The sequence below is a fragment of the Gossypium hirsutum genome, chromosome A13, assembly GCF_007990345.1.
Source record: "Gossypium hirsutum isolate 1008001.06 chromosome A13, Gossypium_hirsutum_v2.1, whole genome shotgun sequence".
Classification (NCBI taxonomy): Eukaryota; Viridiplantae; Streptophyta; class Magnoliopsida; order Malvales; family Malvaceae; genus Gossypium; species Gossypium hirsutum.
This window is the reverse complement of record NC_053436.1, coordinates 98,350,569-98,422,657: the sequence shown is the minus strand read 5'-3', so window position 1 is coordinate 98,422,657 and position 72,089 is coordinate 98,350,569. Positions and strand designations below refer to the sequence as shown.

General features: G+C 33.0%; 2 protein-coding genes, 1 long non-coding RNA gene and 1 pseudogene across 5 annotated transcripts; all 4 read right to left on the bottom strand.

Annotated features, from left to right (window-relative positions):
* Nucleotides 1-15,900: 15,900 nt before the first annotated feature.
* LOC107894761 (uncharacterized) lies at nt 15,901-16,818 on the bottom strand. Its single transcript, XR_001683252.2, has 3 exons — nt 16,665-16,818; nt 16,449-16,567; nt 15,901-16,175 (listed from the first exon to the last, which is right to left on the bottom strand). It is a non-coding gene; the product is annotated as an uncharacterized lncRNA (long non-coding RNA).
* A 21,240-nt stretch (nt 16,819-38,058) lies between these two features.
* LOC107895306 (mitochondrial inner membrane protease subunit 1) lies at nt 38,059-41,558 on the bottom strand. 3 transcript variants are annotated; one of them, XM_016820618.2, is made up of 5 exons: nt 41,251-41,550; nt 40,936-41,160; nt 40,144-40,254; nt 39,229-39,282; nt 38,059-38,647 (listed from the first exon to the last, which is right to left on the bottom strand). In XM_016820618.2, exons 1-4 carry the CDS (start codon nt 41,359-41,361, stop codon nt 39,247-39,249), a joined length of 483 nt encoding a protein of 160 aa, XP_016676107.1. In that variant the 5' UTR covers nt 41,362-41,550; the 3' UTR covers nt 38,059-38,647; nt 39,229-39,246. The 3 variants fall into 3 exon arrangements, with proteins under 3 accessions (XP_016676107.1, XP_016676106.1, XP_016676105.1); XM_016820617.2 differs by lacking the exon at nt 38,059-38,647 and adding an exon at nt 38,970-38,996; XM_016820616.2 differs by lacking the exon at nt 38,059-38,647 and having other exon boundaries at nt 38,970-39,282; nt 41,251-41,558.
* A 55-nt stretch (nt 41,559-41,613) lies between these two features.
* Nucleotides 41,614-45,272, bottom strand: LOC107895305 (solanesyl diphosphate synthase 1, chloroplastic). The gene is made up of 6 exons (XM_016820615.2): nt 44,600-45,272; nt 44,103-44,227; nt 43,650-43,777; nt 43,458-43,561; nt 42,574-42,701; nt 41,614-42,411 (listed from the first exon to the last, which is right to left on the bottom strand). The coding sequence occupies exons 1-6, from the start codon at nt 44,820-44,822 to the stop codon at nt 41,863-41,865; spliced, it is 1,257 nt and encodes a 418-aa protein (XP_016676104.1). The 5' UTR covers nt 44,823-45,272; the 3' UTR covers nt 41,614-41,862.
* Nucleotides 45,273-70,020: 24,748 nt separating this feature from the next.
* LOC107895307 (mechanosensitive ion channel protein 6-like) overlaps nt 70,021-72,089 on the bottom strand; it is a 5,479-nt pseudogene continuing 3,410 nt past the window's right edge.

Here is a 72,089-nt window from a genome sequence, read left to right as displayed (position 1 = left end):
CTGCTTGAGTTCTCTTCTCTCAGCTAGGGTTTCCATAAAAAAAATTGGGAAATATAATGAAAAATATGATATTTTCATTATTTAATTACTTATCATCTTTTATTATTTTTACTTTCCAATTTAGTCCTATTCTTTAATTAATTTTTCATGGATGAATCATCACACTTATCTACTAACTCCTCTTAATGGTATATTTGTCATATAAGGACCTCCAATTTTGAATTCCATAGCTATTTAATCCCTTTAGCTATTAGAATTCAACTTTTTCATTTTATGCAAGTTGGTCCTTTTCTCAATAAATCATGTAATTGGTGAAATTTTCTTAACGAAATTTTTATACGATATTCCTATCATATAGTAAACCATAAAATAATATTAAAATAAAATTTCTTTCAGGCTCAAATTTGTAGTCTCAAAACCACTGTTCTGACTGAACTGAAAACAAGCTGTTATAATGCCCCTAAACGTGTTTCTTTGATTGGTGTAGAATTTGGGCAAGGTCTGGTCCTACGGTAATTTTTTGTCTGCCTCGTTAGGGATATTGTGATACCTATGCTCTGGTATTGTGATATCCTCTTCAGTCTTGACTTGGGAGATCCCTTGGGAGTTGGATATCACAGTACTCATGCTCGGATATCGCGATATCACTGTGAAGAGCCTCAATCATCTTCAATTAAGCATTGTTCAGGGTATCATGACTTTCATGCTTCGATGTTGCAATACCCTTCTCCTACGAGATGTTTTTGCTTACGTTCGGGCCTCTGATGATTCCCTACAACACTCAACCACCATTAGCTCCTTGATGGTACATTTTTCCATTTTAGGCATCAAAAGCAATTGAAAACACATTTATTCACTTATTAACACACAAGAAAAAAAAAGTAGAAACATAACAAAAACACGTAAATTGTTCAAAAATAAGCTCTTTAAATGTAATGGGAGCCTAATTTGACATATCAAATTACAACAGATCAATTGCATCGGCTTATGTAACGAGGCACAGTTAGGGTGTATGTGCTAGAGTTTAATAAACTCATACTCCATATTTCTGATTTAAGCGAGAATGAGGTGTTTTTTCTCTTTCATGAATGGGTTGAAGCCATGGGCGAAGCAAGAGTTGCAATGTCAAGGACTCCAAGAACTTAAAAAAGCCATGATAGTTGTGGAGTCCTTAATTGAACTTGTTTTAAGGAAAGACAAGTTTGAGTCTTCCAAGCCCAATAGGAAGGGCAATGGTAGGGAAGATGGATATGACGAGTATGGTAATGATGGCAATGGTAATCCACAAATTGGTGTAACACCCTCTACTTGACTCAAATCACTGAGTCCGAATATTGGATGTTACAACATACAAATACTTAGCATAATTTTTAAACAATCTGAGTGTAATCCTTTTTCAACATACTTAATATTATTTTAATAAAGGTTTTCTGAAGAAAAGAAATATAAAAAAAATAAAATAAATATATCAAACTCTTAAAAAAATACAAGACATTACAACACAAAAGTTTGTTAAAGACAAACTTTTCAAGGCGTGTTATATTATATGCCCAACTCCTAAGATGTCATATGTATGCATAATAACCTAGCTCATCGTTTCCCTCATGCATCCCTGGCTTGGTCTCTCCTAGCGTACTAATTCTCACAGCAGGAACACTTTGTAAGTTCACTCAAACTTAGTTAGTTTTAATACAGAATACCTTGAACCCTTTTTAGTTGAACTCATCTTAAAAATTTCAAACTATATCTTTGTCTTTGGTAGATCCTTCATAGTAGCAGATATATACTTATACGCTAATATCCATACTTAACGTATCAATTTTTACTTCACTCTTTGGCTAACTCCAGATCTTACCAGATGATACATACCTTATTCTGTCTTAGGATAAAAAAAAGTATCTCTAAGAAAAATATCTGTAGAAGGCCTACCATTGACGAAATCCCCTTTAAATAGATATAGCATACTTTTTCCCAAGATGGGTACTTACAAACACTTCTCTTGGCGAATAGAAAAACTAACGTATCTCTGAAGTTGAATTCCATACTGATCTTAATTTTTGAGGATTCTCATACTAATCCTGGTAGTTATCAGATCACCAATCAGATCATATCTTGAATCAATCCCAAATCATAACTTATATTGGTAATGAAACTTTCCAAATCATCTAGAAAAATCCCAAATGACTATGTTACATAACATGAGAACGCCAAACTTAGCAAATGGCTTAGGTTTTAGATGGCCTCTGAACGAGACATCAAAACCATTTAGATATGGCAGATACAAGATAACTTAGATTTCATTCTTACATAGCGTAGGCAAACTCAATCCAATGCACACTTAGACTTTTCATAATTATGAATACACCAATTTTCGGTACTAACGAATTACTATGGTGGATACATCCTTCAGATAATACTGCTAGAGGCTCGTCCATAAGTTTAATTAGATCATATTCAAATTCCTGATCACAACACTGAAGCATCCTACTAGACTTTGCCACTAGGGCGTTACAAAATACGTAACATAAACATCAAAAAATAAGCTACATATGCTTCATCGAATATGCTATAAAGGCCTTACAGAACATGCTACTAAGGCGTTACAAAGAATTAAGTGTTTACTATCCCATCAAACTTCATTAAAAGGTGGCATGGGTTTTCTCCCATATGGTCTTATACTTAACTTCATGTCATAATTTTCCAGTCTAGTCCATATTTTACTCGAGGCATCACCATGAATATTCTTATTATCACATTATTTCATTGGTTTTAGCCACATGGAATTACACATCCTCATGTCGTGATCAGTCAATCCAGTCTTCACCTCACTAAAGGCACCACCATGATTGTTTCTGTTGCTATATAGTGTCATGAGTCTCTAGCATATAGACTTACACATATCTTCATATTCTGATCTGCTAGCCTCGTTAGCAATAAAACTACCCTATAAAAGTTGTCACAAAGAGATGTTTTACTCAGAAATTACTTACCCGGATTTGTTCACATACCTAACTAATCCTTACTTTCTCATATCAGATTTCACGTGTTTACTTACCATTTAACTTCTTATTCAAACAATACCTCACACATATCATCCTTACACATGCATAATCTTTACAATACTTCACATTCACACTTACCAGTTACCCAAGATGTTATCATCATATATATCTCTATTTGAATAGTTCACATGTAGAAGCCAGGATAAAGACTCACCTCATACTCACCTATATTGTAGCTTAAAGTTCCAAATTTGAACACCCTTCTCGAACCACCAATAGCAACTAGCTAAAGAACATGAAACCATCATTAAAACCCATTTCAGACAAAATTACTAACATCTCAAATACAGATGACCCCCACGCAAGGTCTCTTATTCATAATTCACTCTTTCAAAAACTTAACATGTAGATCTATCAAACTTACTAGTAGGTGGAACATCCATTGATTAACTCAAAAACCTTAGTTTCTAGCTTAATAAAGAAGATAGTACATTTAAGTTTAAGAAAAAGAACCAGAGAGTAATATTGAAGGAAGAAAAACCATCTAGACAAACCCTTCTCACCATATATATACCAGTTCCCCTTAGTGGAACTTGACAAGTGTCCATTGTATCCAGAATTTGTCCTAATAAATTGCCTACAAAATATGGGAGAAATATAAATGATAATCTTGTACAAATCCTATTCGACTAGTGAATTTTAGTTGGCTCTTAACCAGATTATGTTACAAAACCTAATTAGCATAGTGCTCAGGCAAACTACGCGTATTTGGCGATAATTTTCACTAGGCTTACTTATTCGCTTATCATATTCTTTTCTTAAATAATAGAATAACCTAATATAAAACCTTTAATCACTTCTACAACAGATACTTTACGCCAAACTCTAATCCACCAGAAGTGTAACCCATTAAACCTGGCCTAAACGTTATGGCCGAATCTTGAAGATTACATTTTCCATATTGATGGCACAAAAAAAATCATTTAGCTATTTTCTCTTAAAAATCGTCATTGCTTAAACCATCTTTGTTGAGAAAACTGAATTTTGTTTGAAATTGTTTATCTTTAGAAAACTCAAGTTTTGATATTTTTCCTTCAGAAAGTGTCATACTTCAATTAAAACATTGCAATGGATAATTCACTTATCATATTCTTTTCTTAAATAATAGAATAACCTAATATAAAACCTTTAATCACGTCTACAACAAATACTTTATGCCAAACTTTAATCCGCCAGAAGTGTAACCCATTAAACCTGGCCTAAACGTTATGGCCGAATCTCGAAGATCACATTTTCCATATTGATGGCGCAAAAAAAATCATTTAGCTATTTTCTCTTAAAAATCGTCATTGCTTAAACCATCTTTGTTGAGAAAACCGAATTTTGTTTGAAATTGTTTATCTTTAGAAAACTCAAGTTTTGATATTTTTTCTTCAGAAAGTGTCATACTTCAATTAAAACATTGCAATGGATAATTTTCATATCTAAAACTTGTTTGTCATTTTCAAAATGTAGATTTAATGTATATATCATAAAATATCAATTTTGTAAGTAGATAGTGTTGAGTTTCGAAAACAAAGTATTGAATTTTGAAAACACCCCTGCTGGGCCTTATTTGACCGTAGTTATGAAAAATCCATCATAAATTATCAATTTCACAATCTTTTAAATGATAATTTTAAAACCTAAATCATGCAAAAAAATCCAAAATCAAAATAATACAAAATCCAAAAGAAAATCCTAAGCAAAACTCCAAAGTAATAAAAACACATCCCCAAAATATTAAGTACAACAATAATATATTTTTCTAAAAATGGATGAGAGCTCCTCCGTAAGCTGAGCTCATCCTAACCTCGATTATTATCTGAAAAGTTAAAATTAAGAAGGGGTGAGCTTTAAAAGCCCAATGCGAGATCAACACAAATATAATCACATACATATTAACATATCAATCTCATCATATCAATCATCATAATAATCACAAGTTCTAATACTAATAATTATGCATGAACATGTCGATGCATACTTTAAAAATGATGCACATTTTATAAAATTTCCTACTCATCTCTGCTATACATCGACAAGAGTTTCGTAGAACTTATTCATCCAATATCACACCAATATTTGTAGACTAGCCACCAGATAGTGCAGCTGTGCTGCCAAAATCAGAATTGTGTGGTCGAACCACCAGATATTGCAGGTTTACTTCCAGATACAGAATAATGTGGACATGCCATCAGAAAATGTAGATTTACTACCAGATACTTCCTCCATACATTTTTTCCACCCCATGCATGTGATATGACATATAGATAAGATTTTTCAGTAGCATGCTTTACATGCGAATCATATTATCAGAATATGGCATGCTTAACATGTGAATCAGATCCTATATATTTTCATAATGGCATGCTTATCATGCAAATTAGAATTTCAGAATAGGGCATGCTCAACATGCGAATCCATAGATCAGAATGATAACACATAACATTTTTCACAAATATTAGAATATCGATAATCATATTATATTAGCATAAATCACATGATATGAGAAATGGAAATAACATATTAACACATATTACAAAATCACTCAATAAACAAATCAACACCACAGATCTTGTAGTTTCGGGATTAACTTACTTAGCATCATCATTTATCGGTTTTTACCGATCTCTATAAATACGTTCGCATTCACACATACTAATATTTCAAGAATTATATAACCAAAAATATCACATTTAAAATATCATTATTATTTATTATTTAATCTATATTATTAATTATTATCAAGAATGAGTCCCCACACCTTAAACCATAGATCTGATCACCGTAATCATATTAGAGGATATTTCACTTGGATCTAAGTCGATAGATGAATCCTTAAATCGAGACTTAGATTAGTTGTCTTAGTTATCAAACTAAGGATCTCTTTAATCAACGTCTTTTGGTCCTTCAAGTTGATATGAAATCACATTAATTATTATGTTAAACCAATAATAAAATAACTTGATGATATTATCACCTTATACCATTCAGCCAAATCATGGTATTTCTAAAATAAAGGGTTTTATGAATCAAACAACCTTACTGACACTTGAATTAATACGAGTTAATACGAGATGATCGAACAATAGAGTTTGGAATAAGATCGATGTTTGAGTGATCGACGACAACTGTGGTTCGACGGCGACGGCGATGGCTCGGCGGTGGTCCAGCTATGGGGAGCGGCGGTTCGACAGTGGTGAGAAAATATTAAAAGGATGAGGTTTTGGTCACTATAATTAGAAGAAAGGATAAATCATAAAAAAAAAGAGAAAATAGGTGGAGGAGGAAGAAACACGCGGTGGTTCGCAGTGGCACACGGTGATAGAAGGGAGGAGGAGTGAAAAGGGGTGGCGTATACGGTGGTTAGGAGGTCTTTGATGGTGGTGGAAGGCTCAATTGTGGTGGTTAGAGAACAAAAGTTAAAAAAAGGTGGTGGTGGTGGTGGTTCTATGTTGATTTGAGAGAAAAAGAAGAAAAAAAAATGGAGATCAAGGTGCAAATAAGGGACCTCTATGATAGTTAAGAAGCTTCTTACCACTAAGCTACAACACTTTCTTATTTTTAAACTTATGCAAATAAAAAAAATATGAGATGAAATTTGTTAAGGGTTTGAAACAAATTTGTGCAAAATAGAAATTAACGAGAGCAAAAGGATTCAAATTCAGATCATAAAGGATAGCTCCACCACTACTTAATCACTATAATTGATATTTATTTATTAACAAATGAGCAAAAGATTATCTAAATAAAAATTTAGTTGTGACCACTCTCAATTCATTAACCTAATTTTTACTACCCCAATTTTTGAGGTGTGATAAGAAAACTATTAATTGGTAGACTACATTACACCAAACAAATAACTTCACATCTACACGCCTTCTAATCAGATCCGCCAAATTTGAGGTGTGACAAATGAGAAGTAGAGAACCAATAGCAACTCGAAGGAGAAAGAGAATGAGATAAAATGCTTCATTTATGACGATCCACATATGGTGAGGAACTATCCGAAGAGATCCGTGCTTTCTGCTATCAAAGAGGATGATGAGCTGGAAGAAGAGGCCATGAGTCTTGGTTTGGCCGTGAGGGTTTTTGAAGCTAATAGGGCTAAAGAGAGTGAGAATAAGCCAGTGAAGTGATTCTTATGTTGTGAGGTGCATAGGATGTAAGACTGTCCAATGCAATCTAAGATATTCGTGATTAATAAATAGAAGAAAGCAGAGCCTAAGGAGGAAAGGATATGTAAGCTTGGAACAATGGTACTCAATTTTGCTAAAGCGGAGAGGAAGCACAAGCAGAAAATGTTGATATTTGTGGACATTAACATCGCAGGCCGAAGAAGGAGTGTTTTGTTTAGACAAGGGCATCAAACTTATCCATATTAGAAAAAACAAGAGGTAAATTTAGTCTCCAAGTTAGCAAATTGTCCAAGACAATCAAGATGTTAAATTCCAAAGAGGTCCCAATTTTGGGAATAGCATAAGGAGTTGAGCTGCAAATCAACAAGTGGAAGGGTAAAGAAGATTTCAAGGTAATTCATCTAAATGATTACAGTTTCATGCTTGGCTTGAACTTCCTTAAACTAATGCATGTTGTCTTGGTTCCTTTTGCCGATTACATTTATATCTTAGATAATCAACAACAATGTTGTATTATGCCAGTAAATTGAAACATAAGGGTTGAGACCAATGTGTTGTCGACAATCTAGCTAGTTGAGGATGTTTCGTATGGGAGGGACATTGACTATGTAGATCGGAATGTTAAGGAAGCCCATTTGGAAATGCTTGTTGGGCCAAAAACTGATATGAAGCCTGTTGAGTCATCCACGAGACTACCACCTATGAGAGAGGTGGGTTGTGCATCAGACTTTGGAGGTAAATTGGTGATACAAACTGGGTAGTTGAGACGAATAAATGCTACAAGAAAGGTATGTATCAAACACTTTGATATTGTTTTTCATTCTGACTTGTTGGCTTTGCAAAAATATAAGGGACCTTTCAAAGTTCTGAAGCAGGTAAGCTGAAGGGCTTACAAACCAGAGTCAGCAAGAATACTCAAGGTTAACCCGATGTTCAATGTGGGTATCTCGAAGCTTGTTAGTTTAGATCAAGAGGATCCCGATAGAGGTAAGTCAGAAAGGGGTGAGTAAGAGACGAGCTCTTGCGAATGAGATGTACCAAAGATGAGCGAAACGGTTCGAGTTAGGTGAAGATAGAAGTTGAGGCAAATCTTCTGAGGGGCGAGATTACCTAATAGTGAAACTAGTTGGTAAAGGACCAAGGCATCAAGAAAGTTCGAAGGTGAGTAAAACTAGTGTTAGTATAAGGACGCAATGAGGGCGCTACAAGAATTGGTAGGGGAGAATGTCACAAGCCACTATTCAAAGCTCGTGACCAAAGTACAAAGCACATCCCATAGAGGTCTACATATTAAATGGCCTTATTTGACCTACTTGAATTGGCCCAATTCGAAGAACAAGTGACAGTGTCCATCTACTTGAAACCTTTGTGACCCAGTGAAACACTTATTGTAAATAGGGAAAATAATTTTAGAAGATTTGATTTTATAATCTTGGGGATTATGTAAATCCCTTAATTGTAGATACTTTTCAATCTCGTCCATCGATGTAACTCAATCTATAGTGTCCATTTTGGGGGAGCTCAACTATAATTAGAGGGTCTCCCCCTCATTTGTAATAATCCATTGTATTCTATTCTTTGAGTTAAAGGAGATATTGAGAGCATTTACTCAAACACCTTGTGTGCATTATTTTTTTGTGGTTTTTCTACTCTTTCGAGTTTCTTTTGTCTTTGAGAATGCTTTCGTTATATTGTGCCTTAGCGGAATTCTGCGAAAATCATCACTTTACGAGAGTTAGGCTGACTTAGGCACATTTGAAGTGAAAGAATCGCCTAAGGACGTAGGAATTGGGAAACGAAAGTTTTAGCCCTGTGACACAATGCTATACATGAAATTTGAATTTGTGTAATTTTATACATGAAATTTTGTTTGAATTTAATTTTTACAAACCACAAGTAACATAATCGATGTAGCAATATTTTACGTTTATATATTACATATACAAATAATTATATTAGTCTAATATGCAAATAAATATATATTTATTTCTTTAAATGTGTACAATTGAATCAAAATTAAATTTTAATATATACATTTGAATTACAGCTAATATTCCATATGTATAATTATACCAAATCAAAATTCATTATCAATGTATTACTAAAATATTTTATTAAGCAAACCTATGAACAGTTTTCTTTTTCTTCCCGTATAAAAATTGCTAAGCAAACCTATGAACATTTTTCTTTTTCTTCCCGTGTAAAAATTGCACCTTAAAGAAAGCAAGCAGGAAAGAAAAATACATTTCCTTAGGTGTAATGTATGAGACCGGTCAATGAGCATTCAAAACCAGATGCTTTCTCTTCCCTCGACGCGTTTTTCTTGCATTCATTATAAATGACGACAGATACCTTTCCTTATCCAACTTTTTCATCACCAAATTTTCAACTATTTCTTCTTCTCTATGTATTTTATTAATTTTCTATCCTAACCGATTTTTTTCCAAAGAAATCAAAGAGTGATTTTCTTTTTTCTTTTTTTAAAATGACTTCCAGATTGGCTAATGAAGTGATTGATGATCCTGGCCCTGATTTGATCAGCAAGCTTCCTGACTCACTCTTGAGAGAGATTACATCACATTTACCAGTGGATGATGTTGTAAGAACAAGCATTTTATCAAGGTGGTGGAGCGATTTATGGAGGTACATTCCTTGTCTCGATTTTGATCCCAAAAGAATGATGAAACCAAGCAAACAACTGCTTTATCAACAACAACTCATCTCTCAGCGACTTGGAATCGATACCTCGGATGCTGATTTGAAGAAGGAGATTTTCCATGCTGTTTTGATGATTGACAAGGTACTGTCTTCTCACAAAAGTTACTTGGTTGGCTGCAAAATCGTTCATTTCCCTGATAGCTGCAGATATGGTAAGCTTCAGAGATGGATTGAGCATCTTATATCACAGAAAAAGGTTCAAGAACTGTCTTTCACTTGTGAAGATTCCCTTGATCCCCATCAAAATCTTTTGGGAAGATCTAATGATTTGAAAATGATGAGTTTACCGTCTGGGATTTTGTTGGAGTTTGAGTGTACTTTAATCGGGTAAAGTAAGAATTTCAAACAGAGCACCGGCAGCAACGTATTATACCCGGATAAAATATGAAGGAAAAATGCTTAGAGTTCAAGCTTTTAGCTACTGTAAAGAATGAAGAACAGAACTTAGAAGTTTTTAGAAGGCAAAGAAAGATGGAGCATATGGAAGAAAATCTGATGATTTCATTCACTTGAAACATTGGCTTAAAGCCATTACATATACCAATCATTTGGCTGGTCAAAATATTAACAAATCCTTTACCTAAACACTACCTAACTCTACTAATTACATAGGGACTAGGTGATTTTGCTTGCAGACATAAACAAAGCTGGTGATCAGCTCTATCACCATCAAATTACATCAAACATAAACTAAACTTAGTTCAAAATGAACTAGATTACAAAAGCATAGTTAAACGGTAACAAAATGTAACTGAGACGGAAAAGAAGCATCAACCCCTTCAGTTGCATGTATTTTACCCGGGTAACTTAAGTGCATTAATTTTCACGTGCTTGAATCTGCATGGGCTGCATGGGAACTAACTTCAACACTCCTCCTTAGTTTCCATGCTTGTAACACCTAGCTGCTTTCTCAGTTTTATAAACCTTGACACACCAAGGGCCTTTGTGAAGATATCAGCAACTTGTTCCTCTAAATTGCAATGAATAAGCTCCACCTCTCGAGCTTGTTCCATCTCCCTTATCACATGTAACTTGATGCTGAAGTGTTTCGTTCTGCCATGGAAGACAGGATTCTTTGCAATTGCAACAGCAGACTTGTTGTCACAAAAGATCTCTGTTGCTTCCTTTTGATGTAGGTTAAGATCAGCTAGAATTTTTCTCAGCCATATGGCTTGATTTACAGCATTTGCAGCTGCAACATATTCAGCTTCTGCTGTTGATTGAGCCACAATCGATTGTTGTTGGGTTTTTGAGCACTTATCAGCTTCAGCTTCTTCAAAACTGCATGGCTCCACTATGGCAACTTGTGCTCTTTCATAAATTTCAGCCAAAGGTCTAGTGCCTCTGACTGGCATGTCATCAATGTCCATTTCAGGACTAATTTGATTAGGTTCAGCATGATCAACCATCAGCTCTTCAGAAACAGCCTCTGGCTCATTCTTTTCCCAATTCCAACATCCTTTTTCATCGAAGATCACATCTCTGCTTACATGAATTTTGTTTGTTAAAGGGTCCAAAATCCTGTAGCCCTTCTTAACCATACTATACCCTGCTAAAATACCAGGAATAGCTCTTTTGGACAACTTATCCCTCTTTACAGCTGGTATTTGGCTGTAACATAGGCAACCAAAGACTTTCATATGAGCCAATGATGGCTTGAACCCGAACCAGGCTTCAAAAGGTGTCTTGTGAGCAAGTGCTTTGGTTGGAAGCCTGTTTTGTAAGTAGACTGCAGTGTTAACTGCTTCAGCCCACAAATATTTTGGCAATTTCTTCTCAAAAAAGAGACATCTAGCCATATCCGATAGGCTTCTATTTTTTCTTTCACTGACCCCATTCTGTTGAGGTGTATAAACATTTGTTAGCTGGTGTTTGATGCCAGCATCATTGCAGAGAGATTGGAACTGAGCTGAAGTGTATTCAGTTCCATTATCTGACCAAATGGTCTTTATCTTGCAGCCTGTTTCTGTTTCCACTGCAGCTTTGAACTTTATAAACACTTGAGCAACTTCAGACTTATGCTTCAAAAAATAAACCCAGTAGTATCTGGTATAGTCATCAATAAAGAGAATAAAGTACCTGTTACCACTTAGTGATTCTGTCCTCATGGGGCCACAAACATCACTGTGCACCAGTTCCAACTTGCTTGAAGCTCTCCAGGTTGTGTTTGTAGGAAATGGAAGCCTGGCTTACTTTCCCATCTGACAGACTTTACAAACATCTTCACTCTGAACTGTCTTGGTGAATTTTTCAACCATTTCCTTACTGACCATTCGAGCCATAGACTTGAAGTTGGCATGACCAAGTCTTTGATGCCAAAGCTTGGTATCTTCTGTTGAAGCAACATGGGCTGAGTGTGAGTCACCTGACCAGTTGACTTCAAAGCAATTTTTACTCATGGTGACTGTCATGAAGCTTGATCCATTTGGATCAGTGATTTTGCACTTTTGGCCTTTGAACACAACTGAGTACCCTTTCTCTAGCAGTTGAGAGATACTAAGAAGATTCCTGTCAATCTCAGGTACCAACAGGACATTTTTGATGATTTTCTCACCTGTGGTTGTGTGAATAACCACATCTCCCTTTCCTTCTGCCTTGATAAAGTGGCCATTGCCGACTTTAACTTTTGTTTTGTAGCTTCTGTCTAATGACTTGAAAATAGCTGCATCTGGTGACATATGATTGGTGTAGCCACTGTCAAGGAGCCAACCATTTGAGACTTTCTTCTGAGCAGCTGAGCAGGAGACTGCAAAGACCTGCTCTTCATTGTCACTACCATCTTCAGTTATCTGAGCTTCAGCCTTGTGTTGTTGGTTTTGGCCAGGTCTGCCTTTTTCTTTGCAGACCTTTTCAACATGGCCTTTCTTTTTGCAGTGTTGACACACAGCATCTGGTCTGAACCAGCATCTGGCCTCTGGATGACCAAGTTTTTTACAAAATCTGCAGAGTCGATCTCCTCCTCTTGCAGCATCAGGCTTAGGCCTGTTTTTCAAGTTCTTTTTGCCTTTATAGGCTGAGGTGCTCGAGGCTGCTTTAGCCTTAGCTCGGAAAGCACCCTCTTGGTGCTCCTCCATTCTACTGGCTCTCCTTTGTTCCTGAGCATAGAGGGCATTAATGAGCTCAGTTAGGGAGATTGTTGCCAGGTCTCTCGAATCCTCCAAGGATGAGATCTTTGCCTCATATCTTTCAGGCAATGTTGAGAGCACCTTCTCCACAATTCTTGCCTCATTGAACTGTTCTCCTAGCAATCTTATACTGTTGACCACAGCCATTATCCTGTCTGAGTACTGCTTCACTGTCTCTTCTTCCTTCATTTTGAGATTTTCAAAGTCTCTTCTCAAGTTTAGTAACTGCTGCTGCCTAGTTCTTTCAGTGCCTTGGAACTCCTCCTTGACTTTGTCCCAGGCCTGCTTGGGAGTCTCACAAGCCATGATTCTAGTGAAGATAACATCAGAAACACAGTTCTGAATGCATGACATGGCCTTGTGCCTTTTGGTCCTCTCATCTGCATGTTGTCTGATTTGAGCCACTGTTGGGTTGGCTCTGAGTGGAGCTGGCTCAGCATCTGTGTTGACAACTTCCCACAGATCGAAGGCCTGCAGGTAAGTCCTCATCTTAACCTGCCATATGTGGAACCCTTCACCATTAAAGACTGGTGGTGCAACAGGAGAAAAGCCTAATGAAGCCATTTAATTTTCAACAACAGGTCCTTTAAGATGAAAGCTCTTGATACCAATTGTTGGAGTTTGAGTGTACTTTAACCGGGTAAAGTAAGAATTTCAAACAGAGCACCGGCAGCAACGTATTATACTCGGATAAAATATGAAGGAAAAATGCTTGGAGTTCAAGCTTTTAGCTACTGTCAAGAATGAAGAACAGAACTTAGAAGTTTTTAGAAGGCAAAGAAAGATGGAGCATATGGAAGAAAATCTGATAATTTCATTCACTTGAAACATTGGCTTAAAGCCATTACATATACCAGTCATTTGGCTGGTCAAAAGATTAACAAATCCTTTACCTAAACACTACCTAACTCCACTAATTACATAGGGACTAGGTGATTTTGCTTGCAAACATAAACAAAGCTGGTGATCAGCTCTATCACCATCAAATTACATCAAACATAAACTAAACTTAGTTCAAAATGAACTAGATTACAAAAGCATAGTTAAACGGTAACAAAATGTAACTGAGACGGAAAAGAAGCATCAACCCCTTCAGTTGCATGTATTTTACCCGGGAAACTTAAGTGCATTAATTTTCACGTGCTTGAATCTGCATGGGCTGCATGGGAACTAACTTCAACAGATTTTCTCTTGTGCTTCTTTCCATGTGCTTGAGTTGTGTCATTACAAGCTTGAAACTGATGTCCCTTTTCACCATTGCCATAACCTGAAAACCATGAAACTCAAATGGCTGTACCTTTCAACCCAAACCCTTGATGGAATCATTTTCAGTTGTGTCTTTTTGGAGCATTTCAGCCTTCGTTTCAGCAGCGGGTTCGACCGGGTTCAGCTTGTTAGTGACAAGGTCAAAGCCGTGGAGCTGCAGTCTTTAAGGGTGAAAGAGATTCACTTATCAACCAAATCCCTTGAGGTTTTGGTGCTGGATACTATAAAATGTCGAGCCAAAAATTTTCTTATCAATGCCTCAAAGCTCAGAGTGTTTCGTGCATACCGCAATCCCATACTTGAGAATCCAGACAAATTGCTCAGATATAAAGACGATATGGCTTTGAAAGTCGCAGAAATTCTAGAACACTGCAGTGGTCTATTGGTAACAATTTTCATCTCTCTGTGTATGTGTATGTAAATGATTGGATCATATGATAAACTGTTTGGTTGTGTTCAGAGACCTGAAAATGATGAAGGTGATGACTATGCAATGGACAACTCAAGTTTGTTCAATCAGTACTTATGGAAGCTATTACTTGATTTGGACTTGAACAATATAAGGGAAGTTTTGATACTTTCTTTCATTTTACGAGTATGCACTAATCTAAAGCATCTTGAAATCAATATACAGGTAAGTGAATGTATGTATATATGTTTATATACATGCCATTGCCAAAGCACTACAACAGTGAATAATTTTTTATCCTTCATTTGTCTGTATTTTTTCTAGTGATCATATGAAATTTGCAACTATATATACTATGATTGGATGCGAATATTTCATGAAATACTGTGATAATTCAAATGTTAAATGTCATTGATTTTTGAATAAAAAATAACAGAATTTAGTGTTTCATAAAATGTTCATGATTTTTTTTAAAAAAAATTGTTGTTTTATGTCCAAATATCAATAAAATTCAAGAAATTGAAATATTATTGTTTTCTTAATAATATCTGTGACATTTTTAACAACAATTATGTAGCTGCATCATATATATATATATATATATATATAAAGTTTGGACAGTATCTAGAATAAAATTAAACTATATAAAGGTTGCATACATTAGCAATGACTATATCTCATCCATTGTTGTTAAAGATAATACCATTTTTTAACTTTTTTCCGCATCAAATAAGTGTAGGATACAACTCTAGATCAAAGCTTATGCAAATCCAGTGGAATATTGCACTCCAAATCAGAAGAAAATGCCACTCGGATTTGCTCATTGCCGTATCCGGAATCGATGCTGTGGGATAAAAGGGAGCTTTGCGACTGTATCACGCGCACCCTAACCGAAGTAACGATAAAGGGATTCAAAGGGAAGGAGAGAGAGATGGAATTTGTTAGGCATCTCATAACAAAGGCTACTGTGATGGAGAGAATCAACATATGGTGCAGTAATAGGTGTTCAAGACAAGGAGCTGAGGCAGCCTACGGGTTATTGTCATTGCCAAGGTCATCCATTCATGTTTCAATTGTTCTAAAGCCAGGTTTGGCTATGGGCAATGCAAGTTTTCGGACATGGCTCCTAACCCTCAACTAGTTTCATGTTTTTCGTTCTTATTAGGATCTGCTAAGTGTGCTGTTAGACCTTAAGAGCATGTTTGAAATATATATATTGAAGAGCCCAATTTTGGCTCGGGCCCAAACTAACAAAAACCAAAAGCACAACATAAATAAAAATTCCAAGTTTTTAACAACCCATTAAACCCAAAATTTTACAAATTGACCCAAAACTAGAACAAGCCCAAAATGGCCCAAAGCTTAACATTTTCAGCAAAAGAAAAAGGGTCAGAAACCCTAGCAGCTATGCGCCGCTGCCCATGTGCGCCGTGCCAGCATGCCCACACGCCACCGCCTGGCACACCTCTGACACCTGCAAATAGCAAGAAAAGATAGACAACAGAAAGCAAAAATATTGTATTTGCTATTTTCTTTTTCGGTTATAAAAGAAAATATGAGCATAATGTAAAGGGGGGATTTTGAATAAAAAAATATTGTATTTTCACACGCACATCAGAAATCAAAAGCAAAAAAAAGGTTGATTTTAATTTCTTGTGCTCCCTTTGTTCATTTTTCATTTTTTTTTATTTTATTTTTTATTTTTTTATAAATCTATTTCAAACAAAAAGGGAGAAGAAGAACTTACCCGGAACCTTGTGGCCGTGTCATCGGGGGTCCCCTCCGTCATTGGATCCGAACCCAAAATGGGGTTGATGCCCTTTGCTTTCTTGCTTTCTCGTTTGATAGAACTCTCCCTCTTATGTTCTAAAGCAAAATGGGATTTCAAGTTGTTTTCATCTAGTTTTTTTTCTTTTTATTGGTGTATGAAAATAAAGAAAGAAAAGAAAGGGAGCTCACTTACCAGGCCTTCATAGTAATGATCTCATGCCATTTCTTTTTTTTTTCCCCACACCATCGGCTACCAAATATGGTGGTGGTCCGGCGTCATGTTTGGGTGAAAACCTAGCAGAGAGGAGCTTTGGGGTTTTGTTTAGAAAAGGGATTTGTAAGCTTAAAAAAATATAAAGGTTTCAATCAAAAATTAAAAGGCACCATTAAAAAAAAGGGGGGGGGATCTGCGAGTGGCCTGATCCACAGGCTAAATCCACGCATTCTCAATTTAAGTGGGTAATTTCGTGGCTAGTCCCTTCCATTTGTGCTGTCTTTTAATTAAACCCTATTCTGTTTCTTTCGTTTTTACCCTAAAATTTGTGCGTCATCTCAATTCGGTCCGCGCTAGAGTACTGCGTTTTGGTATTTGGGATAATTTCGTTTTTAATCCCCATTGGTTGGTGCGCATCGTATTTTGGTCCTCAGTATTGTTTTAATCATTTTATTTGTTTGTAAATCGTTCCTGCGATTTTATTTTTATTTCAGTGGAGTATTTTTTTATTTTTTATTTTTTATTTTTTATTTTTTCCTTTCTCTTGTAATTCTTTTATTTTTTAAAAAAATTTATTTATTATTCATCTTTATCTTAAGATTATTTTACTGATTTTGCATTGTTCTATTTTGTCATTTTATACTTTTGTTTATATAAATATATATATATTAAAAAGAGATTGTTTTATTTTATAATTTGTCCATTTTAAAATTCTCTTCTATATGATTCTATGTTTTAAAGATTAATATGATATTTATTTTCATACATTGATATTTATATATATATACATAATTTAATTGAATTACTTATTTAAATTCCCTTGCAAACATGTTTATATTTTTCCCTTTAAATCTATTTATGTATACCATTTGTTTCCTAATTTTAAATTATACTTTGTTTATTTCAAACACTTGCCTATATTATTATTATTTTTTGTATAATGTTTATATTAAGTTTTATGCTTTACGTATCTTATTAACTGTTGGTAAATAAATATTGTTTCAAATTATTTTGTATAATCATTGATTTTATATTATATAGTATGTCATTCGTATATTCTTTTGTATATTCTTATATGGTTGCATTTATATAATTCATTTATGTTACAACTTGCTAATATGTGCATTATTCGTTTTAAAATTTTATATGGGTACACATTATTATTTTTATGTGCATAATTTATATTATATATATATATATTTTTTAAATCTCGGTTTTAAATTGTTTTGCATAGCACTAACTTTAAATTTCCTCTTATAATACTTATTTTGAAGTTCATTTATATGTTAAACTTTATATTTTATGTATTATTTATTTTACGATCTATTGTAAATTTTTGCATGTATTATCTGTTTATATATATATATAATTTAATTACTATTAAATTGTTCGTTTTACATTGTAGATTTCAAGTTTATTTGTTTTAACATTGCTTATTACCTTTTAAAAGTTTTTCTTAAAATAGATTTTTATTTAATCATTATTTAGAAACGTTAAATAGTGTATGTGGTAAGATTATTATCATTGGGCGTGTTTTGATTTTCATGTTTGTATTTCTCAATAATTTGTATAATATGTTATTCATGTATATTTTCCATATTTGTTACTTTGTTTTGCATCTCCATGTATTGTATTATGATTGAGATTGCCAACCTATTTGCCTGAAATTATTCATTTCATTTTCTTTGCTTCAAACGAATTGAATAAATACATTTCAAGTCTGTTTTCATAATCGCTCTTTTTTTTTAAAAAACGCAGAGCGAGGTAATATTTCGTGTTTGGTAATTCGAGAAATCGTGCCCTAACGTGTTGGGTTTCGATTTTTTGTTTGACCAAATAACTAAATATTCTCTCGAGATTTCGTCCATGTTTTCTTAAATTAAACATAAGGCAATATTTCGAATTTAGGAAATTCAAGAAAATCATACCCTAACTTATTGGGTTTCGATTTTTCTTGTTTAACCTAAATAACCAAATATCCTTTTAAAATTTAAATGCATGAGTTTTGAAAACCAAAAGACAAGCTTATTCTCGAGGTTTTAAAATGTTGTGTCCTAACGTACTGGATGTGGCATTTTATTACTTTGGGACAAGAAGGTCTTTAACATCCGTTTTGATTTACGCAAGTAAATTCTTCGTAAAAATCAAAATGAGAGGATCGTATTTTTTAATTCTTTTCGAGTTTTTAAAATTTCGACATTAAGACATTAATTAATCAATTAGGTACTAATTTTGGGCATTACGAGGGTGCTAATCCTTCCTCGTGCATAACCGACTCCCGAACCTGTTTTCTCAAATTTCGTAGACCAAAATCGTTGTTTTAGTAAATCGAAATATTTTATTAAAATAACCAAATTTCTAGGTGATTCGATCACACCTAAAAAAATTGGTGGCGACTCCCATGTTCGTTTTCATTTCAAAATATAAAGTCAACCCATTTTTTTCAAAAAATGGTTTCGACATATATATATGTTTTATTTCATCAAATATGTTGCTTCTAGAGAAGATTAAAAGTGACTTCAATTTTTCTTTTAGGTATTTTTATGTACTTTTTAAATGTTGAGGTTAGTAATTGTCCTTCTTAACAATGTTGTCTTAAGGGTTTAAACTTGTGTTTCCTTTTGAGAATGTAATGTGCTTTACTATATAGTCAACTTGTAATAGCCCGATTTTAGGCCTAGTCGAAACAGTGGTTTCGGAACCACTAACCCGAGGCTGGAGAAATTATTTTTAATATTATTTTATGTGTTGTAGCATGATTATATGAGTGCATGAAAATTTTGGTGAAATAATTTTAGCGATTGCATGCTTAATTGCGAAAAAGGACTAAATCGCATAAAATGTGAAAGTTTTGTTCTACTAGCTAAAGGTGTCAAATAGTTATGGAACATTAAATTAGAAATCTTTATTGAGTAAATAGACCACAAATTTGTTAATGGCTGAACATAGAGACAAATAAATTGTAGAGTATCAAAGTTAGGTGAATTTTGGTGACTAAATTGACTAGATTTATAATATAATAAAAAGAAAAAGATATCACCTTTCATCTTCCTCCTCTCCACTGAAAATGTCAGAAAAAATAAGGGTTTTGGAGCTTCAAAATTTCAGACACTCTTTACCCTTACAAGTAAGTGATTTTGATGGTCTTTCTTAATAATTTTTATGTTTTTGGAACCCTTGTAGCTTAATCTAGCTAATGAGGGAACTATTTTGCAAAATGGTTGAAAGTATAGGGTTTTTCCATGAGAGTGTTCATGTTTTTTTCTGAATTTTCATGGAAGAAAATGAATCATGGTTGTTAAATAAACAACTTTTGTGAAAGGGGTTTTCATGAAAACACCTAAGAGGACCATTTTGTAAAGTTTATAAAATAGGTTGCAAATGTGTGAAATAATTGAAATTGTGAGATGCTATAGGCTTAAAGTAGTTTCAGCTAGGTTTGGCTAATGTGGAAATTTGATGAAAATCATTTTACGAGCCTAAGGGCAAAATCGTATTTTTTTTAAAAGTCTAAAGGCAAAACGATCATTTTTTCAAAATATGAATTATGAAATGCATTGATTAATATGATGATTAAATTAGTGAAATTTTATCATTTTAGATCAAGAAATACAAAATCCGAACCTAGACTGGGGGAAGGTCAAGCTAGTAAACTAAATCCAACTAGTCATCCACTTTTTGTATACCGAGCTAAGTTATACGTAAGTAAGACAACTTTATCGTTATCATGTGTTGAATGGTTAATTTTGCGTAATATGGTTGAAAATGCTTATAAATAATGCATGATGAAATTTAATATAGAAAAGCCCCGATTGAACCTAGGAATAGATTGGATATCCATGCCATGACATTTGGGTGATATGTGTCCTGGTGTAAGACCATGTCTGGGACATGGCATCGCCACGATATAAAAGCCAGTATAAGACCATGTTTGGAACATGGCATCGACAATGTTATGAGAGCCAGTGTAAGACCATGTCCGGGACATGGCATCGGCGCTGTTAGGTGTGCTAGTGTAAGACCATGTCTGGGACATGACAATGGCCACATTATGAGAGCCAATGTAAAACTATGTCTGGGACATGGCATCAGCATTGAAATGAGAGCTAGTGTAAGATCATGTCTGGGACATGGCATCAGCCTCGACATGTGAGCCAATGTAAGACCATGTCTGGAACATGGCATCGGTAATTTACCCTCTTGTGTACAGCTTGTCGGATATCGTTTAGTATTTCAAATGGTTTCACAGGTTATTCTAAAGCTTATGATAGAGATATGGAATGAAATAATCATGTTGTAAGTGGTACAGGTTCTTATTCGAAACTCATGATATATGAGTCTAGTTATGTTGACTTATACTTCTGATATATAAGTATGTAGTGATATCTACCTTTGTTCACTCAAGAATGTTGTGTTGATTTATAATATGCTATGTGTTTAATAATGCATGGCTAATGTTGTTACTTATTTACACGCAACTTACTAAGTGTTATGCTTACTCCCTCTCTTTTCCATTTTCGTGTAGTTCCGCCAAGTTAGCACCGGGAATCAAGGGACATTGAAGGCATCGATCACACTATCACTTGAAGCTTTTGGTATAGCTAGTTTAAATGTTTTAAGTGTGGCATGTATAAGGACTTGATCTTTTTTTAGTGTCATGTTAATTTAGCCACAAGTGTTGGCTCATATGGATGTGATACTCATTTTGTATAGGCCATTAATGTTGGCTAATATAGATTATTATTAAATGCATTTGATGGAATTTCTAATGGTTGTGGTTGTCTTGGTTATGTGTGTTTATGCTTGATTTGCCTATGTTTGATGTTGTGTAGGTTAGTGCAAGTAAGGGTGGCAAAAAGGCTTGGTAGATAGCCTTGTTTTGTCCACACAAGCGTGTGTCTAGACTGTGTGTGACACACGGCTTTCCCCATAGGCGTGTAGTAAGGCCGTGTGTCCCCTACACCTAAAGTTGGCAAAACAGAATGCCCAGTAGCAACCACACGAGCAGAGACACTGTCGTGTGTCTCAACCGTGTGGAGGACGTGACCTAGTACACTGGCGTGTACCATGGCCGTGTGCTCTTAAAGGGTTGCTGACGTCAAAAATAGAATGTCAAGGTTTTCGTACACGGGTTGAGACATGGGCGTGTCATGGCCGTGTGGGGGACATGGGTCATGGACACGGGTGCGTGCCAAGCCATATGAATACCCCTGTAGGTTCGAATCAAGAAATAAATTCGCATGGGCTAGGGACACGGGCATGTACCAATATGTTCAGGCCGTGTGAGCCACACAGGCCTTTAACATGGCCATGTTAAGTAAACACAAGGGCGTGTCGCCTTTCCACACGGGCGTGTGCCCTTGTTTGCTTGAAAATTTACAATGTTTTTTAATGTGTTTAGTTTATTCTCGAACCATTTCTAAAGCATATTTTGGGCCTCATAGGTCTATAATAGGGTCGTTAAGGGGAAGTTTGAAAGTTTTAAAATCGAGGGAAATTTTATGACCCGAAAATGTTTGTATGTATGAGTTCAAGTCCAGTAACACCTCATATCTGTTTCGGCGTCAAACTCGGGTAAGGAGTGTTACACAACTCTTTTTATATCAATCACCCTCTATTTGTAACAGCCTAATTTTGGGCCTAGTCAGAATAATGGTTTTGGAACCACTATTTTGGGCTCGGATAAGTTATTTTTAATGTTATTTTATGTGTTATAGCATGATTATATAGGTGCATAAAAAAATGGTGAATTAATTTTAACGTTTGTGAACTTAATTACGAAAAAGGACTAAATTGCATAAAGGGAAAAAGCTATGTTTTACTATCAAATGTGTTAAATAGCTAGAGAACCATAATTGGAGGTTTTTAAAGTTCAAATAGACCCTTAAATATAGGTTGGCCGGCCATAGAGACAAAGATAAGACAATTTTCAAAGTTAGGTGGAATTTGGTGGCTTATTTGACTAAAAAGAAAATAAAATAAAGAGGGAATGATATCATCTTGTTCTCATTCCTTTCTCCACCAAAAATACCAGCAAAGAGGGGCTTTTTGAAGCTTTAAAATTTCAGCTAGGTTATCCTCTTGCAAGAAAGTGATTTTGATGACTTTTCTTGATGATTTTTACATTTTTGGGACCCTTAAAGCTTAATCTAGCTAATGGAAGGACTATTTTGTGAAATGGTTGATAGTCTAAGGATTTTCCATGAAAGGATTTATGTTTTTTGCTGAATTTTTATGGAAGAAAATGAGTCTTGGTTGTGTAATAAACAACTTTTGTGAAAGGATTTTCATGGAAAACACCTAAAATGGCCATTTTGTAAAAGTTATAAAAGTAGGTTGTAATTGTGTGAAATAGTGGAAATTTAGGGTTGTCATAAGAGTAATAATTAGTCGGTTAAGCTTGGCTAATAAGGAAATTCGATAAAAATCAATTTCCGGGCCTAAGGGTAAAATGGCCATGTAGTAATTGCACGTTGTAAACACAACGTGATAATGATTGAACATGAGTGCTTGATGGATAAGTTGGTAACCATAGTATAATGATAAAAGTGGTCATCAAAATGACAAGTCTTATTAATGTGAAATAAGGAATCTAGACTTGGTATTGCATGAGTAGATGCATTACTTGTAAGAAGACATGTTAATGTTAAGGATATGTCTATATAAAAGTGTTTAATCACTAAAATGATGCCATGATTTGCGACTTTGTTGTGCATAAGGTTGTAAGAGATTATGGGTAACATGAAGGCTTGGAAAATAGCCTAAGAGTTGGCCATATGGGCTGAGACACGACCTTGCGTCTCAACCATGTGAGGGATACGGCCTGGAGACATGGGCGTGTGGCCCGGCCATGTGGTTCGATGTGCATGCTGACGTCATAAACAAAGAGTTACACGGCCTGAGGACACGGGCGTGTCCTTATGTCCACACGGGCATGTGACCCTGTTTCATGGGAAAATTTTCTAAGTTTTCCTCAAACTTCTCAAAGTTCTCGGTTTAGTCCCAAATCAATTTCGATGAATGTTTTGGGCTTCGTAGACCCAAATAAGGAACGACATGCATATGTTTGAAAGGTTTTGAATTAAAAGAGATTTTATGGCCTGATTTTTGCATGGATGTGTATGTTCAACTCCGGTAATGCCTCGTTCCTTGTTCCGGCTTCGGACATGGGTAAGCGGTGTTACACTATTAGAGGTGGCATACAGGCAAGCTTGGATCTAGCTTTCTTCAAATTCGAATTTTCTCAGATTTGAATTAGCTCGAGTTCAAATTTTCCTAGGTTAGGATTTTTTCGAGCTTAGGTTTTTCAGGACTTGAATTTTTTCGGGCTTGGGCATTTTCGAATTCAAATTTTTTTAGATTCAAGTTCGAATAGAGGCGAGTGGGCTCTGATAAATTCAAATAATTTTGAAATTTTAAAGTTATAAATATTTTAATTTTGAATGTAATAATTTATTTTATTTTTATACCATGACAACGCAATTCAGATTTACATTATAAAAAAATAAATTATATATAATTAATAAAAAATTTTATATAAAATAATTAAATTACTAATTGCATCTAATTTTTATCATTAATATGATATGCATATGAATTGACGAAAATATGTTTTCTTGTTTATTATTATATTATATTGACAATTGAATAATTATATTTCTTACTAAATTTATAAATCTAATACTCATATTCTAAAATACTTAATTTAAAACTTAGATATATTATACTAAGCTTAAACTCAAATAATATACCTATTATTACCTAAAGTCAAAATAAATTAATTATAACCTAAACTCATGTTAAAAAAAGAATTAAAATTTTAATAATATTTTATGTCTTACTAGTTATAGGGATGTGTTGTAATATACTAAATTACACATAACAATTGACACTATATTTTTTATTATAATCTATAGCATAATAAAAGTTAAATAAATAAATAAATATATATGTATTGATAGTTTTAGTAATAGTTATATACTATAGGAGGTTCCATTTACTCCTGTGTAAATCTAAAATAGTTTTGCACCATTTCATATATGTTTGTACGATTAATATTTTAACGATCTAACCGTCACATTTTATATTCCATTTATATAGATCATGCATGTCAAATTTGATATAAATTAAAATTTTCTATTTATTTGTTTTAGGTAAAAAGAATTCAACCTTTCAATCAATATTAATATATATAGAGAGAGAGAGAAAAAAAATTTTAATTAATATGATAGAGATATCAGATCGGTTCGAAAATTTACATGCATAAGAAGAAAAATATATCAATAAATTCAAAAGTTGGATTGTTAAAATATTAATAGTACAAATAGATATGAAATGGTGTAAAACTACTTTAGTGCTTACTAAACCTAGTGCTTACTCTCTTTATTTTCTTTTTTTATAGTTTTTATCAAGCCACTCAGGGATCGAAGGAAACGTCGGAGACCTGATCACACTATCGAAGAAATCACATTGGTATAGTTAGACGTTTCGTTTTGTGTATGGCATGTATAGGAACTTGGTTTCTTTTGATATGATATGATCAATGAATGATGTGTAAATACTTACTAGTGATTATCTAATAGAGTGGCTGATGATATACATGTTTAATAGTATGTATGATTAAGTAGTAACTATCACATGAAAACTAAGAAAAATGTGAAAGTAACTTAAAAACAAATTCAAGTATTAAAAATAACGGGATTTTGAAAAATCACAAGAAATTGTAGAAACATGGGTTGATGGTGAATAATATATGAAATTAAAACTCGTTGTGTCTATTTTCATATGGAATAAGCAAAACAGGTAAAGTTTTTGTATTTTATAGGGTATCTGAGTTTTGGTGAAAAAGGGCTAGAACAATTTCTGGATCCCCTGTTCCAAATTTAGAAATTCACCATAAATTTTAAAAAAAATAATTAGGTGGTGTAATTTATATGGTTAGAATCCTTATTGAATCTAGTTTTAATAGAAACAAACGGTATAGTCATATGATTTTTTTACAGAGAGAAAAGTGGTTCATAGTAAGTAGAGGCCAGTGCAGTCGAATTCTGAAACAGGGGTAACTTTAACTAATAAACTGTACTAATTGGCTAAGTCAAAAATTCTAGAAAAAAATTAGTAGATAGATATATGAGTATAGTTTCAGGAAAAATTTACGGATCTTAATTTCGAGTTTTGAAACTCGAGAAATGAATTTTTTTAAGCAACCATGACGCAGAAAAATAGTTTATTCCGAAAATTAAAATAAGTGGTTTAGAGTTGTTTAAAAGGTAAGATAAGTTTAGTAACACCTCAAGCTTGACTCCGGTGACGGTTTCGGGCGTGGGGGTGTTACACATGTTCTTAGTATGTAAATTAGTGATAATTAAGTCACACTTTGAACAAATTTGTCAAGTAGCATATTTCAATTAATACAAAGTTGTATAAAGAAATCGTTTTACACAAGTAAATTGAAAATAAATTAAGAGTATATAAATTTCCAAGAAATAAATACATGTTCCAAAGGAAATAATTTTTGAGCAAGTATGGTCAGATATGTCATTCCACTCCACATACCTCATTCCTAATCAACAGTGTCAGATTTTGTTTTTGGAGGTTTTAGCTCAACAAGCTCACCAAATACTACAATTAGAGGGTTTAACTATTCAATCCTCTATTTATATCCAAATCAACTAAAAAGACCTAAAACTCTGTTTACCAAACACCCTCACAGCTTCCTAGAGTTTGCAAATATCTATTAAATTCTCTTAAAATATTTGCAAATTATTTTAAACAACTGAAATATTTGCAATTAATTCATGACTTAACAACCACATGCAATCATTTTCCATTGATTTTTTTTGATGAATTATAATAACTGGGCAAAGCCCAAATAACAAATGCAATTAGTACAATTCAAATTCAAGTCACACCTAAGACGGTGAACACCCTTAACCATTAGGTCATCACATAGAGTTCTATTTGAAATTTATTTAAACATATTATTTAATTTAATATGTGTTAGTTTTTAAACAAATGTTACAATTTTATGTAAATGCTTTAAAGATATAGTTTTATATATTTTAATAGATGCTTACAATTGATTCGTGGATTGCAAGGGTATGCAAACTAATATATATATATTCTTTGGTCTAAAATTATAACCGAAATTGCGAACCAATTTGCTTAAATTGGCTCAATTTGATAAGTTAAGTCAAATTTAATCGCTAACTATAATAGATGATGTACTATTACATATCATAATAATATAGTATATGGAGAGGGATTCAATAAACTTTCTTTACTTCTCATTTTCTACCTTCTGCTTTACTCACTTACTTTCTTTCTTACCTGACCTTTCACTATTCATAAATATAATCTACCTTCCCTTTTGCTGATAATTCACTGTAATTTAACGTGTACAATGACCCGTTGAACCACTCGGAATACTAAGGATACTAGGGTCGTTCCTGTCTATCAATATCCTGCCAATGCCATGTCTTCGACATGGACTTACATGAATTATTCCTGTCTCCAATGCCATATATATATCTAACATGGGCTTACATGGCTCATTCCTGTCTCCAAAGCCATATATCTAATATGGACTTACATGGCTCATTTCTGTCCTATCCTATCCTGTCAACCCCAATATCCTAACATTCCTAAGGTTCAAACGGGGCTTCCTAATGCTTTTTCTCTGTCACTTCGCCTTTAATTCGACTTTAAATATTCTCAAAAAAATAAGTATATAAATGCTGGAAATTGACAATAATAATGTAAAATAAAAGAATATTGCATTTATTTACTGTAAACTTACCTCGATACAAAATGTGACTAAACTTTACAATTTAGTCCTTTACTTTTTCTTTTCCCCGATCTACTCCCGAATTTCGCTCTTCTTGATCTATAATAGCAAATTTAACTTATTTAATATTCACATTTATCAAAACAGTCCTTGACCCAAACTTTGGCAAAATTATATTTTTGCCCCTAAACTTTCACATATTTACATTTTTGCTCCAAGGCTCTTAATTTAAACTTCATCCTATTTTCTTATGTTTTATGACATGCTGATCATTTTTCCCTTCTATGACAACATCAAATTCACACTCTAACATGTACTTATGACTATTAGGTATTTTTACCGGTTAAGCCCTTTTACTCGTTTTCACTTAAAATCGAGTAGCACAAGTTGTCTAACATAATTTAAAACCTCATATTCTATCATAAAACATCAAAATAAACACTTTTCACCTATGGGTATTTTTCCAAATATGAACCTTAACTTAAATTATTGCTAGCATAAGCTTTATCGAGCTACCGGGCTCCGAAAACGTAAAGAACATTAAAAACGAGGCTTGGAATCACGTACTATGGAGCTTGAAAGCTTGAAACAAACCCTAGCTATGGAGAACCCTTGAAATTTCGTGCTAATGAAGAAGATGATGAATTTTGTGTTATTTTTCCCTTTTTATTTCATTTAATATCCAAATGACCAAAATGCCCTTCCTTATTAAACTTTCAAAAATTCCATCCATGTCCTATTTTGTCCATGAACTTAGAAATTGGTCAAATTGTTATTTAAACCCTCGTAATTAATATTCCAAAGCAATTTCATACTAAAAACTTCTAGAATGCAAGTTTTGCAAATTATTCGATTAAGTCCCTAATCTCAACTTAAGCACTTTATGCATAGAATTTCATCACGAAATTTTCACACAATCATGCAATCATATCATGAACCTCAAAATAATAATAAAATAAATTTTTCTACCTCAAATTTGTGGTTTCGCAACCACTATTCCATTTAGGCCCTATTTCGGGATGTTACATTTCTCCCCCCTTTAGGGATTTTCGTCCCCGAAAATCTTACCTGTGAAGAGATTTGGGTACTGTTTTCACAGAGCCTCTTCGGGTTCCCATGTAGCCTCGTCTACCCCATGTCTATTCCATAGTACTTTCACAAGTGCAATACTTTTGTTCTTTAATTGCTTTATCTACTAATACATGCTTGCCTAATGGATTCGATACTTTAATCACAAATTCTGTAGATTCTATAGGCATACTTGTACTAGACATCAATTTCTTGCAAACATATGAATGAGTTGAACCTGGATTAATCAAAGCAATGACATTAATATCAATAGAGAAAATATACCCGTAATCACATCGGGGAAGGATGCCTCTTCACGTGCACGAATAGCATAAGTCCTTGCAGGGGCTCTAACATCTGGTCTCACAGCCGAATCTCTTAAGGTACCTCTGTTACTTGCTCCTACTCCCGGTTTCCTCGGTGATCTACCTCTAGTAGGAGTATTTCTGGATCTAGCACTCTGTGTTATCTCTCAATTAGCCACCTCTGGACATTCTCGTACAAAATGATCTTGAGCACCACATTTATAACAAACATTTTCACCTGCCCGACAAGGACCATAATGAAGTCTACCACACCGTGAACACCCTGATCTACCCTGTCCAACATTACCTACACTCGCAATCGAGGTGTTCTGAGCCTTCGAATCTTTAAATCTACTGCCTCTATTCTGACTAGAATACCCAGCTGAGAAACTAGATCTGGTAGAAAACTCCTTTGGTCTTTTGGATGTAGCCTGGAATGACCTGCCCATCTATCTCTTCTTTGTATCTAGTGTCTCTGTCTCAACTTTGCCTTTCGTTTTTAATAGCTCATCTACCTTACAGGCTCTCTCAACTAAAATAACGAACTATTTTATTTCTAGGACACCCACTGACAGTCGGATATTATCATTTAACCCATCCTCAAACCTTTACACATAATAGCCTCTGTGGACACACATTCTCGAGCATATTTACTAAGCCTAACAAATTCGCGCTCATAATCGGTCACTGTCATATTATCTTGTTTCAATTCCAGGAATTCCTTTCTCTTCTGATCAATAAACCTCTGACTGATGTACTTTTTACGAAATTCCTCCTGAAAGAAATCCCAAGTGACCTTCTCCTTTGGTACAACTGATACAAGTGTCTTCCACCAGTAGTAGGCTGAGTCTCTAAGAAGTGATACTACACATTTCATACATTCCTCGGGTGTACAAGATAATTCGTCAAAGACTCTGATAGTATTTTCTAACCAAAATTCTGCTCTTTCTGCATCATCATTTTTTATTGCTCGGAACTCTTCTACCCCTTGTTTCCTGATTCTATCAACTGGTGGCTTTTCTCTTATCACTGTACCTGTGACTGGGGGAGCTTGAGCTACATGGGTAGCCTGAGAATCATGAGGGGTGGAGGTCTAACTGCCGGATTCGTATGAACGAACTCGGCAAACAAATCATTCAAAGCTTGGAAAAGAGCTTCTCGAGTCACTCCTCCCTGATTAACTGTTACTGGCCTATTCTCAGATGGCGCTGCCCCTTCCATGGGAGCAGGCGCATTACTTTCTACATCATCATCACTAGCTCGCTCGGGATCCATTACTATAAAAAAAATATCTAAAAATCGTCAGGAGTCGTCACACTATCAAAATACAGGTATGGCATGTATAGCTAGACTTTTACTCACACTAACTGTTCCGAGAACCGACTAAACCTGCTCTGATATCAATAAATGTAACACCCCCATGCCCGAAACCGTCACCGGAGTTAAGCTTGAGGTGTTACTAAACTTATCTTACCTTTTAAACAACTCTAAACCACTTATTTTAATTTTCAGAATAAACTATTTTTCTGCGTCATGGTTGCTTAAAAAAAATTCATTTCTCGAGTTTCAAAACTCGAAATTAAGATCCATAAATTTTTCCTGAAACTATACTCATATATCTATCTACTAATTTTTTTCTAAAATTTTTGACTTAGCCAATTAGTACAGTTTATTAGTTAAAGTTACCCCTGTTTCAGAATTCAACTGCACTGGCCTCTACTTACTATGAACCACTTTTCTCTCTGTAAAAAAATCATATGAATATACCATTTGTTTATATTAAAACTAGATTCAATAAGGATTCTAACCATATAAATTACACCACCTAATTATTTTTGTAAAATTTATGGTGAATTTCTAAATTTGGAATAGGGGATCCAGAAATTGTTTTGGCCCTATTTCACCAAAACTCAGATACCCTATAAAATACAAAACCTTTACCTGTTTTGCTTATTCCATATGAAAATAGACACAACGAGCTTTAATTTCATATATTATTCACCATCAACCCATGTCTCTACAATTTCTTGTGATTTTTCAAAATCCCGTTATTTCTGATACTTGAATCTGTTTTTAAGTTACTTTCACATTTTTCTTAGTTTTCATGTGATAGTTACTACTTAATCATACATACTATTAAACATGTATATCATCAGCCACTCTGTTAGATAATCACTAGCAAGTATTTACACATCATTCATTGATCATATCATATCAAAAGAAACCAAGTTCCTATACATGCCATACACAAAACGAAACGTCTAACTATACCAATGTGATTTCTTCGATAGTGTGATCGGGTCTCCGACGTTTCCTTCGATCCCTGAGTGGCTTGATAAAAACTATAAAAAAAAAGAAAATAAAGAGAGTAAGCACTAGGTTTAGTAAGCTTACAAGCAAATAAATTACAACATTCAACATAATGAATAATTATACATAATGTCACCTAGCCTCATAAACTTTCTTTACTTCTCATTTTCTACCTTCTTCTTTACTCACTTACCTTCTTTCTTACCTGACCTTTCACTATTCATAAATCCCTTTTTCTGATAATTCACTGTAATTTAACGTGTACAATGACCTGTTGAACCACTGGGAATACTAAGGATACTAGGGTCATTCCTGTCTATCAATATCCTGCCAATGCCATGTCTTCGACATGGACTTACATGAATTATTCCTGTCTCCAATGCCATATATATATCTAACATGGGCTTACATGGCTCATTCTTGTCTCCAAAGCCATATATCTGATATGGACTTACATGGCTCATTTCTGTCCTGTCCTGTCCTGTCAACCCCAATATCCTAACATTCCTAAGGTTCAAACGGGGCTTCCTAATGCTTTTTCTCTGTCACTTCGCCTTTAATTTGACTTTAAATATTCTCAAAAAAATAAGTATATAAATGTTGGAAATTGACAATAATAATGTAAAATAAAAGAATATTGCATTTATTTACTGTAAACTTACCTCGATACAAAATGTGACTAAACTTTACAATTTAGTCCTTTACTTTTTCTTTTCCCCGATCTACTCCCGAATTTCGCTCTTCTTGATCTATAATAGCAAATTTAACTTATTTAATATTCACATTTATCAAAACAGTCCTTGACCCAAACTTTGGCAAAATTATATTTTTGCCCCTAAACTTTCACATATTTGCACTTTTGCTCCAAGGCTCTTAATTTAAACTTCATCCTATTTTCTTATGTTTTATGACATGCTGATCATTTTTCCCTTCTATGACAACATCAAATTCACACTCTAACATGTACTTATGACTATTAGGTATTTTTACCGATTAAGCCCTTTTACTCGTTTTCACTTAAAACCGAGTAGCACAAGTTGTCTAACATAATTTAAAACCTCATATTCTATCATAAAACATCAAAATAAACACTTTTCACCTATGGGTATTTTTCCAAATATGAACCTTAACTTAAATTATTGCTAGCATAAGCTTTATCGAGCTACCGAGACTCCGAAAACGTAAAGAACATTAAAAACGGGGCTTGGAATCACTTACTATGGAGCTTGAAAGCTTGAAACAAACCCTAGCTATGGATAACCCTTGAAATTTCGTGCTAATGAAGAAGATGATGAATTTTGTGTTATTTTTCCCTTTTTATTTCATTTAATATCCAAATGACCAAAATGCCCTTCCTTATTAAACTTTCAAAAATTCCATCCATGTCCTATTTTGTCCATGAACTTAGAAATTGGTCAAATTGTTATTTAAACCCTCGTAATTAATATTCCAAAGCAATTTTATACTAAAAACTTCTAGAATGCAAGTTTTGTAAATTATTCGATTTAGTCCCTAATCTCAACTTAAGCACTTTATGCATAGAATTTCATCACGAAATTTTCACACAATCATGCAATCATATCATGAACCTCAAAATAATAATAAAATAAATTTTTCTACCTCGAATTTGTGGTTTCGCAACCACTATTTCGTTTAGGCCCTATTTCGGGTTGTTACAACATGACATAATTATCACTAAGAATATAGTTTACAATTATATCGGTACACTATTAGTATTTTTCAATTTCCACAAGGTTAATATTTGTAAATAAGGAACTTAAGAAATTTGTTTATTTAAATTTTCAAAAATATTCACTAATTAATTTCTATAATAGATGGTTTAATTCCTTGGTAATAGTGTTTTATTTCAATAATTTTACCTAATAAAAACTAAAATATTATAAACAAATAAATGCTTAGCAATAAAATGTGTCATGTTCTTATTTGTCATTTTACACATATCAGTTTTTAGCTATCAGCTTTAAAGAAACAATTAATAGAATCAGTTGGTCAAACTAGTCACTGCAATTAGCAATCAACCATTAACTATCAACTCTCAGTCAATTGTCAAATAAGACCAATATCCAAATACGTAAAATTTCAAATGTTACACTATGTTTATACATTTAATAAGTAAATTTGATACTAACAAAAAAAAATTCATTATAGTATATGATGTATAAAAGATGAAATAAAAGTATTATTTTAAATTATGTTTTTTTCGATACAATATTAAAAATAGGGGATGAGATTACACGGTTTAAACAGGTATCTAATAAAAGCTTTAATTATCGCTCCATTTGAGTTAAGAATATTTTAAATAATGATATAATTTTGTATTATTGTTTTACATATATTTTGTATGTTAAATAATAAAATCAATATGCAGTAGATTAGAAAAAGCTATTTAAAATTTGTAAAACGTATTAGGTGATGAAAGTGTAATGGTAGGTATAAAATTAATGTTCTGTGAAAAGTAATTAAATAGCATGGAGGACATAATAATATTCTATCTAGTTAAAACAGAATTATACAATATTGTAATAAGACCTAAGTTCTAAGTTGAGTAAAATACCTTCAGCTTTATAGCTAATTTGTACTTTTTATCAATAATATATGATAAATGTGTTTAATATAGTTAAAATATGAGAGATTTATTTTGTAAAATTTCTGAACATGTTCGAAATTTGGAATTAATTATGAGGTTGTTTCAGAAAAAAAAAACCAATTATAGTACACTGTAAATCATGTGGCATAACGAGGATCGTAAAGGTAATTAAAAGAAGGCAAAAGAGGATGATTAAAAAAGGAAGCCTAGAAGATCTACCATACCAATTTTGGTTCAAATGAGCAACTAAGCCAATAAAATAAAAATTGTCAAAAATGGCAACAGCTACTTCAATTACTTGCCTCATACTATCCCCAAACATTGATTGTGTTCTTTCTATTCTACCCTTATCATTCATCCTTTCCAACTTATTAGCTCTTTCAAAAACTAGTCAACCATTTCCTTAAATGCATCCTACCTTCAACATTCTGTCCGCTGATCTCATAACCCATCCAAGGATTATCTCGCTACATTAGCTCAAGGGCTCTCACTTCTAGATCCCACTCCATTCATACTGCTTTTGCAAAGGGGCAGCTGAGAAAAAGACGCTTAAGAATTTACAACTGATCCTACCATACCTAGCAACCTATGTCAATATTAATTACACATCCGAATCCAAATGTTTAAATAATTTATACTACTTAAAATTCAACTGAATTATATTTTTTATTTAATACATAATTAATTTTAATCTTTTATGATATAATAAATCTTTTATATTTAAAATGGTGAAAATAATTTAAAAAATTTTGAAAATTTATTGTTTTTAGTAACATTTATGAAAAAGACCTTTAAAATATCATGAAATAATATTCAAAAGCTATAAAACAACACATTTTGTCCGAATATGTCTAAATAACCAAAACAAAAAATTAATATGAAAAAAATCAAAAACTGAACTGTATTATGATAAACAATTAAAAAAATCCAAAAAATCTAATCACAAAGTCAAAATTTTAAAGGATCAAAATTAAATTGTAATTTTTATGATAGTAAAAATAGAATTTTATCATTATAAATTTTTATATCTTTATAATTTTTAAAGGATTAAATTATTTTTTATTATTTTTGGGAGTAAAATATAATTTTACCTTTACTAAATAATAAAAAATTCATTCTAAAGAGGTCGGGTCCTACTAACCTCAACCAAATCGATATGCTTCCTCCATTCCCTTAGTTCCACAATATTATTACTAATCTCGTCTTTCTCTAGAGCAACTTGATAACCCAATTTTATCGTGTATTTTCCTATGTTTCCATCGTTCAATCTTTTCTCTCTAATAAGAAAAATTCGGCTTCAAATATGGGAGGATTTGAGTAAAAATATAAGCCTAGGCTTGAACAAAAAAAAGACCCGTTTAAAAAACGGGCTTGGCCTCGAGTAAGGCATTTTTGGCCTGGGCCCGAACTAGCCCGAATTCACTAAAAGACAAAAAAAATCTACTCTTTCTTTTGTTTTTGAATGTTATTTTTTGTTGTATTCTACCTATTTTGCTACCATTTTACTATTATGTTGCTACTATTTTGTTGCTATTGTTTGGATATTGTATAAAACTTATTTTATTGTTAATTTTGTTATTATTTTAGAGATTTTTGCTTGTTAAGTTGCATTTATTTTAGTGTTATTTAAGTCTACATATTTTTTAAAATTTATTTGCAATTTGTTGAGAAATATTTATTTTGATGTTTTTAATATTTTTGATGTATTATATATATTTAAAAATTATATAAAAATAATATAAAAATCAATACAGATGAGCCGGTTTGGGCACGAGTGGGCTGAATTAGGCCTAAATTTTAGCATTTTTATCTGGACCGAACTTGAACAAAATTTTAGACCCTTTTCGGGCCGAGCCAAGCCCAATCCTAATAGATGGACCTAAATTTTTAGTTAAATCCAGTCTGACCTATGAATACCTCTACCCCGACATTCCTTCCTCCTACCTGTAAAAGTGTATCCTCACCACCCCAAATCTGTCTCTCAGACTCTTTCTTAGAAGATTTTTACCAGTCAACATGTTTTTTTATACCCAAGAGTTAGTATTTCCCGCCTCGGTCTTCAGGAAGCATTCCATATTATGGTAAAATCCAACTCTTTCATGGTGATACGCCACGCTTGTTTTGCCAAGAGACCATGTTGAAATGACCCATTTTCCTAAGTTCAAATTAAAGCCGATAATCTTTGGGCACAAAAAGTTTCATAAAAGTAAACTTACGAGATAAGATTTATTTAATCCGTTTGAAGTGATTCGATTCATTATTTTCATAAAAAAATTCATTTACTTAAAATTTTAATAATTCAATGAAACATTTTAATAAAACTAAAATTATTGAAGTAAATAATATAACTCTTAAAAGAATAAATTTGTATATAATTTAAATCATCGATGTAACTCGATTAGTTTTAAAAGAATTCAACTATAAATAAAAATATGTCACTTGTATTTACTCAATTATACTCTTTCATAATAATTGAAAATATTTACTCAACTTTTTATTCCATCGTAATTCCTTTTTTCTTTTAAATTTACTCTTACTTTGTTTCAGTGCTTTCAAAAATTTCTACAAAAATATTAACTTAGGGTGAATTTGGATTGGCGGTGCATTTACCTGTTATTAGTGTAAAAATAACGGTGACGGTGAGATTAGATACTGTAACGATACTGTAACGTGAGATAAAAAATAAGCTAAACGCACCACACTGCACCCAATCGCCCATCCAAACCCACCCTTAAACAACACAAGATTTGAACCCAATAAAACCACTTGACTAAGCTTTTGAAGAAATTTCTAACGTTACGACCAATTGCAATTAAAAAAAAAATCATTTTTCTGAGACCGTGTTAATACCAAATTCAAAACATTTGAAGTGCCATGATTTTCCTTTCTTCAATTAAAATCTTACCATCAACTGCAGACAGAAGGGGATACCAGTTTTTATCTTATTTTAAAATTGAATGAACGCATATAAATTGTCGAAATCTTTATCTGATCAACCAAAAAGAACCATCTTTGAATCTTTGTCGTCCCACACACCCCCATCAATGAATTCCTCAACCTTCTTCATTCATATCTTAAAAATTATTAATAAAACAAATTTAGGGCAGTTAACCTGAATTTGAACATGAGAAAAATAACGCATGCAAAACCCTTGAGGCTGCCCCATAAAACTAAATCTAGGCCGGGTGAAATTGGGCTCTCTCATGTTTTCTTTATCTAGTCAAAGCAAGAACTCATTTGGAACGGCCTCGTTTTGGGAAAGGGAATGTTTGAGGATTGTATAATAATTACCATTTGAGTTAAAATTTGCAAAGATCACAAAAAGAGCTTCCAAAATATGAAATGAATAGGAAGGAATTAGGGTTTACTTGATGCCTGCAACGCAACGAGAGAGCCACTTACAACTAAACTTCGCTCCCTCCCTCTCAAATGGCAACTTGAAAAACCCTACTCCCTTCCTTCTTTGTGATTTATAGGCATATCGCTTCCCAATTTTGCCCTTTTTTGCAACCCCATGTTCATGACCCGAGCTACACAGGGTTCAGGCCCGGTCATATAATACAAAACCCCAGTTTAAGTTAAAATATGTTTAATATCTATGTATTCTTTATAAATTTAAACTTTTGTTTCAAGAATTTAATTAACATTTACTATTAAATTTGCTGTTGAATTAATAAAATATTTTCACTTCATAATTATATAACGAAAATATATATATTTATTTTTTTACTTGTAGTGTTTTATTAAAGTAACTCTATTTTAAAAATGCTTAACAAAAAAATTATTATAAATTTTAATTTTATGTGATCTATATATATATAAAGATAAATATAATATAAATATTTAAAATGGGTTTGACTACCATCAACCAAAATATTATAGACAACTTCTAGCAATTAAATTACTCTTCTTTAAAAATAGACAAATTAATCCTTAGATTAAAAAGTTGCATAAAAACTGACAAAATAATTAATGGAAATGAATAAAAATTTTAACAAAATGACTATTTTATTCTTTGATCTACGTATAGATTAAATAAAGATAACAAAACAAAATCCAACTTTTAGTATAATAATCTCCACGATACTTTTACTGTTATTGCATTGTATTTATTAAAGATATCACATTTTGTATTCTGTCCAAATTAGGTCTGTGATGTAGTAATCAAATCAATTGAGGTGTTCAAAGATATTGAATCTTTTATTTGGTTGTAGGTTTTTGTAGACAAAGTAAAACGTGAAACGTAAGTAATTTTGTGATTCACGTCTAAAAAGAAAGCAATGAAAAAGAATGTTGTATGTCAAATGTTGATCCATTTTATGGATATTTTGTTTGGGATGATCTTTGAGATTCATCAATAAACCCCAATAACTAGGACCAATACCATAAGCCTCCATAAGTTGGAAGTAGCCAAATTTTGGCTTTCAATTGTCTTTTTCTTTTCTTTTGGAACAGAAGGGTAACTTCATTAAGATTAAAAAGTGATACAGGAACTACAGCCCCAATAAAGCCACCCAACAAGAGCAGCAAACAGACCCATGCCAAAGCAGAGCCCCAGGCAGCTCTATGTAAACAAGCAAGGCTGCCACCATCCCTTCAAATGCGAGAACAGGAGAGGAATCAAGCCCGGAGCAAGGGCACCAGCTATGAGGGCAAAGGCCCTGCTGCATTGATTCCCGTTTTTCTGTAGCCCTCTGCTCTCGCTAGACAGGAGCCGAAAACTTGCAACAAAACCAGGGCAGGGCAATGCAACCACAAAGCAGAAAATCAAAAGGCAAAGAAAACCAAGACAACAGCCTCCAGCAACCACAGCCCAACGCGCAGAAAGACAAACCTGGAGGCCTAACCATCGGAAACCAACTAACCTAGCAGCAACCTTCGGCCCCTGAGTATAACCACAGTGGCATCAAACATCAGAGGGAAGATGATCTCTCCCTTCGTGCGCATTTGGCAAGAGAATAAAAACCACTCCCACAAGTGGAAGGTAGAAAAATGTCCCCATCAAGCAGAAACAGCCAAGACTGCTGGCAAAAGTCTAACCAAGGCCAAACATGCAGGAAAGCAGGGGGGAGGGGAAATGGAAAAAGTAACCGGAACAAAAAAGATTAAGGTTAAGGAGAGCCAGTCGCACAAGCCAAAGGCATAGGGTTTTCTTGAGTTTTAGAGAGAGGCAGAAGATATTTTTTTTTCTTGAGTTTCCGAAAACATAAGTGAACTGGCTTTCAACACTTCTACTGAAAATGGGGAAAAACTTTGCATCAATACTATGCAGTTCCCCTAGCTAAGGAAGAAAACCACAGTACGATATTCATTCTTTGGTACAAAACAAACCACAGTTGGGAATAGGGGAAGGGTTAAGAATTAAAAAAAAAAAAAACAATTGTACATCATTTAAAACTAGCACCAGAAAAGACCATTCTCGAACATTATCACAAGTCTTAAAAGCACTAACAGCGAACTATATACCTTGAATGTATTCTCTCATTAACCCAATAAACCAAAGCTGCTAGGTGGCCATACCTAACAAAGAAGAGATCAGAAAAATGCTTTAAGTGCTTTGCAAAATTTGACCAATAATAAGAAACATATAAAATAAACAGAAAGACTAGGTAAGTACTGCAAATCATAATCCATTTGAGCGGAAACTTTAAGTGAAGACATGTCAAATATACCAATATTCATGTCTGTGTTCAAAGATCATGGGAGTTGATCCAACATAACCTTAATATATTGCATACATACCCAGTTTCTAAACCCCTACACATACAAGACCGTCAAGTCTTACTTATAAATGATAAGCATGCACCTTACTTTTATTTCTTTCTTTCAGTAATTCGGTAAAGTTTATAAGTGAAAGGTCTAACATCATGTGAATCAAATGATGTTTCTATGGAGACAAGTTGTGTCCCGACATTCTAAAGATAGACAAAGCTTAACAGCATCTTTTCAAACCAAAACTACCAAGAAAGCCCATTTTTTTTACTATTTTAATTGGAACCTAATTTGCTTGTTTGAGACATTAACACCAAAAGGTTGCATCATGATCCGCCAAACTAGTTCAAGTCCCAACCACAAAAATCCTAAATCATTTAAAACTGGTTAAGCACACAAATAAGACAAGTGAAACTAATTTAGTTGAGCCAGATAAGCATAGTCTTGGCTTTTTAAGCACTAAATTCACTGAAATAATGGTTTTATGACATGCAAGAACTAAAACTGGGTCAAAAGGGATTACCTGCAAAAGGATAAATGAAAAATGCCAAAGAACTCATACACCAAATCACTCTATGTTTAACATGTCCCATATTATTAATTCCAACAAATATACTTCAATTCATTCTTGTGAACAAATCCAAAGGCAATAGAGTTAACAATGCTTACCCTCATAAACACTTTCCCTTCAATAAGCCCATAAGGAAGAGGACCAAAATGCCGTGAATCACGTGAAACATACAAGTTATCCCCTTGAATCCAAACATGCCCCTTTGGAACCTATCCATTTAAACCAAAAGCAAAATAACAGAAAAATGATCATTCAAGAATCTAACGCTATGTTATGTGTCACAACTCAACCCAGCCCACAGGGAATGAGCGTATTATGAGAGCATAAGCCAGAATTGTCTTCTTTGGGCTTAGAGGTCCCTCAAAGTTGTGCCGTCCTAGGTGCACCTCCAGAGGTTTGAACCTACGCCACAACACAGACAAACATGAGTGCACTCTTATCAGAAATACCAACTGATTCCGTTCTGATAAAAGTGCACTCATATGTGTGCTGTGATGAGGGTTTGAATCTCTAGAAGCACACGAGGAGAGCAAAACCTTGAGGGACCTGTGGGACTCAAAAAAGGCAATTCTAGCTTATGCTCTCAGGACAAGGCACATGTTCAGCGGGCTGGGTCTGCTGGTGACTATATGTTTCTGCAAAGACCCAAGCTTTTACTTTTCCTTTTCCAATCCTCCATTCAACATAGTGTTCCATATCAAAAGAAATTAGAATTTTGCTCCTAGTTGTAAAATTATAAAAATCCAATCGCAAAAACAACTCAGAGCCTAAATGTTCATTATTCAGCTATATCTAATCCATCAAAACTACAATACTCAACAAGATGAAAAAACATAAATGAATACTTTGTCAGAACACAGAAGACCCAATTAAAAGGAGAAGAAGAGTACCACAAGAGAACGGGAGCTGAAGCTCCGAGTGGGGTCTAACGAGAAAGTAACTTTATCACCTTCCATGGCTACAATGCGCTTAGTTAGGGTCTTATTAGGGTCGAGCGGCGACCGAACCAAGACCAAATCACCCGAACCCAGTTTGCCTATCCGATGAGACAAGTGTTCCACAAGTACGACGTCGCCGGTTATGTTTAACGTTGGGAGCATACTAGGACCCAGAACCTGCATCAATTCAATTAATTCCTAAAAAATAAATAAATAAAAGAAAAGAAAAGAAAGAAAGAAGAGGGAAAGTTTGAGTAGGTTACAGACATGGTTGGATGATACTACGTAGGCGTCGGTGACGTGTAGCAAGCAAAGGAATTTAACGATAATGGAAGCTCGATCCATGGCTTCTTTTGCTATGCTTCTCCATTGTCTCATTTTTTTTTTTTTGCCCCTCTTCTTTTAGGGGTTTGTTGGGTTTAAGCTCGTTCGGTAAATTAATATAACGTCAGTATTTAGAACTTATTTACATATTTGACTCAAAAGTTTTGGTTTTTCCCGAAATTAATGGTTTATATTCACACTTTTCAGATAAACCTAAAACACAAATACTTTAAGAAGAAAATAAGAAACACCTGTAACATAGGTTTTTCTTGTATACATAATGGAAGTTTATTAGCTTAATATTGATGACCACAAAAACTTTATTGTTCATCAATTTAATTTAACAGAAAAATTATTTTTTTCTCAGACAAATGTATAATTTGAAGACATTGATACTAGGAGCTCAAGTCAAAGCTCAAAGCCTTGTATGAATATACAACCAGTGACAAGGAACCAATTAATATCCTAAGAAAGTTGTTCTATATGGGTACAGGCTTCAACTTCATGCCATGTTTATCTGTCATGTATCATGCTGTTTGGTTTGGATTAGTTAAACTAATCAATCCTTTCTAGATTAAACATCACCATATCTTCAAGCCCTAACCGAAAATTGCTTTGAGGAAGACATTGGAGACTCTTGATTGCAATATCAGCTTTCTCTTTTGCCAACTCTTGTGCCCTTTCGATTCCCCCACATTGCTTTACTAGTTCGATTGCTTCGTCAAGGGAACCAGTCTCACAGAACTCAGATTCAATGATTTCTCTAAGTTTTGTCTCCTTTTCGAGCGCAAAAATTACAGGTGCTGTGAGGTTGCCTTTTGCTAGATCACTACCAGCTGGCTTCCCCAGCTGCTCTGCTGATTGTGTAAAATCCAATATGTCATCAACAACTTGGAATGATAGGCCAAGATTCTTTCCATATTCATACATTTGCTCTGTTACACTACGATCAGCTCCACTGAAAATGGCGGCTCCCTTGGTACTAGCTGCAATCAATGAAGCTGTTTTGTAATAACTCTTTAGCAAATAGTCCTCAAGTTTGACATCACAGTCAAACAAACTCGATGCCTGCTTAATCTCACCACTCGCAAAATCCTTAATAACCTGCAATATCGTTAATGAGGATACACTTGAGACTAGTTAAAGTAAAATATCAATAGTTTGAGAACTATCTCCATAGCCACAGCACGTTTCGAATCTCCACAGGTGGTACTTTTTAGTCAATACTTGGGTTTACCCTAAATGTTAGGCCTAGGTCCTACATACCTGGCTAATGAGCTTAATGACTTCAAGGTTTTCAAGATTTGCAAGGTACCATGACGACTGAGCAAACATGAAGTCCCCAGCCAGTACGGCTACTCTCGTGCCGTACAGTTGGTGAACCGTCTCTTTTCCTGCAATTAAATTAACATACAGTTCCAAATTAGCAGTCTCCCAAATGATGAAAGACTAGGAGAAAAAAAGATATCGAAGAAATTCAAGCTCTTCCCTTGAGATCAAAACTTCTATTATTACTATTAACATTACTATTGAATGTTAAAACCGAGCAGTCAGAATCATTCGATGGAATGGTAGGTGCAGTGGTTCCTGTCCCTAACATGCACAGGCTAGAAATTTGGCGACAGTTTCACTCTTAAACACCACCACAACTACCAATTTGTTATATATGTACAAAGAATATGGACGCCCCACATTTGCACATGCACTTATTGTATATACTGAAATAGAAATTGCCCTTATACATGTGTATAGAAGGCTGCAACCATAGCCTCAATTATCCTGAAGAAAATGTACTTCTTGCCGACTATTTAACGTTAATAAAGAATCTCCAACTCGTAAACTACTGTAAAAGCATAGTATTTTCTTTTTTTAAGAAAGCCGGAGATTTCCATTCCTAAAACTTCTCTTTTCCCTCTTTCTGTTGTAGAAGCTGACCCTCAACAATGGTACAGAGTTGGCCTAGAGTAACTCGCACACCAAGATGATCCATCATCCAGGATGATCAGTGCGGTGATTAGACCAAAAGCATAGACTACCTATTTCTTAATGCACTTGCATGGAAGAACTATTATCTCTTTAGGTTTGAGATGGTTTCTTCTTAAGAACAGCACATCGAACACATGAAAAAAGATGTTAATTTACGGGCTAACCTCTTCGCATATCACTTTCATCTAATACATCATCATGTATCAAGCTTGCAGTATGAATCATCTCAATGATCTCCGCTAATCGCCGATGCTTTGTAGTAAGGTCCCTGGAAAAAAAAGATATACAAAATGGAGATTAGTCTAACACTATAACGAAAATGTGTTTAATATGTTAAGAGAGTTCTGAATCGTTACTTCAATCCGACTAACTCTGCCGTAGCTCTTGAAACTAAGAACACCAGGGCCGGTCTCATTCTCTTACCACCAGCACCAAAGATCTGCTCAGCTGCAGACATTAGAACAGGGTTCTCTGCACCAACAATCTAGCAGATCATCATCATCAGATACATAACTAACATCAAGATCTTCAAAGAACTAAACAAATCAAAAAGTCAATTCTTCCAAGCTAAGCAGACAAATTGAAGCAGCTATGCATAATCAATCAAGCAAACCTAAGATTTCAATAAACAAAGAAGCAACATATCTATTAGTTAATTCATCTGGCCTCATTAGATGAACCAAAACGTGCAAAACCTTATTAGTGACCATAGAACTTGAACAAAATCATCCCCAACATGCAGAAAATCCGATATATGACAACGGAACTATAAGGGACAAGTAAGAATTAAAGTCTCAATGAGCACTTACTGACTGGAGATTTTGATTTAGAGTCTGGAGGTCATCGGCTACAACTTTGAACAAGTTTGCTAGTGAAATGGGACTTTTAGCCTCTTTCTTCAAATCCAACACTGGCGCAGTACGTTGACCGACTCCTACATTGATGTCAAAGTGGACAAAAATCTATTATTCCAATTACTGAACTCAAATCTGTAATAACAAAATCTAATAACCAAAACATAAGATGAAAATTAAACTATTCTTTCCTATTAAACTTGACACCAATAACCAAAAGAATAATCCCAAGTATATGAATTCCAATAGTAACAATAAAAAAGTATAGAACCTCAACCAAGTAATGAGATACAGACAGATTAAAGATACCATGCCAAAGCAATTTTTGAAAACTAACAACAAATATACAGTGTGCTAAATTTGATAGAACCGAGTATAAAATTGAATTTGAATAACTTACTACCAAAAACAAGATTAAAACTTGAAAGATGTTTAGGTAGCAAAAATATTACCATCAAGCAGAGCCTCTGAAGTATTTGTGGAGAACACACGAGTTCTACTAATGTTTTGCCTGCAACAAGCCATTCTTCTAGCTCCATAGACTTTAGTGGCAAATGTTTTTCCATGATTCTTCACTACGTGCCTTTCAATTGAAGAATTAGAAGAGGAGCCAACAGCAACCAAATCAAGCACTCTTGTTCCAAAATCAAGATTGTGGCATGTCATTGACATCATTCTTAATACGAACACCCAACCAAGAACCCAAAAAAAAAAAAAAGAAGAGCAAAAATGCCAAGTTTTGCTCTTTTTAACAAAAACCCAGAAATAAAAATTCCATCTTTAGTCAATTTCCCATAAAAGAATCACTAAAATGAAGAAAACAGGCTGAAAGAAAAACTGGGTATTCGGCAAGAAACTGTAAAAACGACTTCAAAAGAGCTCAAAAGGATGTCTTCAAACTTAAAAAGCTTCCATTTCTATTACAAGAAAAAAAGAAAACAATGTCCTCCCAAGTTTAAGAAGGTTCAGAAATTTTGGGTGGATGAAAAGATCCCACATAGGACTTGTTGTAGTTTTGTCCTGAGCTGCTTATCAGTTCAATAAAAGAGTTTGAGAGGCTATTGACGTTTTTTCGCTACAAAATGAAAAAAGCGAGATTTGTTCAAATGCATGTAAGAAGGAAATTTTATGGAAATTAAAGAAGGGCCGTAGGATATATTATATTTGGGTCAGAATCAATTAAGAGGCCTCCTTGCAAATTGGCGGTTTTCGATCGAAACATGAGCCATGTAATACCTCCTTTATATCTTCTTGCAATTGAGTGATCAATATAGAATTGCCACGTGTTTGATTCTTTCTCATCCAAATAATTAGTTGATGATTTTATCATTAAACTCCATTATCCATGATCAAACATGTTCACCGTCCTAGATGTAACATGTATTTGAGTTGTGCTAATTGTATTTATTATTTAAATTTTGTATTGGTATTATAATTCAAAAGAAAAAGAAAGAATGATGTTTTAACTTTTAAGTTCTTAAATACAATTTATTATAGTTATTCACACATAGTATTTTCAAGTTTAAACATTAAAAAACCTCTTGTAAACTCTATTTAAAAATTGAAATCCCTAGCAATTAATTCAGCCTTTGAAATATAGTTTTTTTTTTAAATTCTTAACAGCTCGTTAAAAGATGATACGGCGGTTAATATGATGGTTGATGTGAAAAAAATAATAGTATGATGGATGGCACAGCATTTGATTTGGAGAATTTAATTAATTTTTTTAATTATTTTATGAGGGATTAATTTATTTATAGAATTTATATAAAATAGTTTTAAAAATTTATAGAAAATTATACTATGTTAATTAAAATGACAAAATTTATAAAAAAAAACATAGCAACATGCTAAAATGGAGTTTTTTTTATTCCACTAATGAATAATTATGTGTAATGTTTGACACCAATTTAATTGAATCTCTTTCATTATTTATCTATAATTTTGATATCACAAGTTTTAAGAAGGTTGATTCAAAAGTAAGATTAAATAAAAATGTTGTTGCCCTCAAATAAATTCTCTAAGTTATCAAATATTTATTTTTATTTTTAAACTCATAATTTTTATCTGTACCTATATAAAATAAGTGTGCAATATCTATTATCTATTATATGATTTATATTACAATAAAACATAAATACGTAATATTATAAAATTATTAAAATTTTAAATATTGGTAAAGAAATAAAATTGGTAAATATAATAAAAGTGCCATATGTTAATATTTCAATACATAGTTTTCCATTCGGTTTATATTTTATTCAATTAATTGCAATATTTTATTCTTTATTTATATAAATTATACCCATTTAATTTTAAATAAATTAAAAATATTCTCATGAAATTGAAATAATAAAAAAATATTGGAATAACTCAAAATATAAAAAAGCAAGATGTGTCAATGTGAATAAATCATTTCTCAAAAATAAAATATTATATCTGGTCAGATTTGAATCTTAAATGGATCTCAAGAAATAAACAGAGACAACCACATGTGAGAGAGAAATAAATATTTGATTATTTTCTGAAAACAATAACTTTAATTTTGTAAATCAGGCTTTGTTTGATTTAAAAAGGTACATATATAAATTTAACTTTAAATTATATATATATTTTTTAATAAATTTTAAAATAGAAAATGAATTATATTTTTATCAATTATAAATTCTAACATCTCTCTTTAAATTATATTCTTTGTAAGTTAATAGTGCAGTTTTTTGTTTGCATCAAAATTAACACCTGCATGAATCAAAATTTCAAAAATAAATAAAAATAATATAAAACTATATGCATCCAAAACAACAACAATATAGAACACAATTAAACTAACTTACAATTAATACATAATATTAGCTTAACTTTAGCAGCATATCTATTGTTATTTCCATAACCTATTTATCCATCCAAAGATCTTTACATATTAGTTATTTATAGGAATCCAAATACCAAAATACAACACAAATCTTATTTACCTTACTTGAAATTTTAGATAATTAATTTCCCCCTCTTAACATATTATTATGAGATATTATCTTTTAGGCATATATTTGGGAATATATTATATATATTCTCAATTCCTACGTAACTACTGTTGTATAAATATCTTAATTTCTATAAATAAGATTGAAAATGATTACCTTATTCTTGTCATGGTATCTAAACTTGGTGTTTAATCCAATTCTTTTTCATCGTTCTCAATGGCTGGCGACAATTCTACTTCTCCACCACCACCACCCCAAATTCTCTATTTTTCTCGGGTCCCAAGATCAACCTGGTGATTTTATTACTCTTTTTCGATTAAAGCTCAACCATTTCTATGATTGGGCTTCTGTTATTCGTATTGCTCTATCTTTTTGGCGCAAATTTGGATTTCTTAATAGTACCATTACAGATCTTATTCCCCCTTGTTCAAAAGATGAATAGGTTACCTGTAACACTCCCAACCCGTATCCCTCACCGGAACTGGATTATGGAGCATTACTGGAGTTTACAGATCAAACAAACAGAAATTTGAAACATTTCATATCATCAAAACAAGTCATCAAAGCATTATTTTAATCCAAATTATAAACATATCAAATCCAAATCAATTTTGCCTAATTCATGAGCACTTAAACATAGAATTAAATCCACATACACCTATCTAGATTTAAACCATGCCATAATATGGCTTCAAAAACAAACACATATTTATATGTATAAAACCAACCAAAATTAAACTTATAACCTCATTTACAATCAAACCACAAAATAACTATTATTTAGACACCCTAGGTACATTACAACACAAAAGATAAACATCACCACATTTGAGTTTGGGATCGTTGTTGGATGCTGAATCGGCGATCAAACTTAAGTACCTAACATGCACACGAGAAACAAAATCGTACGCTGAGTAAAAACTCAGTGGTATTTCTATAATCTGAATATTTAAAGATAAGAAATTACAAATATACAATTTAAATATAAACACATATTAATATTTAAATATTACAACAACCATATCATATTTCATTTGTTTCACAAATATCTCAATTCTCATACTTGCTATATAAATAGCTTTTCACAATTTATTTCACATTTCATTATACAATTGCAATATCCATTCCATAGTCATTCCATGAGTATATGACTCATATATTCCATATATTAGCAACATATTTCACATTCTATTTTCAATTCACTATTTCACTTCCATTTCTCATACTCTGCCATTTCAATATCAATTATAAAACTTTATTATTCATTTACTCCTATTAACACGACTCGAACTCAGACGGATACACAGATCCAACCAAAACACACCAGTTTGGCACCCAGTGCCTCATCGGATAATTCGAAGTAATAATTTGACACCCAATGTCTCATCGGCTAAACCGAAGTAAATTGACACCGAATGCCTCATCGAATAAATCTGAAGTAGTAAATTGACACCCAGTGTTTCATTGACTCGAAGTCGAAGAAATCCCTAAACTCTTCCAATCCTATGGCGTGCCATCTATATCCAACTCAGCGCCTAATATAGTTAATAGGGTTTAATTTTACTTTTCAAATACAACCAATATTCAATTCAATTCAAATAATCAATATATATTCAATATATATCAATTCAATCAATATAAATTTAATAAATTCATCACATACTAAATCAATCCATTTCAATTGTAAAACACAATAACTCTCACCTCAACACTTACCATATACATTAAATTGAATTATAACAATTAACAACTAAATTCGGATTATAGCAATACAAACCGGAAATTCTGAGCTATTCCTCGTCGACTTTATCTTTTTCCTTTCTAGTCGAGGATTCCGGTACGATGTTAGCTACGGAATTAAAACAATTAAAATTTATCAATAGAATACAATTTAAATTTCATATTGAATATTTCAACTTTTTACTTAACATTTGTCGAAATTCTAATTTAGTCCCTAAACCGAGACTAATTTTATTTCTTCACAATCAATTCTATATTTTTATTCAATTTTCCACTTTAAACTAGATTTAACTCTCTAATTTTACTTAAATCCCTAAATTTCAAGATTTTTACAATTTAGTCCCTAATACTCAAAATTTACAATTTATTCTACAATTCAATCCTTTTTCATTTCTAGCTTAAAAATCTATCAATTTAGTCCCTAATACTCTAATTATTCAACATAGACAACATCTAAAAATTCAATAATTTCCAAAATTTCTACATAGGTCGGTTAGTATTTAATACCAGAATTTCAAAAACATAAAAATTACAAGAAAAGGAACTAAATTAACTAACCAATTTAAGCTTTGAACCCTTAAAAACTCAATTTCCTCCTTTCTCTTTTTTTTTTCTTTCCTTCCCTGTTTTCTTTTTTTTCTTTTTCTATTTCTTTATTTGTTTTGTTTTTATTATATATTATTATATTATTATTATAATATATATATACTTAAATGTTAAGTATTATATTTTATTATAATATCTATCATATTTTACACATGTTTTAAAGTTAAGCCGCCTCATATTATGCCAATTACATAATTCCTTCTTTAGTCCCTTTAATTTTTCTTTAATCTATAATTCAACTTTTATCTTTTATATAATTTAGTTTTTATACCTAATTACTCTTAATTCATACTAATTCACTTAACTGAAACCTAATTAACTACAGAACTAGCTTCGTAAATATTTATTAAAAATATTTACGAGTTTGATTTACGATAACAGAGTCCCGAGAATGCACTTTTTTTTAATTTAGTCCTTTTTAATTAATTAACTATCGAAACGTTAAAATTTCTTAACGAAACTTTAATACCACCTTAATGACACTCCGTAAATATTTATAAAAATATTTACGGCTCGATTTATAAAAACAAGGCCCTGATACCCTATTTTCTAAAACCACTTGAACTTAATAAATCACTTATATAACATAAATTATCAAATCAAAAACTTTTTTAAAAATCACATTTGACTCATAAATATTAAATAATAATATTTATGAACTTACTCGTTGGATTTGGTGGCCTCGAAACCACTATTTCCAACACCACTGAAAAACGGGATGTTACATTACCATTCATTGTATGCTTGTGTTCGGGATTCTCAATAGTATTGATCCAGAGGTAAGATCGATGCTTTCCAATTATAATAATGCAAAAAATTTGGGGGATGATTTACATGAACGTTTTTCTGTTGTCAATGACCTATGTATTCAACAATTAAAAGCATATATTAATCATTGTAAGCAAACCACAATACCATGAGTGCTGCTATTTATTTTAGTAAATTAAAGGTTTTGTGGGATGAATTAGATATTGCAAGTGTGGAAAGTAGGGGTGAGCAAAATCTAATTCGATTCAAAAAACTTGATAAAAAATTCAAATTTTGAATTAAATAGTTCGAGTTATTTGAGTTAATCAAGTTATTCGGATCAACTCGAATAAAAAATTAATTTTTTTGTTTAACTCGAATATGAATTACACAATTCGAATTATCCGAAAATCTGAATAAGAAAAGGCAAAACTATGTCGTTTTGATAAATGTTTACCTTTTCTAGAGTTAAGTCAAAACTATTAAGTTAAAAGGAAAAATTACGTTGTTTTGATAAATATTTACTTATTAAGTTAAAAGGTAAAATAATTATATTGTTTATGTAGTTAAATAATCTTGTACTTCGTCTACTAGTTAAATAATCGGTCATTGTAAACACAACATTGAGTATAAATAATATGATTCATTAACTCGACTCGACTTAACTCAAAATTTTTTCACTTGATTCGATTCGATTCGAAAAAAATTTAAATTGAGTTCGGTTGCTAAAATATGATTCATTAACTCGACTAACTCGAATTTTTTTACGAGACTCAACTCGACTTGACTCGATCGAATACTCACCCCTAGTGGAAAGTGTTTATGTAACTTAAGGAAGGCATATAAACAACATTGTAAGCATGATCAGCTTCATCAATTTCTTCTTGGTCTCTATTTTGATTCTTATGCTCATATTAGGTCTACACTACTTTTTCAAGATCCTTTACCTTCCTTAAATCGACATTCCAAAAGATTACATAAGAGGAATGCGTTCGCGGCATTACACAGGTCAAGTAAGAGAAGCCCAAAATTTTGGGATTTACGATAAGCACGGAGGGACGTGACAAAGGTCGGGCTGATAATGTTGATAAGTTGACCTTGTTGTGCACTCATTTCCATCCCAAGAAGAATGAGGTTGCTACTTGTTTTGAATTACATGGCTGCCCAGATTGGTGGCTAGAGAAATATGGGAAGCCAAATATAAAAAGTGTTAATCGTGGTGGTAACACAGGTGTTGTATCTTCCACGCAGCAAGTTTCTCAGGATAAAGGCAGCGTGTGAGCTAATGTTACTGCTGTAGATAACAACTATGGAACAACACTAGTATAGAAAATAGTAAGGGTAGCACAATCATCAGGGGCGACACTTCTTGCTTTTACCACTAAGTAATGGCAGTTTCTTATGGCGGTGTTCAAATACACAATCCATTACCAATAGGTTGAATGGTAAGTCCAAAAATAATTGAATCATTGATATGTGGTGTTCAAATCATGTTATGTGTGATCTTATATGTTTGATGAATGTTAGAGAAGTTGTAGCATGTTCCGTAGGACTCCTTGATGGCCAAACAATGGTGACTACCCAAGAAGGAATGGTTAGATTGACAAGCAAAATTCACTTAAAACATGTTCTTTATGTTTTCAAATTAAACTGCAATTTAATTTCGGTTTCAAAGTTGAATGATGATATGAATTGTTTTGAAATTGTACAATTCATCTTACTTGACCGCCTTTGATCTATTACGAACAATTTGAAAATAGAAGATTTTGTAATCGACTATACAAAGCCTTACACATAAATATCTCCTACTTATTAGACTTCACAGATGTAACATCAGAATGCAGTTAAACATTTAACCTCTTGGCGGATTATCCCTGTGAACTCTATCATCATTAGTTGCCTATGCGATATTATGTAAAGTTATTTTCTTGAGAGGAAATCTTTGTGTATTCTTGCTTGTAGACCTATGAGAGAAAACCCTTAGATGATTTTCATATCAGCCTTTGCTTTAATTAAGTATAGATAATTCAAATAATGTCAATATTGGTGAATAGTTCTAGTTGAGGATTCATAAGGAAAACACATTTTTAGATTAATAAGAAGATCAACTCATCTTAATCAAATTGACAACTCTAGCGGATCGTTGTATCTTGTCTCTGTTTCACAACAATAGATGTCCCACTCATAATGGTCCACTTTTAGCAACAGATATCAAGTTGGCGGATTTATAAAAATGAATCCCCTATTTGTGGAATTATACATATGAAAAAGTCATGTCAGACTGTCATATCTTTCACTTATTGATTCATATAAACAGAAACCTCGTTCATAAAGGTATATTACAATAAAACGATCTCCTTCTTGGTGGACTCATACAAGCGAATCCCTTCGTTGCAGAATTCTATTTATAAGATAGTCCTGATAGGCTTCCACATATTTCATAACTTTCATATGCCATGGCTATAGACTTCCATTTCACATATGAGGCTTAAACCCTTAAACTCCTAGAGTCTCATAAATTGATAGAACCCATATTGAGTTATCATATTTATTTGCGCATATATCTCCATACAAACCAACCGAACTTCCGCAAAGCCGAAAACCATGCATATACATTTTCTGTTTATCCACTTGAACCTTCGCAAAGCCAGATAACACGTGTCATTAAATACACAACGTGACATTTTTTATCTTTCATCCACCAAAATAACTCTCCACACTCCACATATTATATACATGCATTTCATATATAGACATTCAGTCAACCCTACTATTCATGCACGACACACATTACGCCAACATTTTATACATTTTCAAAACAACACAATAGACTTTATGATACATCAATATTCAATTACAAAATAATTCATCCAACATAACCAGCAAATATCACGCTAAACAACTCATTTATACCACATAGATAAACTTACAACCAACCATATACTTTCATATCTATACACAACACGCATCTCAATGTATCATCATTCAGCCATAAAATCTATCATCTTAGGATAAAAGTTACAAAAACAACAAACAATGTAACACCCTATACCTGGCCCAGCTCGAGTAACAAGACGCTACATCAAACATCAAACTCATACATATTCACACAGTCTCAAATACATGCAACCATCTTCACTTTCAAATATTTAGAGAAGTAATGAGTCTTAAACACCTTAGACAATAGTTAAAACGACTTAACATACCTTATTTATCATTAGAAATAATTTAAAAACATGCTTAGGGACCATTTGATAAAATTATAACGAACCCATGTAGGTATCAAACGCCATCACAGGTATCGATATTATGAAAGATAAGTATCGATACTAGTAAGAAAATCGATACCAAACTAGCATACTGTCAAATTTTAAACAACAGTATTTCATTGATACATGGGCAAAGGTATCGATATTTTCACCCCGAGTATCGATACTTGTGATTGGGTATCGATACCAATTTAAGCTACTGACTTCACAAAGATACAATTCAACTCCGAGGAATCGATATTTATGTCCCAAGCATTGATACCTCTTCTCAGATTTGCAAAAGCACAGCAAAATAGAGTATTATACATGCTCAACATATCTCTATTTTAACATGCATTAATCATCACAGAATCAAGCATCAAATTTACCCAAACCACAGTCCAACGCAACATCTTTACCTTGTCAATCCAAATAATGGTGATAACAATTAAAAAATAATAATAATTACTAAGCAAAAATTTTAGAAGTTCACAATCATACTAAACCAACAAGAACATAATAATAACTAGCCAAGGTACTAACCACATTACCTTTATTTCTACAATTCAACGATGAATAATAATATCACCTACATAAATACTAAAGCCTAACTTGGATTACTTCCTTGGAACTACAATGTTCACACCGCAAACACTAAATATCTGCAATGGCTAAAAAGAGTGGGTGAGCTTAAATAAGCTGAGTGAATGTCGAAATTGTTGGAAAAACGAGTTTGGAAAACGCAGCGAAAAATATATTTAGAGAAAAACCAGATTTTTAAATTTTTTTTCAAAAACAAAATTTTGGTTGTGATTTCTAAAGTAATAAACACTTAATCAAAATTGTACCTTTACGATTCGTTTAGGATGAGCGCTTTAATCGAGTAATCTTCTCACTATCCTCAAGCTCACATTTGCCGAGTGTGGGCTCGTTTTGAATCAGAAAATTTTTCACAAAAATTACCGGTAGGGTAATTTTACAATTTCTCAAAACTTTTGGGTCAATTTGTAAATTAAAATAATATCTCTTGAAATTTTCTAGAATAATATTTTCAGAGAATTTTCTCTCTTTAACTTTCTCTTGAAGTTAAGTGTATATAAATAATGACCTAAGGCTCTCTTTATATAGCGAGAGTTTAGAGAGTTTAACTATGATTAAACTTAATCACTTTAATATTAAATTAATATAATATTTATCAAGATAAATGTTAGATTAAATTTAATATTAAATCTTATTAAAATAATAGAATGTTTATCTACAATATAAATATTAAATTAAATTTAATATTAATATAATCACTTTAATATTAAATTAATAAAATACTATTTAGATAAGTATTAAATTAATTTTAACACTAAATTATTAAAATAATATTATTTTTGGAATAATTAATCTAAAATCAAATTCTCTGGCGCAATTCCAGTAGAAATGTAACTCTAATACTGCTCAACCATCGACGACCAACTACCGCCGATCACCGAGACGATGTCGTAGCCACTGGCACTGTAATGTCTGATGGTGCAGCTGCGACACCCTTATGGCACCCCGAGCTAGTTCGGTCTAAGTCAGTGACGACCCGATCGGTCCTGTCTAGCCACCAATTGGACTGTCGACTCGGTTTTACATACCCGGCCCGATTCAACCAATTTTTGGGTCTTGATCTCGATTTTGGGCTCCCGAGCCCAATTTACGATCTCATGTCCAGTTTTCAAGTTCAATTACCTATTGGGCCAATTGTCTGACTTGAAAATTAACTTCAAAAAAGATCATATTAATTTTAATTGATTTGATTAATTTAATTTTACTAAAAATTAATTTTTCAAGAAAATGCTTTAATCAAATTCTCTAGTTGAACAATTTTTACGACCACCTAATTTAGTTTCATATAGAATAAATCGATTTAATTAAATAATTCACAAAGTCATGGAATTTTCTTCTAATTCAAATGCAGCCCAATTGAGCTTTTGTTGAGCTAGGGAGAGACCAATCAGACATATACAATTAGGCTCTAGTTATTGCAATTATGTCCAGAAGCATCATTCCGATAATTCGTAATTACTTAATCATGGAGTTAGTCCACAAGAAGTACCATGATTAAAAACTCATTATTGTATACTCTTTATGAAAGTAATTCATCCAACTGTTTTGTCCAATAACCTCGTTCTGTGTATATTACCCTCATATGATATCTTTGATTCATTTGAGTTAAATCTGTTCACTCAATACAATATTATTTTATCTTATTGTCACCATTGTGTCTTCTTAATTATTAATATGATCACTGTCAATAAATGATTGTGATAAATTGCTCATTCGAGAACAAGCAACTCGTGGCCACGTTCCATATTTATCAATCCACACAATGCCAATGAGAGAATATCATTTATCATTAACTTTTTAATTGAGCTATGAATTCTGTTGTTGCTAGTAAAACCATGTCATACACAAGTCATGTATCCAACATACTGGCTATGGGTTCAATCATCTTTAGAGCATAAGTCTCCACTTATATCAGAACACATGAGTTGTATATGTGTGGTTAGTGGCTAACTCAGAATTTAGGTAAATCACACCATGAATGTCACAAATAAATTAATTTACAAACGGATTTATAATTAATTCATCTTGGGTCTAGTCTAATGTATCATTCTACCAATGAATACATCTATATCTCTACTCGTAGAGTCAATTACTTTGATAGTTAAGACTAACCATCTCCCCAATGAAATTGTAGACGACATAATAATCCTTCTCGGTATTTGAATCAAATGCTCACTTTGATTCTTTTACGGGATTATGGACTCATCTAGATTATCAACTTAAGCAAATCATCTTTCTCGTTATGTAAACATTCTTTACAATACCACTTATCTTCAGTTTGAACTTTAGATAATCAATGAACTAATATTTGCTTGTCACAATTTCACTATGCATGCAAAATATATAAGACATAAACACAAAAGACATAATAGTGAAATGTGAAATTAACTTTATTTATTTATTCATCTTTCAAATAAATAGAAAACAGTTACATGTTTACTACAATATGGGCGCATTTCACAACAGGAATAAAAGTAAAGTATACACAACATCAAATGTTAAACAAGAGCATACTACAACACATTCACAATCATATTCTAACCAAGTCAAAATAATATATTCACGCTTCAATAAATCATAAAACTAGCATATACTCTCATCCGGAGCCCTCCCCTCTCCCCTCTCTCCTTTCTTCCCTCTCTCTCTTTTCTTTTTTTTTCTCTCTTCTACTGAAATGTGAAAATTTACAAAAAAAATTGGTTTTTATAGAGGAGTAAAACGACACCGTTTTGGCCGTTACCCCTAGACGCTTAAACGGCGCCGTTTCGCCATAGTCCGACCCGATCCGGCCTAACCGACTCCAGGATCCGCGTGTTTTTAATTCAATGGGATATTTGCGCAATCGATCCTTCTGCATTTTCAGTGTTTCAAATCAAGTTTATATTTATTTATAATTTGGCCCTAAAGCTCGATCCGCCTTACAATTTAGCCCCGTTTAATACGTAGCGTTTTAGAGGCTTGGGGATATTGCGCATTTGGTCCCCCATGCTTCGCGCGTGTTGCAATACGACCCAGTGGCTTATTTTTATTTTAGATTTGGCCCCAAAACTTCGATTTTTATCAAATTTTGGTCCTTTTTTTTTCGTTTATCTGTAATTCTTATTTAAATTTTCTTGTATTTCCATATTATTATTATTATTATTATTATTATTATATATTATTGTATATTTTTGTTATATGCGTATATATATATATGTATTTATGTTCAGTATTTTAGCTACTTTATTCTAATATTTAAATGTTATGTCTGCTTTTATATATTTTAATAGTATATTATTATTATCTTTATTACAATAGTGTATATTTTTATTTATGTATATAGATTTATACATATAGTATTTTTGTGTTACATTGTTATTCTTCGTATCTTAATACCATTACTATTATGATTATTAATGTAGTGAATGTGTTGTTGTAAGTATACATTTTTATATTGTCATTGTTATTATCATCAAACATAGCATTATTTAGGTATTTTGTTATATATGTATATATCTATTTGTGCATAGCATTACTTTTTAATTGATTTATTCTAATATTTTTATATCGATCATATGTATTTAATATGCCTATGTACATATTCATGAATTATTGGCTGTTTGTTCCTATATATATGTATTATGTAAATAATTTAATATTATTTAACATATGTATTTTCTTTTTATATGTTTTACATACGTTTTTTTATATATTATACTTTATATATTGCTATGTATATTTTTAGTATATATACATATTTGTGAAATATTATCAACAGTTTTATTATTATATATATCGTGCACATATTTTAATACTACATTCTACAAATTTTTATATTACGTATATATTCCAACATTATATACTTAGCATTTCTAATATCCTTATTCTTTATATCTATGAATGTATGTGTCTTTGTAGTATATTAGTAAATCCATTTTTATATTGTTGTCATTTCTAATGTATATGCATATATCATCATTGTGTTACATGTATTATATATTTTCAATATTTTTGCATTATTGCCCTATTTGTTATTTACTTCAGCATATTTTTAATTTTTCTATTTATTTATTTTTATTTCATCTCAACTTTGTTTTGTATTACTTCAAGAATTTTATCCATGCTTTTCTAATTAATTTCAATAATCAAGGTAACGTACCGATTTAGCATTAAGTCATTGAATTTTATCGCTATGTTGGGTGAACATCAATTGACTCGTGTTAAAACGGTATGTCCTTCTCAAAAACCGGAATAAACTAAAATTTCTCGTCTTTTCAATCGGATCACAACTAAGTGTTACATTGAACTCGTATTTTTGAAAATCAAGACAACACGTGTTTATGAGATACCAATTTTGGGCGTCACGAGGGTGTTAATACCTTCCTCGCACGTAACAGACTCCCGAGCCCTATTTTTTCTCTGGATTTCGACGTAGACCCGAACTTAGCCTTCTTTTGTTTTAAAAATAGATCTAATAGGTGTCCGATCACACCTATAAAAAAGGATCGGTGGCGACTCCTTTTTATTTCAAAATCAAATTTCAGTTTTCAAACTTTTTCACTAGATCGCCACAATTAGCGACCCCAAACTAAAATTTCTACATCGCTACAGTCACAAAAGCGGAGAGGCCCCGCGCGTAAATAACCCATTCACCGCAGAAACACGCGGATTCTGATGGTTCGGGTCGGGTCGCACCGCGGGTTTTCGAAACGACGTTGTTTTAGGGTCAGAGGAAACAGGCCAAAACGGTGCCGTTTTCAGACCCTATTTAAACCAAAAATTTCCCAAAAAATCATTTCATTCCCCTGCTTCAAACAAAAAAATAGAAAGGGGCTCTCCTCTCCCCAAAGATTCTGGTTGATCGGGCCACCGTCTGCCCTCCCTATCGCCGCCATGACCAGTGGCCGGCGTCGAGACGAATGGGCTTTTTAGCCCCGCTTTGCAGCGCCTTTGAAGGCCAAGCTACCAAAGCCCGATGATGTTGAACGGAAGAGGCTCCCAACCCCCCATTTCGGGTCTAATATGGGCGACGGAGAAAAATCCTCCGACGGCGCGACCGCGAGGTTCAGGTGAGCCTTTTCCTCCTTTTACTTTTTGTTTCTACCGATTTACAAAAAATATATACATAATAAACAGAAAAATAAAAAGAATCAAGAGACCTCTTTTAGATTTCAGTGTTTCTCTTCTTTTTTTTTACATTTGCTTTTTGATTTCTGAAAAATCTCCCCCCTTTTTTACATTCTTGGTCTCGGGCTTTTATAGCCGAGAACATACATTGTTTATTATTTGCCTACTATTCCTTTTGTTGTTTCTTGCTCTGTTGTCTGTCGTGTTTCTTCTTTTGTTTTTTTTACAGGCGCGCAAAAGGGTCAATGGAGGCGGATATTTTGGCTTTTTGCCGTTTTGGCACGAGGAGGGCAGGCCTCGGACGCTGAACGTGCTGGTGAGGCACGTGGGGAGCGGCGCAAGGCTGCTAGGGTTCCTAACCCTTTTTCTTTTGCTGAAAATGTTCAGCTTTGGGCCATTTTGGGCTTGCCCTAGTTTTGGGTCACATTGTAAAATTTTGGGCTTGTATGGATTGTTAGAAACTTGGACTTTATTTGGTTTTATTTCTTAATTTTGGTTTATAACGGGCCGGGCAAATTTGGACCCATACACCCATGATGTTGTTTCCCATGATGTTGTTTCTTAGAAGAAGTAAAATTACAAGAAGATTCAAATTTTAATTAGAAAGTTAAATACCTGAGAAACCATCCTCATAGATCATATTCTTTCTTTTCCATCGCTTATAAAGGAGAACTGTAAGAATTATCTTTGAAATGATAAAGGCAATGGAGCCTATGGTGATGTAAAATGCTAAGCCATGATCATTTGCCATTTTTATGTCTGCAAAAGCAAGGTGAAAAATTAGTCAAAACTTGAAAATTATACTTTGGCTTGGAATGCCAACGTGTAGAAAAAAAGCTAAGAAACAGGAAAAAGAAAAAGAAGAAATGGAAATATGGAAATATACCAATTAGTTAGGATAGACAGACTTCTTGAAGCTCACAACTTTGATTTTAAAACCGGCATAGATACCCAAAAGCAGCTGCTGGGAGAAGAACAGAACTCCTTACAAGATTTTAGAAAAGAAAAAATAGAGAATCAATGGAAAACTCGGAGTAGTTTTTAAGACTGAATTTTAGTTCAACTCTAGTAATTGATTCTCACAAGCAACATCTCCCAATTATTAGGACCTACTACCTAGCTCAAGCTGGCTATCAACTTTCTAACAAAAAATCTTACACGGTAGCTTTCAAGTATTGTTCCCAAAGCTCTATCTATCTTCAGTCTCAACCTATGTTTTCAAAGACAATAAAAAACTTGCTAAAAGAACAGGACATCCGAACATTTGGGCATTAAAAGTGTCAATAAGCCAAGCATATAGACTATTAAAAACAGGGGGAAGGGAGGAATTTTTTTTGACATAATTAAATTGTATATTTTTATGATATTTTACTATCTTGAGGTTAAAAGTACAAATTTACCATAATATACGTTTAAAAGAAATATTAGTAGTAAATATCAGCATGAGTTGAAATGGCAGAGTATTTCCTAGTAACTGATTATTACTGATATATTTAAATCCTTCTGAAGCTTGAAAACACTCGTAACTGAATATGAGTTGGACCCGGAAACGAAAGCAACTAAGTAAACAACCAGCATGGATTGAAAACCAACATGGAGTGGTGTTTTGTTGATTCTACGTTTTCACACGTATTGTTGATTGGAATCTTTATACAATTCCTAATAATATATGATGTAGATAGAGTTTACATGAGAAACCCACCAAATCATTTTAAATTTTGGTGCATGTCAACCACTCCTTCAATTAAGATTGTTTTCTCCTGAAGTTTGAGGAGCCACGTCATATGTATATCGGAGACATGAATGTTACTACATCCATGCATGCATGATTCCTGTGTTTAAAGAGATATTTTGCCTAGTTTCATTTCCAAGTACAAGATGTTGAATCATTACAATATTCCCTTTGGAAAATGTGAAAGTCGATCCTTGTTTTTCTTGAGCATTTAAATTAACTTTAAATTGTTAGGAGGATTTTACTCGAACATTACACATGATTTAAACAAAACTATATTCAAAATGTGTAATTATAAAAATTATATATATTGTTTTCTTAGAAAGTACTAAGAGTTGTGCAATAGGGTTTAATATATCCATATCAACATCTGGAATCATAGTTACTGGGTGTTATTAGGTATTAAAATATTTTAGATGTATAAATCAAATATATTAATACAAAACATAGATTTGATGTCGTTTCCCTGATTGTGGGAAGCTGATGATTAAGTAAAATACTTTATATTGAATTCTGAAGTAGAGGACTGAAATTGAAAGGATGGTTAAGTTGATCATGTGGAAGGAGTATGCAGCTGGCACCATGTGGCCTGGCCTTCACTATTTAAGTTGGGGTTGGGGATTTCCTAAATTAAGCCTAAGCCAATCGGAGTTTGGATAAATCAAAAGTAGATAGATGTACAGCTGTGAGCATAGATACTGGGCACTTTTTGTTGAATCATGTGATATCTATGAAAGTCCTCCATTCACATTTCACAAGGATTATCTCATAACTATATTAGATTTTAATTAAATTTAAAGCTAAATCAATTTAAATTTTTAAAGATAATTTCTTTTTCTTAATTTAATTAGTGAGAAAGAAATTTATTGTGTTTGATATGTTTTTTAAAAAGGAAATTCATTCGTTCATTTCATGAATGAGATCGTACAATTAGGAGAAAAAAACAACAAATACCCGTTATAAGTAGTGAAGAACAAACTCCATCAACACCACAAAGGATTTAGCATTAGCATCAATAAAATATTATAACACGTTGTCAATTGACTCTGTCACAGTTCAAGCACGGTTTATCTGAAATGACTGTAAGTACTTAAAACGATAAGGAAATCAACCCCAAATGATCTAAAGCGGTGAGCAAAAATCGGCGAAAGAATTGAGCATCCACCAAATTAGAGAGGACAGCGACAAAACCATCCTTAAAGCCACTTGCAAAAGCAAGATTACATGCACAAACAAGATTAAAAAATATGTTACAAGAGCAAATAAATACTTCTAAAAGTGAAGACTTGTTAAAGAATAAAAAACAAACAAAAAGACATGTGTCTTAAAGGTTTAAACTTGTATCCCCCATTAAAAATATAATATGCATTACCATTGCATCCAACACACAATTGTTAATAATTTGTATTCTAATTTAAATACATATTAAATATTTTAAATTTAATATATAATTTTTATTTACAATAAATAGGATAAAGTATGTGTATGTTAACAACAATATAATTTTTATTAATCCTTAACAAATATCACTAAAAAATGAGTTTTGTAATTTCAAAATTTACAATCACATTCCAATTAAAGTATTGAATGAGTCAAACTAATGATTTTATAATTGGACGAGTGGACAAACCGATTAGACTATCAGTTTCGGTCCAATTAATCCACCCAATTAAACTCAAATAAATTACTAAAAATTAAAAAAATTAATTTAATCGATTTTAATGTAGTAAAATAGATTTTATTTGAGGGTCAACTGATGTTTTGTCTTATGTACCCGTGAATGACTCAATGTTGTCTCTAGTCTCTACTGCTCGTGGGGTTTTATAAAGAAAGAAGGTGGCAATCAATCTTTGGAGATCATCGCTGTTTTGGTTTTATGGAATCAGCAAAATAAGAAGACAAATATGGTAACAATTAGCATAATTACTTTTTTAACGAATTTCACTTTTAATTGGATGATACATAATGACTGAATTTCTTTTTACTAAGATTTTGCTTCCTCCATACATTTTCATTCACCTAATTATTGCACTGATTAATAATTAGTCAATGATTCCTGCATTTTATTACTTTTACTAAACAATGTTTTTATGGAAAACATGTTTAAATATTTAAATATGTTAATTTTACGTTAAAAAAAATTGAAACTTAAGTTTAAAAATTCTATTTTCCATTACATTAACTAAATTAAAATAAATTATGGTGAAAACTATTTATATATATATATCAAATCAAAACTACTTTAATGAAATGTAATATATATATGTTAGAATTAAGTGACTCGAATCTTTATTTAAATAAAATACACTGATAAAATAAAATAAAAGAAGAATCCATTTAGAATTACACTTCTTTTATTTTATTTTAGAATAAGGTTTTTTAAACCTTATTAAATTCGATCTATTTGATATTGATTAGAATAAGGTATTTCAGTCTTACTAGAATATGGCTTTACAAGCCTATAAATAGACATAGTCTATTCCTCTTGTATTAATTCGAATTCGACATAGTGAATTTTCTTCTCCTCTGCCCGTGATTTTTTCCCGAAAGGGTTTCCACGTAAAATTTGTGTGTTCTTTATTTTATTTTATTTTATTTTCACAAATTGGTATCAGAGCTTCCGGTTTGTTCATCTCGATCACGGTAATGGCGTCTTTGAAGTATGAAATTTCGCTGTTGGATCGCAACACCAGATTTGCGTTGTGGCAGATCAAGATGCAAGCAGTTCTTGCGCAGATGGATCTGGAGGATGCCTTGTTAGGGATAGATAAGATGCTTTCGACTTTAACAGATGAAAAGAAGAAGCGTAAGGATCGAAAGGCGTTAACACAATTACATCTGCATTTCTCCAACGAAATTTTGTAGGATGTGATGAAAGAGAAGACCATCGCTGCATTATGGAAGAGGCTAGAACAGATATGTATGTCGAAAACTCTAATAAGTAAGTTGCATATGAAGCAGCGTCTTTATACTCATCGTTTGGAGGAAGGTGCGTCTGTACACGAACACTTAACAGTGCTTAAAGAAATTCTCTCAAACTTGGAGGCCATGGAGATTCAGTATGATAAAGAAGATCTAAGGTTGATTCTACTTTGTTCGTTGCCCCCGTTTTATTCAACCTTTAGAGACACGATTTTATGTAGCCGTGAGTCTCTCACAGTTGATGAGGTTTATGATTCTTTGACCTCGTATGATAAGATTGAGCATCTTGTGGTTAAACCTGACTCTCAGGGAGAGAGTCTCATTTCTCGTGGGAGACAAGATCAGAATACTAATAATGATCGTGGAAGGACACAGGAACGAAATCCTCGCGGTAAATCTAAGGGTAGATCGAAGTCTTCAAACAGTAGTAAAACTTGTAACTTCTGCAAGAAAAAAAGACATATTAAATCTGAGTGCTATAAGCTATAGAACAAGATTAAAATGGAGGCTGCGAATCAAAAGGGAAAACAACCAGAAAATTCTGGTGAAGCTGATGTTGTAAAAGACTACAGCGATGGTGAACTTCTAGTTACTTTTGTCAATGATTCTAAAGTAAGCGAAGAGTGGATACTTGATTTACCTTCCACATGAGTCCCAATCAGAATTGGTTTACAACTTACGAAACAGTGTCTGAAGGTGTTGTTTTGATGGGAAATAATGCTTCGTGTAAAATCGCAGGTGTTGGAACAATTAAAGTTAATATGTTTGATGGAGTTTTCAGAACACTTAGTGACATGCGACATGTTCCAGAATTGAAGAGAAATTTAATTTCGTTGAGTATTCTTGATTCAAAAGGGTACAGATACACAACTGAAAGTGGGGTTTTAAAGATTTCCAAAGGTTCCCTTGTTGTGATGAAAGGGCAAAGAAAGACTGCCAAGTTATATGTTTTGCAGGGTTCTACTGTTACTGGTGATGCAACTTTCGCTTCATCTTCCTTGTCAGATGATGATATTACAAAACTCTGGCATTGCGCCTAGGGCATATGAGTGAGAATAGCATGGTAGAATTGAGCAAAAGAGGACTTCTTGATGGGCAAGGAATTTGCAAACTAAATTTCTGTGAGCACTGTGTTTTTTGGAAACAAAAGAAAGTTCGATTCACCAGAGGATCCATAACACAAAGGGAACGTTTGAGTATATTCATCCTGATCTGTGGGGGCTATCCAGAGTGCATTCGAGGGGTGGAGCTAATTATATGCTAACCTTTATTGATGATTTTTCCAAAAAAGTTTGAGCGTTCTTCCTGAAGCAGAAAAGCAATGTGTTTTTTGCATTTAAGTCTTGGAAAATTATGATTGAAAAACAGACAGGAAAACAAATAAAATACCTCCACATAGACAATTGCTTAGAGTTCTGTTCTGATGAGTTTAATAGATTGTGCAGGTTAGAAGGGATCGTGAGACACTTGACAGTTCGTCATACTCCATAGCAAAACAGCGTTGCAGAACGAATGAACAAAATGATCATGGAGAAGGTTCGATGTATGTTGTCAAATGCCAACTTACTGAAGTCGTTTTGGGCAGAAGCAGCCTCTACTGCATGTTTTTTGATCAACCGATCTCCATTCGTTGCCATTGAGAAAAAGACTCCACAAGAGATATGGTTTGGTAATCCTGCTAATTATTCTAATTTAAAGATCTTTGGGTGTCCTGCATATGCTCATGTTGATAATGGAAAATTGAAACCGAGATCCATTAAATGTGTTTTTCTTGGTTATAAAGCTGGTGTAAAAGGGTATAAGTTATGGTGTCCTGAAAATAGAAAAGTTGTGATTAGCAGAGATGTTGTTTTTTATGAAACTGCTATGCTACCTAACTTATCTCTTAAAGACTCTTTCCATAAATAAAATCAAAAGCAGATGAAGCATCAGATTAATACAAAGTCGACTACTCAAGCCAGTACAAAAATTGAGAATAGAGTTGCTTCTTCACCGCAATACTCTATCGCCAAAAACAAAACTAGAAGAGAAATTAAACCTCTAAAGAAGTATGCCGAGGCTGATCTAGTTGCTTATGCTTTAAATGTGGCTGAAGATATAGATGCGAATCAAGAGCCATCTAATTATTCTGAGGCAGATAGCTGTGAAGACTCAAAAAAGTGGATGTTTGCTATGCAAGAAGAGATGGAATCACTCTACAAAAATAGAACATGGGATCTTGTGAAACTTCCTAAAGGTAAAAAGGCTGTTCGTTGTAAATGGGTGTTTAAAAAAAAAAGGGGGCTCCAGGAGTTGAAGAACCCAGATATAAAGTAAAGCTTGTTGCAAAGGGTTACAGTCAAATTCCAGGAGTGGACTTCACAGATGTGTTCTCCCCAGTTGTTAAGCATAGTTCGATTCGTGCTTAACTTGATATTGTGGCCATGCATGATTTGGAGCTTGAGCAGTTAGATGTAAAAACTGTATTTTTGCATGGAGAACTTGATGAGGATATTTACATGCAACAACCAGAGGGTTTTACAGTCTCAGAAAAAGAAGATTATGTTTGCTTGCTGAAAAAGTCCCTTTATGGTTTGAAACAGTCACTAAGACAGTGGTACAAGAGGTTTGATTCCTTTATGACTTCTCATGATTTCAAAAGAAGTAGTTTTGACAGTTGTGTTTACTTTAAGAAAAACAGTGATGGTTCTTTTGTGTATCTACTTCTTTATGTTGATGACATGTTGATAGCAACAAAAGATAAAGGAGAGATAAAAAGGTCAAAGCCCAACTAAGTAAAGAATTTGAGATGAAAGATTTAGGATCAGCAAAGAAGATACTTGGTATGGAGATTCTCAGAGATAGAAAAGCAAGTAAATTGTACTTAAGTCAGAAGGGGTACATTGAGAAAGTTCTTTGCAGGTTCAATATGCAGAGTGCTAAGCCTGTTAGTATTCCTTTAGCAGCCCATTTCAGACTTTCATCGACTTTGTCTCCACAATCAGATGATGAGATTGAGTACATGTTACATGTTCCACACTCTAGTGCAGTGGGATCTCTCATGTATGCTGTGGTTTGTTCATGTCCAGATTTATCATATGCAGTCAGTGCAGTTAGCAGATACATGGCGAACTCCGGTAAAAAACACTGGAAAGCAGTTCATTGGATTTTAAGATATTTACGAGGTACTACTGATGTTTGCTTATAGTTTAGAAGAACTAGAAATGGAGCCATTGGGTATGTTGATGCTGATTTTGCTGGAGACCTTGATAGAAGAAGATCTCTCACAGGTTATGTCTTTACAATCGGAGGTTGTACAATTAGTTGGAAAGCTACTTTACAAACTATAGTCGCTTTGTCTACCACTGAAGCTGAGTACATGACGATTACTGAGGCTTGTAAAGAAGCTATTTGGTTGAAAGGACTATTTAGTGAACTTAATGAAGACCTTCAAATCAGTACAGTATTTTGTGACAGTCAGAGTGTAATCTACCTTACAAAAGATCAAATGTTTCATGAGAGAACAAAACACATTGATGTTCGGTATCATTTTGTTCGTGATATTATTGCTCGTGGTGATATTATTGTGAGCAAAATTAGTACTCATGAAAATCCTGCAAATATGATGACTAAGCCACTTCCTAGTTTGAGCATTGTTTAAACTAGGTTGGTGTTCATTGTTGAAGTTAAACCCTAAGGGGTTTTATGGAAGAGGTGGAGAACTTGTTCGTTGAGAGTTCGCGATGAAGAACTTGTTCATTGAGAATTCGTGTCAAAGTGGAGATTATTAGAATTAAGTGACTCGAATCTTTATTTAAATAAAATACAGTGATAAAATAAAATAAAAGAAGAATCTATTTAGAATTACACTTCTTTTATTTTATTTTAGAATAAGGTTTTTTAAATCTTATTAAATTCCATCTATTTGATATTGATTAGAATAAAGTGTTTCATTCTTACTAGAATATGATTTTACAAGCCTATAAATAGACATAGTCTATTCCTTTTGTATTAATTTGAATTTGACATAGTGAATTTTCTTCTCCTCTGCCCGTGGTTTTTTCCCGAAAGGGTTTCTACGTAAAATTTGTGTGTTCTTTATTTTATTTTATTTTATTTTCACTATATATATATATGTGTATGTATATAACATATGTAAAGTATAGGGTAATATTAACAAGTTTCCAAAAATTAAGAAAAAATAAAATATGTTTTTAAATATGTTTTACATTTTTTTATATGAAGGAATAAATTGAAAAATAAAATATCAAGCATTGATTACATCAAACTTTAATATATAACATTTTAAGTCTTTATTGTAACAACATTAACGTATATAGATAAATAAGGTTTTAATTATTTATTATAAAGATTTAAATCATTTTTAAATCAAGGATTTAACTAAAATTTTTGAAAGAACATGGAATGTTTATAGAAAAATTAAATTCATGTATAAAAAATTGAATATTACATATCGATAAGATTTAAATGAAAAATAAACTTAACACAAACCAATTCCTATAATTAACGCTTTAATTATTTATTTACTTAATCAAAACTATTAAAGATTATGAATTTTTTAATCAATAATAAATTATTAGAGACCGATTCATATAGCAATTGCGAAATTTAAAATTTTCAAAATAAAGTAATTTATTTGTAGAAATGAAATATATTTTTCAAAAAATTGTTTTTATGGTAATTTTGGAATAAACCATTATATATATAAATTTTAACTTAACAAATCGAGAAAATTGTTTTATGGGTTAAAATATTTGAATATCATTTTCTTAATTTTTGTATTTTTTTTAGTTTATTTCATGTACATTTTACGGTCCATATTTAGGGTTTGTAGCTTCCTAATAATGTCATCTCTAAAGTTCCAACCTAAGTCCTCTTCTTAGGACTGCAACCACTTACTTGTTAATTTAATTTTTATATATTAAAAGATAATAGAAAAAATAATTGAATAATTCTTAAAGTTAAATTAATTGCAAACATATCCAATAGGATCAAATACAGTTTCAAAATAAAAAATAAATTACCAGACATTTGAATAAAAAAATGGCAAACATATTCAATAATTTAAGAATATTTAAATAAAATATACATTTTATAAATTATGAGATATTATAACTCTCTCTATATATTTATATATAAACTTTAAAAAATAACAAACTTTAATAAAAAAATCATTAAAACAATATAAAAATATTAGTAGCTGGTTAATATTTGACATAAATATTCTAAAAAATAAACATTTATACGATTTTGTTTTTAGAATATTAATCATAGTATTTTTAAAACTTCGTAACAAAAATTCAAAGAATAAATATATTATTTTAATTTATAAATACAACATCCGGGATAAAAAAAAAAAAAAACTAGTGAATTAGTATTGTTCTTATCAGTTATTGCAAGATTACGACTTTTTAAGACTGAAAGTGTTGGTGTGCAAATTGGTGGGAGTGATCACTGGGGTAATATTACTGCTGGGACTGAGTTGATAAGGAAGATTTTACAAGCTGAAGGTGCCTATGGCTTTGACATTTCCTCTTTTCTTGAGGAGTGATGGGACCAAGTTCGGAGAATCAGAAAACATCGATGTTGTCTCCATATAAGTTCTACTAGTATTCCTTCTCTCTTGCAGATGCATGTGAGGTGAGGTTCCTCTAAACTTTTACACTTTTAACGTGGAAGAGATAAATGAGTTGGAGAGTGCAATGACAAGACCAGGCTATGTGCTGGCCCAGAGGAGATTGCTCGCTTCATTCATGGTGAAGATGGTTTAAATTAGGCCCTTGAGGCAACAGAAGTATTGGGACCTAGATCAGAGACAAAAATGGATTGGAAGACTATTGAAGGGATTGCTAAGGATGTTCCGTCTTGTTCTTTGCCTTGCAGTTTAGTGCCGATCTTTCGGTCTATTCCCGCTTGTTTGACGATAGGAGGCCTCCATTATTCGCCGGCAAGAACAGGGTGGCGGTAAGAATATCTTGATTGATTTGATCATAAACTGATTTGCAACATTCTTGTACGTCATCACAACTTACAGTTCTATTTATAAGGATGTCTCATGGGAATAGTTGATTGAAATGACATTTGAATTCTTAATGCAAAACTCTCATCCTTCCAATTAAAAACAAGATACCTTTAAATGAAAGTCGATTTGTGGTTAAATAGATGGAAAACTACAGCTGCAATTATTTGGAGATCAAAAGTAGATTAGCTCTCTCATTAATGTGAATATTTAACACATCCTCTGTGTACATTTATGCGTCTATGAACAAATAAGTATCAGATTCACTTTCAACTTTGTGGCTAACATTGGATCATACCTATGTTACCGACAATGAAGCAAGTGTTGAATACTCAGGTTTGAGTTAAATACATGTATCCTACATAGGCATGTTTGTTTCCAAGTTTTTCCATTATGTAGAGGAACCTTGGACGACCATATTTCTCTACCCATGTCCTAATATGACTTTGGCACAGGCATCGAGCATGAGTACTTGAAGTGAAGAAAAACGAAGACTTGGAAAAACATGGCTTAAGTATCATCCAGCTCAGCAGACTTGTTCAATCTACCAAAAAGACGAATTATACGATGAATTTATTAGCTAAACTTCTAAGCTAATTGTCAAGGAAACAATGTCACAAGTAGTAAAATCTACTCACAGCTTTGACATTAAAGACATGGGTCATAGCTTGCTTGTTATTTTGTTCAGCTGGCTGGTCCGGTCCACTTAGGAGGAAGCCGATCAGATGCCATGGGAGGCACGCTACAGACATTGATGTTAATTGGATATAACCGGTATTCGATATCTAACTCGTTGAAAATCTTAACCATCTCTTCGATCAAGAGGGCTCTTCTTGTGAACCTCTCTCCCATGTCTTGATGATTCATTTTGTGTGTGAGCCATATTGCTATCCTCACTCTGTTTAACTCTTCAAGTTCCTTGAAGATAATCATTGGATCCGGGTACCAGTGGTCACTCTTGTGCTCGATGTAACTGCAGTAAGAAATGATCAAGTCAATCAGACATGTTCCAAGTATTGTCATGACCAGAAAACTATAAATTGCCATGAATCAACAACAAAGACGCTTGTAAATGAAGGCAAAGCAGGGAAGGACAGTTGTATCATTTTCAACTCACCTCATTATTCTCTGCTTCATTAGACCAATCTTTTCTGCAGGAGTTTTCACATGGATGCAAAATTCAACGGCATCACCCATATCCGGGCTACGATGGTAGTTATGGATGGCCTTGGTAGCCAGGACACTGTTCGGGATTATGACCTTCTGGTTGTCATATCTTAGGAAAACAGTAGTCAAGATGTTCATTTCCTCCACCACCATCTGAAATTCATTGAATCCAAGGATTTAAAAAGGAATTTACAAACAGGATCTACACTATCTTAAAAAGAAAAAGCCAAACCATGTGCTTATAAAGGTACCTGAACTCCATCAATTTCACACCTGTCACCCACATCGAATGGGTGCATAACGAATAAGAATATAATAGCTTCAAATACAGTCTTGCAGGTGTTCCCAAATACGAATGCAACTAGAAGCAGTTGAGAGCTAATAAAAACAAGAACTTTGCTGGAGGCAATTTCAAGTATGAGAAGCCAAATAACCACTATGATGATGCCAACCAAAACGTCCACCATCCGATGAAGTCTGTTCACAGCTGTTTTGGTATCATTCAGTGTAAAGGCAAGTGCCCTTCGTTCTCTAAAAGCATTGACCTAAGAGAGATTGAAGTACAACACACAATAGCAAGTGTTAAACTTGTAAACGCAACTTCAATTTTAGTGAAGGGAGTTAGAAAGAAAAAGGGGGGATGGGTGCCTTTCTTTAGCCTGTAATAAATAAAAAAATACTATCAAATGATTTTAAAATTATAAGGTTTTCATTTCCTTGGATTTAAATGCAATAAATCCAGCACAGCAAGTTCTGGTTCCACAAAAAGAATCAGTTAAATCTACAGAGATTGCACTACTTTTTAAACAGCAATCCAATACCAACATTCACTCAATAGAAGCTCAACACAGATACCATGTGAGATAATTGACCACACATCTTATTATCTTCTTAAATTTAGTATACTAAGTTTCTTAACGTGTTATCGTTACTACAAGGATAAATATGTGACAATAACCTAATATTGGTTAAATATTTAAAGAGCAATGAACTTCAATAAGGTTTGGACCTAATCAGACATCTTACGTGTTGTTTAAATATAACATTGAGAAAATGCAGTCAACGGACTCTATA

Excerpts from the sequence above, each read along its gene's own strand:
- LOC107895305 (XM_016820615.2), bottom strand. The coding sequence starts at position 44,822 with ATGATGTCAATGACATGCCACAATCTTGATTTTGGAACAAGAGTGCTT. Across the intron at positions 44,228-44,599 it reads TTCAGAGGCTCTGCTTGATG|GAGTCGGTCAACGTACTGCG; the intron begins GTAATATTTTTG and ends ACATCAATGTAG. Across the intron at positions 43,562-43,649 it reads GCAGAGTTAGTCGGATTGAA|GGACCTTACTACAAAGCATC; the intron begins GTAACGATTCAG and ends TTTTTTTTCCAG.
- LOC107895306 (XM_016820616.2), bottom strand. The coding sequence starts at position 41,361 with ATGAGACAATGGAGAAGCATAGCAAAAGAAGCCATGGATCGAGCTTCC. Across the intron at positions 41,161-41,250 it reads ACGTAGTATCATCCAACCAT|GTTCTGGGTCCTAGTATGCT; the intron begins GTCTGTAACCTA and ends GAATTGATGCAG. Across the intron at positions 40,255-40,935 it reads TCAGCTCCCGTTCTCTTGTG|GTTCCAAAGGGGCATGTTTG; the intron begins GTACTCTTCTTC and ends TTAAATGGATAG.